This window comes from Lolium perenne, chromosome 7 (assembly GCF_019359855.2).
Source record: "Lolium perenne isolate Kyuss_39 chromosome 7, Kyuss_2.0, whole genome shotgun sequence".
Lineage (NCBI taxonomy): Eukaryota > Viridiplantae > Streptophyta > Magnoliopsida > Poales > Poaceae > Lolium > Lolium perenne.
The window spans coordinates 310,638,891-310,704,190 of NC_067250.2; the positions used below are offsets into that span (position 1 = coordinate 310,638,891).

A 65,300-nucleotide genomic window follows, 5' to 3' on the forward strand; every position below is an offset into this window, starting at 1 on the left:
GACAATGGAGAACCACCTCGAAGTTGCGCAAGTGGAAGCCACAGAGAAAGTGCTATTCGCCACCCACTATCTGTCAGGACCTGCACGAGCCTGGTGGACAAGCGCCCGCGCAATGAATGCGGGACAGATGATGACCTGGGAAGACTTCAAGCTAAAGTTTAGCAAGTACCATGTGCCCCAAGGACTGATCAAGAAGATGAGAGACGAGTTTCGCGAACTCAAGCAAGGCAGAATGTCCGTGGTAGAATACCGCGACAGATTCCTTACTCTGTCAAGGTACGCCCCGGACGAAACCGACACCAATGAGAAGCGGAAGGAAAGATTTCTGAACGGACTCCACGACGAGATGCAGACTGTACTGGTCAACATTCCATTTGCTGACCAAGAAGCCCTGGTGGACTCCGCCATCCAGATGGAAGGGAAGCTTCACCAAGCCAACGAGAACCGCAAGCGTCGAATGATGAACCAGCATGGGTCCAGCAACACCCAGAAGTACCGCAACAACTCATCTGGAGGATATGCTCCAAGATACAACAAGCCCACTGCCCAGACTTACCGCCCAAACTACACCAATAACCATGGAGGACCCCCGAAGCCCGGAGGCAACAACAACAACAATCACAACAACATGATTGGAAGCAACGCCATCCCCGTCGCCAACAAGGACAAGGCCACCATCACTTGTTATGAGTGTGGAGTGGTTGGGCATTACTCCAATGAGTGCCCCAAGAGACTAGCCAAGATTGCCGCCAACACCGCTGCACCTGCTCAGAACCAACGCCGCTTTGCCGCAAGAAAGAACCAGAACAACAACGGCTGCCTCTACAACATGACTGCCACAGAAGCACCAGAAGCACCTCAGGCCATGCCAAGTATGTCTCCCTGTTAAATCATATCACCCAATCTCTCTTAGGAACCTAACTTTTCTTAAAATCTCGGGACGAGATTTGTTTAAGGGGGAAGGGTTTGTAACACCCCAAATTTCAAAACAAAGAGAAAATGAATTTCTTTTTTTCAAAAATGAGAACCAACAAAAACTTTTCTTACATTGAGTGCTATTATGCTTATGTGATAAACCCTAAAACCCTAAAGTGATCAAGTGAAGATCACCAACCAAATAAAAGAGAAATAAATCAAATAAGAAAAACCCTAAATCCTAACCTTCTCAAAAATCATTTGGATCTATTTTGAGAAACCAAAATAAAAGAAAGAGACATATGTGGGCATGTAGCCCTAATGTGTAAATTCTTGAACCCTACCTTTCTCACTTTGATAAATGGTGGTGAACCATTGCAAAACTTACTAAACCCTAAACCTCATCCCTCTTGGCATCAATCTTTGAAAAACAAAATAAAAAGAAAGGATCTTAAATAAGAAAAAGGGCATATGCAAGCCTATGGCTACTTTTTGCAAATGATGAGCTTTGCTTTGTCTAGCTTGAGTAGATGAATTGAAATAACTCAACACACTCAACCAAGTACCCACCAACCAATTCAAGTGAGAAACAAAATAAAATCAAACATATGCATAGAGGCATATGTGGCACTTAGCCAAAATACCAACTCTTGACCTAGGCACCCCCATTGCCTCAAAATGGTTTGAACCCTTTTACCCAACCCATTCTAACACCAAATAAACCTCACCCTTGTCAAAGTGAAGCAAAGAAAAATAAAAGAATAAAAGGTTAGAAAATCACAAGACCCTCACATGTGGTTTATGCCATTTTTTTGCAAATCTTTGACCTAGACCAATTTGGCCTTCACCATTAGTTGTAATATGATACTAAACACTTCTTACAACTTTTGGAATCAAAGAAACACAAATCAAATCAATTTCAAACTCAAATTGTGATCACATGTGATGATGGTCAAATCTGCCATTTATGATCTGGTCCCTACTTTGAGCCCCTCTATTTCAAGTTTTTCAAACTAAACTCTCTCAATTCTTTGCACCTCATCCAAGAGCACATCAAGGTGAACAGCTTTTGTAAAGACCACCATGCCAAATTCACTTTGGATAAAATTCTATGCTCATGTAAAGTTGGAACTTTTTATTATGTGGAACAATCTCCAACTTTGCATTTTAGCAATTCTTTGATTTTGGAAATTCCACCACCACCCATCATTGTCTCTGATCTTTTACAACTCAACCAAACCCACACTTTTCAAATTTTGCAACCCTTTTAAATCCAACCAAAACTGGGCAAAATTTGCACTTTGCAAATATGGAATAATGTAAAACACTATTTGTATAGTGTTTGGTCTCACTCCACTTGCCCCAATTCACTCCCTCTGGTTCCCTTGCCCCCTCTCACCCTATCCCATGCATAGCAGCCCTAAGAGGAGGGGCCAAAGCTAGCATGGCATGGCATGGCCATGCCGGCCATGCCACACATGGCAACCTCCCCTCTCTTATCCTTCCTCTCTGACCCTGGCCATGGTGCCATTCTGCGCCACCTCGACTCCCTACACCACCTAGCAACGCCCCTTGTCGAGGAGGACGAAGACCCTCACCGGAAAACGCGCGTTCTGGACGATGCCGATGACGTCGTGGGCGCGTCCACCGGCAAGCTCTGGCCACGCGCCACGCCGACGAACCACGCTTCCCCTGGACCCCCATGCTGCACGTCGAGCATCACCGTCGCCGCGCTAACACGCCAGACACGGTCCCTTGCTCGCGCAAGCCCTGTCGCCCGGCGACCACATCGCCGGATGACATAGGCATCCCAAATGGGCCTGCCGAAGATGGTACCCGGGGTTTACTGGAAGCCCAATACCCGAAGAATAAGAAGATTCGGGAGCCCAAGATTTACTAAGGAAAGATAGAGTTGTAATAGGAAGTGTTGTTTGTAATCTGGCGGGATGAGTTAGAAACCGTCCCGGACTCTGTAAACTTGTATAGCACGAATCCCTCGGCTTCACCTCATATATAAGGGGGAGTCGAGGGACAAAGAATCAATCGAATCATTGTCTGCAAACCCTAGTTTTCATAGTCGTCGAGTACTTTTCGGCTGAAACCTTCGAGATCTACTTACCCTCTACTTCTAACTAAACCCTAGCCTACAATCTATAGGCATTGACAAGTTAATCCCTTGTCAATTGGCGCCGTCTGTGGGAATTAGAGGCGTAAGGAGCTGATCTCGATGGCACGCTCAAGATCTTCGACATCGTCAACCGCAAGCAACACAATGGATCGAGGTAAACAGATCGCTACTGGTCTTGTCGATTTTGTTACTCACCCACCCTCCCGTTTGGATGCATATGCGTATCTGGCGGAGCCCATGGAGATGACGTTCGGAAGGTTCCACTTTCGCGTCGAGAAGGAAGGATCGTATCGTGTCGAAATTCCGATTTCGTCGGGATCATCAGTGGCCGATTCCGATTTTTCAAGCTATGCATCGTCAAACGAGTCAGGAGAAGAAGAAACCTCGGCGACACGCTACGTCGGTATCGAGCAAGAGAAACTCGCCAAGATCTTCAACGACATATCGTTTGAGTCATCTGCGGACTCGTATATAAGCGATGGCTCAAGCGATGTCGACAGTCATGACTTCATCGACAAATCTCTCACAGTGGGCAAGGTCTTCATCAATCTCAACGATGATGTCACCAAACCCAACATAGATCTGAGTACAAGGTATCATCAGATTTACGCCATTGAAGGTCAAGAGGAGACATCGAGGCTTTCGACGAGTTTGGGAAATCCATACGTCGATCCCTCCAATCTGCGACAAGGCTTGGGCAACAAATACGTCGGGCCGAGCCGCGAGATAGAGTTCAACTTTCACAAGCAGCGTGGGACGAGCTGCGAGAGCTATGAACGGCACAACCAATGGCTACCACAGCCACACCGGAAGAATTGCAAGCATATCAATATAGGCTCGCACGAGCTGCCAGGGAATTGGAAAAACAGACAGCTGAGTTGAACGGGAGAAAGGAGGCAGCTTACGCATCCAGCGAGAAGGGCAGATCTAAGTCGACAATCTAGAACTACGGGTGATAGCCATCGGGAGGTGCGTATCAGAGCAAGATCAAGGCTGCAACACATACCCGAGGCGTAAAGAGAACACTTGGTTCAAAACCTCGACATGTCCTTTATGTCGATAGATACAAGAGGAAACATCATCCCTAAGACACCGGAGGCTGGGTATATGGCGACACATGCTTTTATCCTTGCATCTAAACCACCTCCGGGTGACCCAAGGGAAACACTTGTACAATATGGCGGTAGCAGGAGTTGGAGCTATGGGGACAGCGTTTATATCAACGCCTCCGAAGGAGTGGCAAGGCAAAATAGTCCGCGACTGCAAGCAACAGCGGCACCTGAAGGGCCAAGTGGAGGTAGAGTCACAGCTGCACAAGCAAGAGTCGACGAGCGCGGCAAAGCGAAGGGATCATCGGCAATCCCCGAACTTAACGACGAAGATATGTGCGGCTTACCATGCTTCACGAGGAGAGTCCGAAAACGCGAGTCCCCTCGGGATTCAAGTTACCCGATAATTTCAAGAAATTCGACGGCCTTCAAGATCCGGAGGATTGGCTAGTCGACTATCCTGGAGACGGTGAAGCTGACAGAGGAACTAGGGCAACAGCCATGCAAAGCATCCAGGTGCACCTGAGTGGTGCCGCACGATCATGGATAAAGAAACTCGCTCCAGGATCCATCGACAATGGGAAAGTTTCGAGGACGTGTTCGTCAAGAACTTCAGATCCACGTGCAAAAAACCCGCATCGTTAGAGGAGTTGAGAGCGTGTCGACAAAAGCCGATGAGCCAATGAGAAAGTACATCCAGAGGTGGAATATCATCAAAAACTCGGCAGAAAACATATCGACGAGAGAGCAATAGATGCGTTTGTCGCAGGAGTCGCGTGGAGACTTTGTCGAGGATTTGGGAAGGACCAATCCAAGGACAGTATCCGCGTTGATGGAGATAGCAAATAAATGGGCAGATGGAGAAGACGCTGTCCACAACAAACGACACAGTCGCCGAGAGGAGGACCGTGGTCGAAACTATCAACCGAGGCGAAGATTTCCTCGGACGTACCAGAAATACGACGCCCCGGGACAAATTTCGGCAGGTTTTCGGACAAATACAGGAGGCAACAGAGATGATTACCAGAAGCGATGAACAGCGAGGTGATAATAGGGATGATTCACGCAACAGGCAAAATAGTGGGCCGAGGTTTCCAAGACCTTTCGTGTCCCCCGAGGAAATGCTGAACGGACCGTGCCGGATGCACTTCTTCCTCGACGAACGGGAAAAGACAGTCGGGGCACTGCAGAAGACTGTCGAAATTTTCGGGCAATGTTCGGATACGCGAGAAAATGCTCACGCTCGAGCAGCACGAGAAACCCTCGGGAGCCTAGGAGCGAGGTTCATCTACCGCCACCTCCCGCGATTACAGAGGACAATCGACACCAGCTAAGAATAGCGGCAGCACCTGCACCACCACCCTATGTTGATCCTAACTCCAACGGAGCAGTGTTGATGATTCAGAAGGGAAGGCCGTCCAATAGAGCTCAAAAAGTAATCTCACGACAGGTGTTTATGGCAGAGAAAATGCCTCCACCAACAGTTGAGTACCTTAATTGGTCTGGACAAGATATCGGCTTCACAATAGCAGATCATCCGCAGCAAGTTCCTCGACCAGGCGATCAGCACTTATTCTCGCCGGCGATTATCGCAGGATTTGATGTCTCTCGAGTGTTCATAGACGGCGGCAGCAGCTTGAACCTCATGTATGCAGATACATTGAGGAAGATGAACATATCCTTAGCAAACTTGAAACCAACAGACACAAGGTTCCACGGCATCACACCAGAGAAACCAAGTTATCCATTGGGAAAAATCAATCTCGATGTTCAATTTGGGACCCGAGAAAATTATAGAATCGAGAAGCTCGAATTTGAAGTCGTGGATTTTCCATCACAATACCACGCTCTGTTGGGACGACCAGCATATGCTAGATTTATGGCAGTACCACACTATACATACCTGTTGTGGAGGTTGCCGGACCAAGAGGACCAATCACGGTCAAGGGAAGCTTTGCCTTAGCCGATAAGTGCGACAAGGATTTTCACAAGGTTGGCGAAACTTTCGGGATGCAAGCCGAGTACTTGGCGTCAAAAAGCATGACTGATTACGACGTACTGCCAGACGTTGGAAGGGCAAATAAAGAATCAACTTTCAACACAGAGAAAAATTCTAAGGAGGTGCAGATTCACCCGACAGATCCAAAAAAGACGACATCTATCGCAAACGATATGGATATCGCATAGGAAAGCGCTCGTCAAGTTCCTCCGTGAGAACTGGAAAATCTTTGCATGGTGTCCAGGTGACATGCCAGGAGTACCAGGGAACTTGCCGAGCACCACCTAAATTTGGATCCAACAGCGAAACCAATCGACAACCTTTGCGGCGTTTTTGAACCAAACCGCAAAGCCATGCTTTCAGAAATAAATCGACTCGAAGAAGCTGGTTTTATCAGAGAAATATCTACGTAAGCCACATGGGTAGCTAACCCAGTGATGGTGCCGAAGAAAAACACGACAGTCCTTCGCATGTGCGTCGACTTTACGTGCCTCAATAAACATTGTCCTAAGGATCACTTTCCCCTCCCAAGGATCGATCAAATTATCGACTCCACGGCAGGTTGCGAACGTCTTTCCTTCTTGGATGCATACTCTGGTTATAACCAGATCAGATTAAAAGAAGATGATGAAGCCAAGACAGCGTTTATTACACCTTACGGCGTGTTTTGCTACAAGACAATGCCCTTTGGTCTAAAAATGCGGGAGCAACATATCGTAGGATGATGCGAAGTGTTTAGCAACACAGATCGGGAAAAACGTGCAAGTATACATCGATGATGTCGTCATAACATCAAAAAAGGGGACAACGTTGATCGAGGATCTCAAAGAAACTTTTGACAACCTCGACAAATTCTGCCTCAAAACTGAACCCGACGAAGTGTTCTTTTGGCGTCCCAGCGGGAGAACTTCGGGGTTTCTAGTTTCGGCAAGAGGGATTGAAGCAAATCCCGACAAAATACAAGCCATAGTAACAATGAGAAAGCCAACAAAGTTGAAAGAAATACAGCAGACTAATGGCGAGTCGCAGCTTTGAGCAGGTTCGTCGCCGAGGTTAGGAGAAAAAGCGTTACCATTTTATGCGCTGATAAAACAAGGAGATAAATTCCAGTGGAACGAAGAGGCCGACAGAGCTTTCGAGGATCTGAAGCGAAAAATCTCGACACCACCAATCCTGGTGGCTCCAAAGGAAAAGGAACCTCTCCTGCTATATATTGCAGCCACGCCCCAAGTGGTTAGCACGGTATTAGTTGTCGAAAGAGAAGAAGAAGGGAAAATCCATGGAGTGCAGCGGCCAGTATACTTCGTGAGCGAAGTCTTGTCACCTTCAAAACAAAGGTACCCTCAGTACCAAAAACTAGCATATGGAGTGTTCACGACAGCACGAAAATTGCGCCACTATTTTTCGGCACACCCGATCATAGTAGTCAATGAAGCTCCCTTATCAAATATACTGAATAACCCAGAAGCTACGGGTCGTGTCTCCCTTTGGGGAATAGAACTTTCCCCTCGGGACATCACGTATGAAAAAAGAAAAGCAATAAAGTCGCAAATACTGCCAGACTTCATCGCAGAATGGATGGAGTTACAAAATACAGGACCTCCAGATTTATCGAGAACTTGGACCATGAACTTTGATGGGTCCAAGAGACTAGAAGGAGCTGGCGCAGGAGTAGTACTCATATCACCTGAAGGCGACAAATTGAAGTACATCCTCCGGATGACGTTCCTTAACGCATCTAACAATGAAGCAGAATATGAGGCTCTTATACACGGGATGAAGATGGCGAAAGCCTGCGGAGCAACTCGATTAAAAATCTTTGGCGACTCACAGTTGGTGGCTCAGCAGGTTATGAACCAATGTGATGCAATCAATGATAGCATGATGGCATACAAGGAGGTGTACAACGAGCTTGAGAAATTATTCGATGGATGCGAAGTAAATCATATTAGCAGGATGAGCAACGACGAAGCCGACGTTCTTGCAAACATCGGGTCACAGTGCCTTCCAGTCCCGCCAGGTGTATTCTGGGAAGAGATAACAGAGAGATCCACTAAGCCAACAAAGTCAAAAAAGAAGGAGAAGAAACCCTCGGGAGCTGCCAAGGAAAAGCAAGAGGACGAAGAAGAAGATCAGGACTTGGTCATGGTGATACAGATACCGTGGATGCAGCCGTACATATCATACATCATGAGGAAAGAAATACCCGATGATCCAGTTGAAGCAAGGCGAGTAATTCGACGCTCCAAAGCTTTTACGGTGGTCAAGGGAGAATTGTATAAGCGAAGTATTTCAGGCGTCTTGCAAAGGTGCGTTACACCCGAAGAAGGAAGAATAATCCTGAAGGATGTACACGAAGGAATATGTGGCCACCACGCAAGTAGTCGAGCTATCGCAGCCAAGGTTTTCGGGCAGGATTCTCTTGGTTGACAGCAATCGAGGACGCCAAGGACATAGTAAGAACTTGCGACGCATGTCAAAGGTTCGCCGCAAAACCTCACTCTCCAGCAGCAGAGCTAGCACCAATACCATTGTCTTGGCCCTTTGCTCAATGGGGACTTGATATGGTGGGTAAGTTACACAAATCCTGGCCAGGAGGAAAGGAGTACATGCTAGTAGCTGTCGATAAGTTTACAAAGTGGATAGAAGCGAAGCCGATAAATTCACCAGATGGAGCATCCGCAGTAAAATTCGTAAAAGGCCTCGTCTTCAGATTTGGAGTGCCCCACAGCATCGTCACAGACAACGGCAGCAACTTCACATCCCATGAATTCAAAGATTATTGCGAAGAGGTGGGTATTAAGCTGAACTTTGCGTCAGTCGCACATCCTCAAACCAATGGGCAAGTCGAGAAAGCCAATGGCATCATCTGCAATGGTATTAAGAAACGCTTGTTAGGACCACTGGAAAAAGCTCGACATACCTGGCCAGAAGAACTACCAAGCGTGTTGTGGAGCATCCGAACAACACCAAACACAGCAACGCAGGAAACTCCGTTTTTCCTGGTTCATGGAGCAGAGGCAGTACTACCAATCGAGATAGAGCACAACTCTCCACGTGTCGCTGAATATGACGAAGAAACGTCGAGAAGAGTGCTAGAAGACGACGTCGACGCACTTGATGAAGCTCGAGATGAAGTATTATCTCGGGTAACCAAATATCAACAGGACTTGAAAAATTACCACAGTCGACGTTTGCGGCCAAGATCTTTTCAAGTCGGAGACCTAGTTCTTCGGCTCACGCAAAAAAGTCATGAAAAACTCGAGTCACCATGGCTTGGCCCTTACATTGTCACGGAAGTAATTGGAGGAGGAGCATACAGAATAAAGGACAAGAAGACAGGGGTGGAGGAGCCAAACCCTTGGAACGTGGCGCAACTTAGGCGTTTTTACGCCTAGAGTCAAAATATAGTCTTTGTAAAGCTTCAATGTACTGAAACGCCCGCGAGTTTTCAGACGCACTCTTTTCCTTTTTCGGGGCACCGAGTGGGGCCGGAGAAGGTTTTTAATGAGGCGGGCTCGCGGTGCTGCAATATAATAAAGATAGTGACAATATAACTTTTTCTTCTTTATCGACATGACCAAAGTCTTCGCTCCGACGAATTTCAATATAGTTCATCGACAAAAGGAAAAACTTGCCTTGGTATTCAAATACCTCGTGAGTCAACAAAAATACAAAATAGTGCTCAATAAAAAGCTTGGGGGCTCATATTCGCCTTAAATATATAAATGCCTTGGTTCAAAACCTCGCAAGTATACAAATATAGTAAAGAGTCACCGAAACACTCGGGGGCTAAACAAACAGAGAAATATAATGATTGCTTTACAATATAGTCATGGATTACAAAGAAGAAATATCTACAAGAAGAAACTAACTAGTCTTGATTCAATATGTCATCAAGAGTAACCCTGTTTTCCTCAGGAGCAGCACCAAGAAAATCGGCATAATGGCCATCGGCAAAAAAGTCGGCATCCATCCGAAGTAGGTCCTCAATCATTTCTTCGGCTATAGGCGTAACCTTCGTGTTAATCCTGTCAACACCAACTCTCCGCCGTTTCACTTTTTGGTGAACCTTCTCGACAACCTGGGTAAGGTCAAGCTTCGAGTGGCAGATTTGGAGCATGATAAGAGCAAATCTGGCGCCAGCTACTAGTTGAGCCTTGACAAAATCATGGATACTGCGAGCATCCTTGAACCTTTCCATTAATTCAGGAAGAGTTTTTGGTTGGACGTTGCGAGGAAACATGGAGTTGTAAACCATGGACAAGGTCTTGGTACAGAAGTCGAGGAAATCGCGAGTTTGAGAGGCGCGATCTTGAAATCTGACAATTTGGCGGGTCCTTTCCGGGGTAGCCCAAAACAAAGAACCATGGTCCAAGGAGAGATTAACAAGGAGGGTTGTCCTAGCATTCACCCTTTCTTCCTCGGCAGCAGCATCAGTAAAGGCACCTATCAAAACAAAAAAGCGGAAACCTTCAAGAAACAATAGTATGCAGATAAAGGATATCAGCGGATGAAACAGGCATACCCGACATATCTGCACTGGCTTCATTCATTAATTCGAGCATGAAATTTTCTCGAATAGTCGCCTTTTCAGCCTCGGAAGCAGCAATTTCCTTAGCAGCCACGGCCTCGCGAGCTTGTTGAAGAGCAATTTTTTCGGCTTCAGATGACTTACGAGATTGCTCCATCATCACAAGTGTTTGCTTCTTCGCATACTGAAGTTGTTGCCGAAGTTCATCCAGTTCTTGCGACAAGGTATCATCGACAGGAGCGGTATCACCAAAAGCTCTCCTCGCGCGGGAAGACGAAGGCGAAACATTGGAAGGAGCAGAAGATGGAGTATAGTTATCAAATATCAACTGAAAAATAAACAAGACAACATCAAACAACAAGCAAAGATAGAAGTTTTCATTAATCTCTTGGAATAATTACAAGGGCATTTCAGTGGAGCTAAGGAAGTACGTGTCGCCAAATGACTACTTTGGCGACAGAAGCAAAAGAAACAGAAAGAAAAACAGAGGCATGCAACTAGACCTCCGGCCTCGAGGAGCTAGGAGTCGAAGCTGGCTTGATCCCCAGATACGCCAAGATCTTCTTCGTGTTGGGCTTGGCCGCCTTGATCAGCGACCTCCATCTCGACTGCTCTATCTGACTGGTGTCGCCAACCTTCATCCAATCAAGCGTCTGTTGGCTGTCGGCAACCAGGGCAACAAAGTACTCTCGGCGACAACCTTCATATTCTCCTGACGCATCTTCAATCCCAGGTCTTCCGACGAATTGAAAAGCTTGGCAAGGGCAAGGAAAGTCGAAGGTTCCTCTTTCTTCGGGAAGAAGTAGGGGAACAACGCCGACAAACTTGCACTGGCATTGGCCACGCCTTCACGAATTTCGCGCCCATGGAACTCCAGAAGAGAAAGTGCATCAAGGAGAGGGTCATTGACGGGATTCTCCAGATCAAAATCTTGGTTTGTTTGGGCTGCCACACGAGACAAACCATTAGTCAAAAACCAAGAAACAGGAAGTACAATAGAAGGGGTTGATGATATTACTCAGCGTACGTCGACTTTGCGACTTCAAACGCTTGATGATCTCCTGTTCACGCACAGTTTGTGCAGTTTTCTGCTCATCTAAGGCAGATTCGGCATCTTTGAGCCTTCTCTGCAGCTCCTCGATACTAGCAGCTTTCACCTTGGCTTCATCAACCTCGGCCTTGGCTTTGCTAGCAGCAAGTTCAGCTTTCTTGCGAGCCGCCTCACTTTGCTCGAGTTTTTGAGCAAGTGCGTCGACACGTTCGTTGGCCTCTGAAAGTTTTTCTGTCGAGATATGAAAAAGAAAGAAAAGAAAGATCAAAAAATAGCGACAAGCAACAGGAATAGAAAGTCAAAGAAAAATAGAAGGTATAAAAGTCGTTACCTTCGGTTCTGGCGGCATATTCACGGTACCCAACAAATTGGGACCCGATCCGAAGAAGCTCTTTGATCATTGGCTGTTCAAAGGTAAGTACATCAAAAGAAACATCGGCATGAAAAAGAGAAAAGGTGTGAAAAAACAAAATAAGGAAAATATAGATGTCGACAAACTTACATCATCTAAGAGCAGAGTCGACGAACTGCCCAACTGAGGGGTAGGATTAACAATCTTTTCAACCCGTGCCCTTTTTGGTGAAGGGGCACGGGGGCTCGAAGGAGGAGTAGATGTATCAACATTTTGTTGAGGAGGCGACGATTCCTCCACTTCAACTGGTTTTTCTGAAATAACTAAAGTATGTGACGTGCTCGTTCGAGCAGCCACATCTAAAGTTGGTGTTTCTTCATCATCACTGTGACAAAATAGTGGCAGCATAAAAAGCAAGGCAAAATAAAATTCTTCAAATAGAAAAGGAAAAGAGCAAGGAACCTACGAGCTGATGATACTCTCAAGGTATGGATCATAAGCTGCTTTTTGAGGTGCAGGAGCAGTTTCTTCGGGTTTCGAGGTCCCGGAATCTTCGGCATTGCTCCTTTTCCTTTTGCTCTTCGGAGAAACAGCAGGAGGAGGAGATTGTGCTGATGTTGTATCTTCAGAGGCAGCATCCTTCTCAGTAGATCCCGCAGATTTTCGAGAATCTGCGGGTTCATTCACAAAAGAGGGGGTCTCCTGGTTGACATCATCGACAACGGCTCTTTCTTCGACCTCTCCATCCTCAGGAAGAGGAGGAAGGGAAGCCATAGTAGGATGATTCTACAAGAAAATAGTGACAAAAGAGAATAAGTGAGATACCACTGCAATAAGATACAAGGAACGATTCGAACAAGATAGAACTTCGAGAAGACAAAATACCTCGGGAAGAGGATTGGAAGCACTGTATGGTTCCACTCGACAGGAGGAGGGAATAGGATCCTTCTTGCCTAATCGAGAAATTCTTCGAACCAATTTTTCCAGGTCCTTTACAGAAAGATCACTGGAGATTCTGTTGGCGTCATTTTCACCAGAATACGTCCAAAGGGGATTTTTGCGAGCCTGAAGAGGCTGCACTCTAATCCTAAGGAAGTAGGCAGTAATTTGAACACCAGATAGCTCTTTGCCTCGAGTGTTTTGAAGATGACGGATACGAGCCATGAGCGCCTCTGTCGCCTTTTTCTCTTCTTCAGAAGCTTCGGCATCCCAGGAACGGCGACGCTGAATCCTGGCACTTCCGTCAAAAGGAACTATGTTGTGCTCCACAGAATTGGCGCTTTCTTCGTGGATGTAGAGCCACTTTTTGCGCCATCCTTGGACAGAATCAGGAAACTTGACGTCGAAATAATCGACATCAGTCCGAACACAGATAACAACGCCACCTATGTTATAAGTGACGTTGTGGGAGCCATTACGGCGGAGGCAGAAAATGCGCTTCCACAGAGCCCAATTGGGAGTGATTCCGAGGAAGCATTCGCAAAGTGTGATAAAAATAGAAATGTGAAGGATGGAATTGGGAGTCAACTGGTGCAGTTGAATCCCATAAACAAAAAGAAGGCCGCGGAGGAAATCGTGGATTGGGGTTGAAAGGCCGCGGATCAGGTGATCAACAAAACTAACCCGATACTCCATCGGAGGCTTGGGGTAGCTTTCTTCGCTAGGAAAGCGGATGGCGTCCTCCTTCGTCATGAGGCCGAGCCTCTTCAGCGTGTTGATGTCTTGATTGGAGATTTTGGATCTCTCCCACTCAAGATCCTCGGCGGCCATCTTGGATTCCGGCGTGCTGTGGCGAGTCAGACGCGTGCGCGGTGGCATCAACGGCAGTGGGCAGAGCAATGTATGTGCGTACGGAAGATTGGAGAGAGTTGGGCGCAGGGGAAGTTTTGCGAAGAGGAACAGGTGAGCGGCGCAAGCGAGGGGATGAACGAAGGTTGAAGAAGGGTTTATATAAGATTCGGGTGAAGCAGTGTGCCGTTGGATGAAGAAATCGTATGGTGAGGATGGATCTTCTAGATACAAGGGCAAAAGAGTATTTTTATTGAAATAGGCGTTACCGTACGTGCGCCAGGAAAAGCGGAGGACGTGTGTCCACTACTTGCACGACGTGTCAACGTAGTCGAAGCAATGGACCCACAGGGCAGAAAAATCACGACTATTCGAGGAGGATGAAGTAAATTTGATTAAGGGAAGTATGTCGACAAGAAAAACGGCGACAGAAAGAATTATTCAATACCTCGGGAACCTTTGGTCAAATACAAGTTTTTGCCCAAATGCTCGGGGGCTACTTCAGAAAAAAGTAAATTTTCGAGTATGATAAATATAGAAATTGCGGGAGCCTACAACCAAGCACAAGTCCTTGGCTGTAGCCTCGGGGGCTACTCCCATCGAGAACGCTGTTCGCGCACCCGAGAGATAAAAAAAGAGAGAAGAAGAAAGAGATCATATTGGGAAGTAATGAAAATATAGCGACAAGGTGGACTAAAATGTTGAGCCTACAACCAAGCACAAGTTCTTGGTTGTAGCCTCGGGGGCTACTCCCATCGGGAACGCTGTTCGCGTGCCCGATGAAATTAACAAAAATAGAAAAACAAGAGAGTATATTTCGAGTTATAATTAACTCTACATATACTCCCATCGGGAGAACAATATAAGTCATATATAACTCGATAAAATGTGCCATTCCAACAGCCGGAAAAGCACTCGACAATATATTCTCAGAACGACGAAGTTGCGATCAATTTCTGAATGCCGCAAATTTGCGAAGGTAAGACCCCAGATCCGTTCTGCTGGGCGTGGCATCGCCAAAGACTGCGCTCTGCTACTTTTATCCGTATCAACAGATACGAAGAAAAATCCTAACGGACGCGTTAGGTACCCGATAAATTTGACTGGGACTCGACAGAATGGTAAGACCTTAAGCGGCACCTGTCGACGTTTACACCGATATCCGAGATCATGTCCGGGGACGTGATTTTGAAGTAGGTTTTTGCGGATTGCCACTAGAGCAGTTAACTAGTACCTGATCCGTCAGATGAACTAGCCCCAATTACCAGTATCCCTGTACAATATAGAATTTTATGTGAAGAAATATAAAAGGTTAAAGCTTTCGAGTAAAAATAAACAATGGAGATTTTCCCTGACTCTACGATTCAAGCAAAATCTCGGGGCTCTTGACATAGGCATCCCAAATGGGCCTGCCGAAGATGGTACCCGGGGTTTACTGGAAGCCCAATACCCGAAGAATAAGAAGATTCGGGAGCCCAAGATTTACTAAGGAAAGATAGAGTTGTAATAGGAAGTGTTGTTTGTAATCTGGCGGGATGAGTTAGAAACCGTCCCGGACTCTGTAAACTTGTATAGCACGAATCCCTCGGCTTCACCTCATATATAAGGGGGAGTCGAGGGACAAAGAATCAATCGAATCATTGTCTGCAAACCCTAGTTTTCATAGTCGTCGAGTACTTTTCGGCTGAAACCTTCGAGATCTACTTACCCTCTACTTCTAACTAAACCCTAGCCTACAATCTATAGGCATTGACAAGTTAATCCCTTGTCACCGGATTCCCGTGACTTTGCCGCCAGAACCTCGCCATCTCGCGCGCATACCAGGCCGTCCCCCACCTCGCCCTCTAGCTCTCTAGCACCGCCTGGACCTCGCCTATCCAGCGCTGACGTCGCCGACCCCCTTCCCTCGCCGCAGCCGCCGCTCTGCTGTCAACCCTGTCGCCCACCTCACGGCCAACTCGCACCCTATAAAAGGAGCCGTCCCCGCGCCTTCACCTCCACAGCAAATCCACTCCTCTCCTCTCTCTGAATCTCCTCCGCTCCTCTCCACCGCACATCGTCGCCGCTAGCCAGCCAATTGCTCGCCGGAAGTCCGCAGAGGTGCTGAGATCGCCGCCGACGAATTCGGGCACCATCGGAGGCACCACCAGTACCAATCGACTCGCCGTCGACGACAACGTCGCCTAGCACCATCGCCACCCCTCGCCGGAGTCCAGAAGCGCCACCGACCCCCTACTTCCGCCGCGCTAGAGCCTCCCTCTCGTCGACGACGACGACGACTGCCAGCCGTCGGATCCTGCTCTAATCGCACGGCCACCACTGAAACATACCGCTTCGGTAAGACTGACCCACTGACGTGCGGGCCCCTCTGTCAGGCGGCCCGTGGCGTGTGAAGCGTTACTGGGCCGGCCCACCTCTCTCTTCCACGTTTTGGCCTGTTAACTTTCCCGCCCAAGCCCACGTTTTCAAATTAGTTAAATCCTTTTCAGAAAAATTGAAATACTGGTCCTGTCTTAGAAATTAAATAGTTTCAATTCTACCCAACCAAAATTTTATGAATTTTAGGTTGTTGGAAAGCTTACAAAAAGATCTATCCAACCAATTAATGTGACAAAAATAGGCTTTGGGGGCGGGTTCGGGGCGCCGGACACCGTATGGGGGCGCGCCGGACAAAAATAGCCTTTGGGGGACGCGGCTGAAACGGTTTTTTTGTCCAGCGCGCTCCAAATCCCTTTGGGGACGCTTTGGGGACGCGGCTGGAGATGCTCTTAGGGCCTTAATTTGTGCAGCGCAAAACATGATCGAGTGCACTCCTTGTTGCTTCGCTCGCGTGCATCGATCCGCTTCTCGTTTCGCTCGCGGGGCGTCAACAGTATCTGCAATTAATTTGTCCACTCCGTTTTTCTCGCAAATCTCTTTACCGTCCGAAACCATCCATAAACAACCACCGAGACCTCCACGCATGGATCAGTTCGTTTGTTGCTACGCCCTCTTCCCCAGCGTCACGCCGCCGCCATGTCTGCCATCACGCCTAAACGACGCCACATTGATCTTGGCGTCGCCGCCATGTCTGCCAGCGAGATCGCACCAGCCGAGGGCGCCGTCTCGCCATCAACCGACACCTTATTCGAGATCCTCTCGAGGCTGCCGGTGAAGATCCTGTGCCGATTCAAGTGCGCGTCCAAACAGTGGCGCGCCCTCATCTCAGATCCGGTTTTCGTCGCCACGCATGACTCCCGCGCCGAGCCGCTCCTCGTCGGCAGATTCTGCGACGGCGCGTCTCTACGGCTGATGGACATGGAGGGCAACGTCATGAGGACGATGGAAGACATATGCGACCCTCATATGCTCTGCACTAGCCTCGACGGGCTCGCCTGCTTCGCCAACCGTTGCGCCGAACCGCAGGTAATCGATATAGCCACCGGCGAGATGCTCCTGGCCCGATCAAAGCTGGACGAGCGACCATGCTTCAACCGTCCAACGATCTATGACTTCGGCTTTGGCCGCACCGCGCCATCCCAAGTGTATAAGGTGGTTCGTCTCGTCGAATTCGGACGCCTAGGCGACCGAAGCCAAGCTTGTGATGTTCTCACGTTAGGCGATGCCGCCGGGTGGAGGCAAGCGCAGCCGCCTGCAACTCTAGTTCGTCGCAACTATTACCAGACCTCCGTCGCGATCAAGGGTGTCCTGTACTTCTTGATGTCCAAGGAGAACTTAGTATTCCCCTTCGACCTCGAGAGCGAGGAGTGGAACAAAATGATCCAAGGCCCAATACAAGGCATGGAGGAGGATGACAGCCAGGGGTTTTACAAGATCAGCAAGACCATCATAACTGAGCTCAATGGTGCCTTGTGCATAGCTCAAACGGATCTGTACAGCGATAGCCATTCATGCACGGACATGTGGCTCTTAAGTGATTCTTTTTTAAACAGAAGGCCTCACGGCCCGGCTTTATAAATAAAGCCCTCCAGGCAACGGTACATGCAGTAACAAGAGATACAGTCCACGCACACATAAAACGCCCAAGGCGTCACAAGTACGACCCTCCCAGGTCCAGAAGCCACACTACACACCAGATACAAAGCCGAAAGGAGCTACACAGGGGCTCAACCACACTAGATAGAAGATGAAGCAAGTCCTTGGTCGAGTCGCCGCACGAGTCCTCCGCTACTCAGCCCGCAGTCGCGCGTAGAGTCTCCTGACGTCGTCCACCGCCGCGTCCAGCATCGCCCGGTCCTTCTGTCTGACCAGAACCCTCCATGACTGCATGTGAATGATCATGTGATAGAAAACATCAGCCGGGTTCCCAATCATCTTGCCTTCAAAGATTAGTTTGTTGCGCGTGTTCCACAGGGTCCAGCACATAGCCGCGAACGTGAACCAAACTAGCCTACGAAGGGGGCCGTAAAGGCCCTGGGCGATTGCAATGAACTCCCCCGGTCCCGCGGGGTTCCAGTCGCAGTGGAGGAGTTCCCTAACTCCCGCCCACATGAGCTTGGCGATGGGGCAAGAGAAGAAGATGTGATTGCAATCTTCAACCTCCTGGCAGAGAGCGCACCTCCCATCCGAGGGTCCGTGTCGCTTGGCAACTTGTTCAGCCGAAGGCAGCCTTCCACGGATTAGTTGCCAAAGGAACACGCGAATCTTCGGGGGAACCCTAGTGCGCCATGCATCCTTAAAACAGGTGACCGTCGCACCCTACGTCAGTGCAAGGTAAACCGAATTGGTGGTGTAGGTCCCCGAAGCGTCAAGGGACCAAGACACCTTGTCCTCCTCTAGGCCCGGATGCCAACCCATGACCTCCCGCCGGAGGTTGTCCCATTCAACCGTTTCAGCCATCCCAAATTGCCGCCGAAATTCGATACCCCAATCCCCAGGGTGCCCCTCCGGTGGTTTAGCATCAAACACCGAAATGAGCGGGTCCGTGCAACAGCTGAACAGGTGCGGAAACCTAGCCATAAAAGGTCCCCTCCCCCTCCACCAGTCCAGCCAGAACCTGGTGCGTCTCCCATTGCGCGCCTCATGTTTGGCTCCCAGTTTGAAGTACCATTTAATTTTCTGAATGGCCTTCCAAAATTGGGAGCCTCTGGTGGGGACCGTATCGTCGAATAGGTCCCTCCCCCGAAGATACTTAGCCCGGATTAAGTCCGCCCATAGACCTTCCGCGTTTTGGTAGAGTTTCCAAATCCACTTGAGCATCAAAGCGATGTTCATGAGTTTGGTATTGAGGATTCCCAATCCTCCAAACGCTTTAGGTTTACACACCGTAGCCCAATCTACCATGTGGTATTTGCGTTTGTTGCCCACTCCTTCCCAAAAGAAGCGGGACCTCGGTTTGTCCATGGCCTTATGGGTGCTATCGAAAAGCATGTAAAGACTCATGGCAAACTGCGGGAGGCTGGACAAGCACGAGTTGGTAAGTTCCAACCTCCCCGCCGAGGCCAAGAAGAGCCCCTGCCATGGGTCCACCCTATGCCCAATCTTTTCTGGTAGGAAGTTCCAGTCCGCTACCCTTAGCGCCTTATCACTGATAGGTAGGCCCAAATATTTGATGGGGAATTCACCCCGCTTGCAGTTGAGCATGTGGGCCACCTGGTGTTGAAGTTCCAGTGGGACCCCGGTCACCACCACTTCGCTCTTATCAAAGTTGATCTTCAGCCCTGACATATTTTCGAAGCACAACAGGATAACCTTGAGGTTCGCAATCCCTGCGCCTGTTGGCCTGATCAGGACCAAAGTATCATCCGCGTACTGCAGGTGTGTCACCCCCCCCCCCCCCCCCCCCGGGGATGAGATGCGGGACCACCCCCTCAATATGCCCCGCCAGGTTAGCTCTCGCCAGGATGGCCGCTAGCCCGTCCACAATGAAATCGAACAAGATCGGGGAGAGTGGGTCCCCTTGACGGACGCCCCTCGCATTCCGAAAGTACGGTCCGATTTCCCCATTCACATTAATCGCCGTTTGGCCCCCCTTGACCAACTGCATAAGGCGGTGTACCACCCGTGCCGAGAAGCCCTTACGTAGGAGAATCTCCTGCAGGAAGTCCCAACTGACCCTGTCATAGGCCTTCTCGAAGTCCAGCTTGAGAAGCAAGCCCTCTTGCTTTCCCACTCTGAGTTCATGTGCAATCTCGTGTAGAGCCAGAGCACCCTCATGCAGACATCTCCCTTTGATGAAAGCAGATTGGCTCCGGTCCACCGTCCTATGAGCTAGCGGTGCTAATCTAATCGCGTACGCCTTAGCCACAAATTTGAAAATGACGTTAATCAGAGCGATGGGCCTAAACTGCGTGATCCGCTCCGCCCCTTTAACCTTGGGAATTAGGGAGATAATCCCAAAGTTAAGCCGGGCGATGTCAACCCTCCCTAGGGCGAAATCATTCAACATCTGAAGGATTGGTTCTCGCAGGATTCCCCAGAATCGCTTGAAGAACAGAACCGGAAGCCCGTCCGGTCCCGGCGCCGAGTCCGGCTTCATACTCGCCAGGACTTCGTCGAGCTCCTCAGCGGTGAATGCGACTTCGACACCCCAGTTTTCCTCCTCCGAAATCTTCTGATCTTCTCCCCAAAGATCAGAACCTAGGGCGAAGACCCGCTCTTCCCCTTTGGCCCCCATCAGTCCTTGGTAGAACTGGTAAATGTGTTTCATGAGGGCACGCGGCTCCTCCACCTCGCCCACGTCGGTGATGAGCCGGGGAATAGAACACTTGCGCTTGCGACCATTCGCAATCGCGTGGAAGAAAGCGGTGCAAGAGTCCCCTTTCAAGGTCCACTGCGTCCTACTCCACTGGCGCCAGTATTCCTCGTCCACCCGGTCTAGTGCCACGAGTTGGTCCTCAAGGAAGTAGCGGAGTCCCCAACCCTCCTCATCCAAACCGTTGGCATCAGCCACCCGGTCTAGATCTTCCACCTGGCGCAGAAGGTTGGTACGGAAGTCCCTCTTCTCTTTACCCAAGTTGGCCCCCCACCCTTTGAGGAATTGCCTGGAGTTCCGCGAGACATATACATGGGCACCCTTAAGTGATTCTCATAACGACATCTGGTCCAAGGTGTACACCATACACATGGGCACACCCGTCGATCTTCTCAAGCCTCTGAGGATTATGCGTGATGGTAGAAAGCTATTAATCTGGTACATTCACGATAGCAGATCAGAGCCGGTGTTGCAGGTATATGATCCCTATGCCAACACATGCGGGGATGTGATGGTCAAAACCACGAGCCTCACCAAGATAATGGGTCTTTGCAACTTGCGCTTGGATCGTTTCATCTAGCTTTATCGCCGGTTGGGTAATTTGCCTAGTTATATATTTGTTTATGTTCATCTCATTAGTGACCATTGCAAAGAACCCTTGTAGCATTTGAGCTTCCTCATTGCTTGAAGGGTCTTGTTATCGAGCTGGAGCCGCGAGATAGAGTGCAAAATACATATATGGCTGGTTTGTAAGGCATATTCTCGATTAACTAATGACCTAATTATTTTCGTGGATAAGGGATTTTTTTCAATGTTTTATTCAGTTTCTGCGTTATTTATTTTGGAAAACTAGGAGCTTCCCCCCGTCCATTTCAATCAGAGAAACCGCCAATGTTATAAAGGCATACTTATGTAGCTAGAGATAACAAAGCTATTACATGTTCAAATGCACATTAGGCATACCATAGTATCAGAAATACAGCAGATAGAACACTTCCACCTGCCGCCCTCCACGTTCAGCGCTGCCACCTCCCCTTCTTCTGTTTCCCCGCCAACGCTGTGCTTGGCCCACCCCTACGTGTGTGCCGTGAAACCTTAGCCCCGCCCTGGGCTTGGTCGTCGGCACTGCTCCGCTGCAGCTGCTTCTCTATATCTACTACTGCCACCACGATGGGCCAATGCGTTGGGACTCTGTAACAAGAGGAGCAACACCGAGGGGATCGCCTTGTGGCCGTCTGTCATCGCCATGTCCTGATGTGTTAGTGCGACCTAAGGTATGTGTGTTCCTCCGCTCGTCGGCCTGTTCTTTTTTCTTGTTCCTTCTATTGAGGCCTCTGGGGTTTGGACAGGGCATGCAGCCATGGTAGGTCTATTGGGGGCGGCCGAGTTCCACTCCTTCCCGTCATCTTCCTTCTTCTACAGCTCACGTCTCTGCTTGATTTTCCCATCATGACTCACACGGTCTCAAGTTCCACTCCACTACATCATAGCAGCGCTCATCTCCGTGACGCGTAATGGCCTCCTCGGTGCCATAGGCAGAGTGGTGAGGCTGACGAACGAGGCCTGGATCGACTCCGACAAGCTGACTCCGACAAGCTATCCTGGTAAGCCTCTTGAGAGTCAAGAAGAAAGTGGTGTTGAAATTCAGTGTGTATTCATTCCAAATGTTGCCCATGTTTTCAGATTCAGAAGTTACACGACTATGACATCAGGTGCTGCGGAGGATCTCATTGCCGACACAGGGGATGAGGGCACGGACCGATACAACTCTGCCGCACCAACTATCGCAGCTGATGATTGCAAGAAACACAGATCAATTGTAGCTATTTTTTAAATAATAGTATCGAACCACGAGAAGCTACTGAGGTCTTAATACCCTTTGCTACTATATATTAAAGATGGGAAATTCTAACGAGAAGCGCCGCACAACGCACTCTCCCGTGCGGCGCGAGGTGAACCGTCCGATTTATCGCTCTGCTCCTAATGACGTGTCCGTCTAATCACCTCACCATATTTTATCCCCTCACCTTATCTTCTCACCTTCTCCACCCACACCACCACAAAAGGTCGCATCAAGGCTGTGTCGGCGCCGGGGGTTGAGACCGCGCTGGGGGTTGATGCCGCCGCCGGAGAGCAGCGGAACGCCATGAGGTCGTGGGTTGCCGTATCAGAGTCGTGGGGGCGGGTGCTGATGGGCCCGTCATGAGCGCGCTCCTTGCTACAACCTCCTCCATGTCGTCGCCATTGACGGCGCTTCTGGCCGCGCTGGAAGCGGGCAAACTCCGCACACGGGGCGCGCTGAAAGTGGAGGCTACTAGTGCCGGGAGGGCGTCGCCATGCTGTCGACGAGCGCGACGGGGGCTACCAAGCCCGAAGCAGTAGGAGGGGCGTCGTCGTGCGAGGTTGCTCCAGCAGGGGAGCCCGTCACCGCCGAGCACACCACGACGGGGAAGGCCGCGCGTGAGTGTGCTGCAACGGAGGACCTCGCCAGGGAAGATGCCCCACACGATGGGCGCTGGCTCCGCTGGGAAACGTCGTGTCACCGTGCTCTAGCTAATCTGGTAGCCGTGACTGCTAATCTGGTAGTTGCTACAGGAAATTCTAGTGAGTGAATTGTGGCGAATTAATCAGGTAGTCATGGCTAATTAATCTAGCAATTGTGACTAGTTAATCTGGTAGTTGTTACTGGGAATTCTAGCGAGTGAATTGTGGCGAATTAATCGGGTAGTTGTGGCTAATTAATCTAGTAAGTGTGAATAGCTAATCTGGTAGTAGTTGCTTCCAAAAATTCTAGTGAGTGAATTTTGGCGAATTAATATGGTAATTTCTATCGAGATAATCTTGTGAACTTCTTTATAATTTTTTTGTTAACTGTTATATTTGATAATGTGGTAATCATCGCTAATTAACCAGGTAGCGCATGCAACTCGGTAAACTATTACTAAGCTATAATATAGGAAGAGCTCTTCTTTAATTTTTGTAGGGAATAATGTTCAGCGGTGAACGACCATGTGGCTGCCAAATGATCACTTCACTGTGTACATAGTCTGACTTTTACTTTTGCTATAGCCTAAGCTATAACTTTTCAGAAATCAGACGGAAGTCAGACGCATGGAGCTGCCTGTAATCTCGAACCGAAGTGCATATGCCACTTTTACTAATCATCTGTCGCTCCCCCGCATCGTTGTCAGATAGTTTAGTGAGCCGCCGCACGAGATTGAAAATGTGCGGCGCCGCCAGGTAGCAAATCCCATTAAAGATTACTTATGGGTCGACCGAGCGAGAGGACGCGGCCGTGTGCAAACTCAGGTCCTTCTTTCGGAACGCACGACAAGTACGTGACCGCCACGGCTACCTGAACGTGCACACAACGATAGATATGGAATATTTTTTCCACCAAATACAACTCGATTCGGTGAGATTCGATGGCAGCCTTCTGTCCGTGTCCGTGGGGGCTTTCTACTTCCAATACAACACGATGTGACTATATATGGCAACGTACATAACAAAGCCTCCCTCCCCCAGTTCAGATTGATCAAGACGCGAATCAACAGGGCGTGGATCCTCTACAGTTATATTACTACTGTATGTGTACAGTACTTGAGAGAATCAACCGTTAAATTCAATCCAACGAACCTCCTCGCATTACTGCAGACGAGCCGCGCCCCCGTCCGCTGCGATGACGTCGCAGAGAATGCCTAAACGGCGTCGCTGTGATCTTGGGTCCTCCTCTGCCGCCGATGAGACTAGCACGCGTGCAAACTCTTTCTCTCCTTCAGTGGACGTCGTCTTCGAGATCCTCTCCTGGCTGCCGGTGAAGTCGCTGTACCGATGCCGGTGCGTCTGCAAGACGTGGTGTGCTCTTATCTCTGACCCAGCCTTCCGCACCGCACATAGGTCCCGTACCGGGCCGCTCTTCGCCACCGTAATCCACACCGCCGAGCTCGGTGCGACTATACAACTGATGGACACGAAGCGCAACATCGTGAGGGTGGAGCGCCTATGGGGATTTCCTCGATGACCTCGTCTGGATCTCCTCCGGCTACTGCCCCTACATCACCCATGGCAGCGTGCAGGCTAGACGGTAGCATGGCGACGCTATGAACAGCTGGACAGTCCAAGGCAATTTGGGCGGATTGTCCGTCGGGTTGAAAATGACACTAGCCAAACTATCTTGCGGTGCCTACGCTGGACTGTCTCAGACAGTCTTTTGGTACCTTTGTCGGACTGTCTTGTGGTTCCCGTGTTAGACTGTTTTGCAGCGTCGGACTATCTTACGGTGCCCGCGCTAGACTTTCTTGTTGCGGGGGTATGCTATATGTTTGGTTGTTGGGATCCGATGAATATTGAATACTATGTTAAGATTGATTATATATTCATGTCATATCTTATTGGTGATCGTGCATGCTCTCTGTTGCTAGTAGAAACTCTGGCCAAGTGGACACTCGTGACTCCAAAGGGGACAGTGGCGGAGCTGTAACAAAAAATTTGGGCGGGCCAGGCTGCAGGAAAGCGCTTATTTTTTCCATAAACGTTGGCCCTTTTTGGGCCGGCCCAACAAGAATAACGAAGGTTGGACCAAATGCTGCGCGGGCCACGGCCCAGGACGGCCCCAACGTAGCTCCGCCACTAAAAGGGGTATTTATGCTCGATAGTAGGTTCATGCCTCTAGCTTTCTACAATAGTGACTTTATAACTACTAAAATTGTAGATGTGTTGTTTCTACTAGGGAGAAAACAACAATGTTATCCGAGGGTAATTCTATTGTTTACTTTACACGCATTGCTTAATGTGATAGTCTATTGTTTGCAAATTTATACTGGAAGGGGTGCGGACGCTAACCTGAAGGTGGATTATTAGTCATAGACGCAGTTGGATTACGGTCTATGTATTATGTTGTAATGCCCAACACCAAATCTCATAGTAATCATCTTGTCATGTATGGTCGATATTCTGTCAATTGTCCAGCTGTAATTTGTTCACTCAACATGATATTTGTTTATGGAGAGACATCTCTAGTGAACTGTGGACCCCGGTACTATTTTCTTTACTGATAAATTCAGCTGCAATCATGTTCTGTTTACTTTCTGCAAACATCTTTCATTCGATACGTCTAATCTTTTGTGTTCATAAATTGGTGAGATTGACTGGGGCAAAGTACTTTGCCGTTGTGCCAATTCCGGTGAGTGTACAGGGAGTGGCGCGCTCTCATCTCCTCCCGGGCCTTCGCCGCCCCGCATAGGTCCCGCGCCAAGCTGCTCCTCATCGGCATGTCCATCTCCGTGAGCGGTTCAACGACTCTGCACCTGATGGACACGGATGGCTCCGTGGTTCGGAGGTTCCCTCCGAGGGAAGGGGATTGGACTCTCTGGGCGAGCCTCGACGACCTTGCCTGCATCTTGGCCGCTCCAGTACACTACAGGTAGTGGATCTATCCACGGGGAAGGCACGTCCACGTACAGTGGCCACGATTCGTCGATCGCGCCCACTTCCTTGGCCTTTGCCTTCGGTCCATTGTACCGCTACCGCCTCGCTGTTGTCCGCATCGCCATCCTCCGCCGCGCGTAGAGGCCCGGTAAGTACCCCGGGGCCAAATTTTGTTCATCATTAGGGTCGTGCGGCAGAGGAACTACATTGTATGATCTTTATTTTGCGATCCATATGTAAATTATGTATGTATGACTACGAATTTCATCGCCGAACTTGTATTGCGATGAACAATTCTCTAGTGAAATTTTAATTTCAAGTTTTTCGGTTACTATTTACGGATTCTGTTCGGCGCCACCTCCGAATTCGCTCGAAACTAGTTTTTCAGGAGATTGAACTCAATATTTTCAGTTCGCGTTTTTTCGAGCTCTGTTAGAGATGCTCTAAGACTCCTATACGAGAGACTTTCACAAAGTTTAGCAAATGATTAATGATTAATTATGTTTTGCCTTCGCCGAATGTTAACACAGTTGCATAGCAATGTCTTGGTGACCTTCAGAGAAGATCGTCCTTGACCCCTGGGGTTCAGAAGTTTAGCTAGCTTTCTCACTTTTATACGAGTCAACACAAACATGAGTCACGATGAAACCCGACCGAATCGATCTACAATGATTTCCACCCGTTTGGCATCTCCTACTTAAATCTAGCCGATGAACATAAAAGCCATCAACAGTCGCCGGGCGACAAGGGCAACATACATCTCCGCGGAACTCCTGGTCGAGTTCGCACGCTGCCATGGCGTCGCCGCCGCAACGCCTGTGCCGTGATCTTCGCTCCACCACCACAGCCATCTCGCGATCGCGGGACGTCATCGTCGAGATCCTCTCGTGGCTGCCAGCGAAGCCGCTGTGCCAATTCCGGTGCGTGTCTAGGGAGTGGCACGCTCTCATCTCCTCCCGGGCCTTCGCCGCCATGCACAGGTCCCGCGCTGAGCCGCTTCTCGTCGGCATGTCCACCTCCGTGAGCGGTACAACAAACCTGCAGCTGATGGACACGGATGGCTCCGTGGTTCGAAGGTTCCCTCCAAGGGAAGGGAATTGGACTCTCTGGGCGAGCCTCGACGATCTTGCCTGCATCTCCTCCAGCAGCGGCCGCTCTAGTACACTAGAGGTAGTGGATCTATCCACGGGGAAGGCACTGCTGCCGGCGGAGGATGCCGCTGCCGGCTTCCTCATGTACGCCTCATGTGGACGCGCCGCAAGGACCGGCTCGCTCAAGGTCTTCCGTCTCGACGCCCACCTCACCTGCGAGGTCCTCAGCCTAGGAGACGGCGCCTCCAGATGGAGGCAGGTGCAATCACCCCCACCAATGGTCTCCCATTGGAATAAGATCACCTCCAGCTCCGTAGTCACGCTCCATGGCGCCCTGCATTTCCTGTCCCAGGACCACTACGACGTGCTCTCCTTCGACCTCGACAACGAGACGTGGACTGTGATCCCCGGACCACCAGCAGGCATAGTCGGCAGCAAGAAGAGCATAAGCCTAGCCGAGCTCAACGGCACCTTGTGCATGGCTCGGAGGGAGTACCCTCTCGTGGCCGATATATGGCTCTTGACTAATACCGATAATAGCTCTTGGATCAAGGCCTACTCGTTACCGGTGGATCTCTTGGCCGACTTTGTGGTTCCTTTGAGACTCTTACGTCTCGGTGGGGAGGTGCTCTTCTACTCCTCCTATGACGAAAGATCAAAGCTGGTGCTACAAGTATACGATCCTCGTTCGGGCAAATGCAGAAAGGTCAAGACGTCGACCAACCTCATGGGCAGAATCGGCCTTTGCAGTTCCAGCTTGGTTCCTCCATTTGGTGCCATGTCCTAGTTGAATCCTCTAAATGTCTTTTCAAAATATATCCTTTTGACATTTTACTAGAAAATAGCAGGCAAGGTATGGCTGCAAAGGGCAATTCACAAACTAACAATGCTGTCACCTTAAGAACTAAAAAAGGGAAGAAATATATGTACATGAAAGTTACTGCAAAGTGGTGTCCCTTTAATGGTTCAATGTGTATATTACTGGTTTGTTTCCTTCAGGTACGAAAATTTGTGCGCTACTGCTTCTACAATTCTCCGTGCCAAATCCTTCTTTGGATCTTTCGACCTATAGGGACCAAAAAGTTTTTTTTTTCGAGAGCACGCGGAAAGCGTGCCTTATCTTTATAGAAGGAGAAGCCAAAGGCAATTTACAAGAAACAGCCAGATTGTTGCATACAACAGGGCTGCAACACACTCACACCAGAAACCTCCTCTCCCCCTAAAGTCTACTCTTGCGTTATCCTATCCCTCCCTCCCCTCCTCGCCCTCTCCCAAAGCTGGAACTCCTCCCTTATCTCCTCTAGCGTTTGGGCGAGGGTCTTCTGCTCACGTTCATTGCCAAAAGCCCTGGCGTTCCTTTGCTTCCAAAGCGACCAAGACGTGCTGATGACCAAAGAGTCAAATCTCTTCCTGTCGAGCTTCCTGGTTCTCTTTCGGGCTTCCGTCCACCACCTCTCCAACTCCCCCACCCCTCCTGGGTCGGGGAAGGTAAGTCCGACACTCCTTAGCACCTCACACCACACTTGTCTCGCATATGGACATTGTGCCAGAATGTGATCCACTTTGTCCTCCGCCTGCAAACAAGTAAAGCAGGTATCTGAATGCTCCTGCAGCCCATGCCATGCTCTCCTATCTGAGGTCCAAAGTCTGTATTTTAGCGCTAGCCAAATGAAGATCTTACACTTCATCGGTGCAAACGATTTCCAAACCGGCTTGCACATGCCCCATCTCACGCTGCCTTGACAAAGCAGCTGATAGGGAGCAAAAAGTTGAATTGGCAGAACACCGCTAGTCGGTCATGGTGGATGCACCTTTATCCTGAAAGTTTCTCGTCTTAACCAATAGTGCTCAGCTTGACAGCAAAGCAAACAGGTTGCTTGTCTATTTCCAAAAAATACTGAAATTAGTTTCTACCGCCCCACAATCCTGAGCGTTCATTCTTTAACCAATGAAAGCTGGCTAGTTTCGTACTACAGAAACTATAAACAGCATATGGTGTGGTCAGCATATCCTCAAACCTATGCAAGTCGCTACTGCTTTGCAACACCCAATGTAGAAATCCATGGCTTCACCTACTGGGTGCAAATAGTTCAATCGACAGAGCACCATCCGTCGCACATGGTCCATGCACTTTTATCCTGAAATCTTACTTGTCTTAACCAAGAGCTATTTTAATCGCAGCAAAATTTCCAAAACAATTTTGAAATTATTTTTTACCACCAACTCACGATCGTGAGTGTTTTGTTCTTTTAACCAATGAAAACTGGCTAGTTTCATATTCTAGAAACTGTATAGATCATATGGTGTGGTCTGCGCTTGAAATGCAGCATGATTGAACAACGATGGTGAAAGATAACAGAGTAATTGCCACAAAGTACAGTTAAAACGGTTTATACGGTGACACGAAATCCTGGTGATAGGTTCTGCGCAAACGTTAATTCAGAGTTGGACTTGGTAACCTCAAAGCAAGAGGGGCCAGATTGGAGCTAAACTACGATTCAAAGATCGTCCTTGACAGCAAGGTCCAGAAGTTTAGCCAGCTTCCCACTTTCGTACGCGTCGACAGTATCTGCAATTTTTGTCCATTAAAAATCAATAAGTAGGAGTCCGGATGGAAAGTGAGTTCTTTGAATTTACTGTTGTAACTGATCTGTGTACCAGAACACTACATACCGTCAGAGCCTCCCAAGTGCTTTCCACGGATAAACACTTGAGGAACAGTGCGTCTGCCAACCATGTCGGCTAAGGCATCCTGGATGTCCCCACCATCCTCTGCATCACAACCAGAAAAAATGTTTCACCGTAGGTCCGTAGCAATTTAATATGATTGTCAGCAATTTACTAAAATTGTCAGGTCCCAGTTCTAAGAACAATATACTAACAAAAAGGAATGGCGGTCGAGACTGATTTAATATGATATACGTGATCATTTTGCTTTGCTGGGTAAATGAAGAAAAAGGTCCCAGTTTTTCTTATCTAGGAATGGCGGCCTTACTTACTTCATCACTTTACCCATGTCTTTCAACCAGGTAGCTAATTTTTAAACCTATAATCTGGTAACCTCATTCCAGAGAATGCACAAAATGGTTTTGCGCATCTTTTCATTAAGAGGACAAGTGGCTTCGCGTTACAACAGAATAGCACCAGGGCAAAAAATGTGTTCACTGCGCCATAAGTGCAAACAAAGAAAAACCCTAGACAAACACCTATCCCGTCATGTGACATCGAATAGTAATCTGAATCCTGTTTCAATACAACGTCAACATTCTAAAAGGTCTATTTCCATAGATGTTAGTTCAATGGAACTTCCACTAAGGGTAAAATATGGCAGAATGCTCAAGACATAAACATCGACATTACTAGATTCTGAGACCAAAATACATAACTAACTGTTCTTTTGAAGTAGAGAATATAGCACTACATATTGAAGACAACACACTTATCAGTTATCACATACAGCAAACCCCTAAATACAATATAAACATGGATATATTAACAAACCTCTCTCATCGAGCTCGACGACGTACGGGTCCTTCTTCAGTTCAAGCTCCTTGAACACAGCCTTCGCCCTTCTACAATACCTGCAAAAATTAAGTGCTTAACCATAAGAGTTTCTTCTGACAGGACCACAATAATGAAATGTGTTAATTATCTGTATTTGGGTTTGGCATCTATGTATTATCATCATAATCATTATTTTTCTCAAAAATTATTTTTTCGCATCATCTGACGACAGCAGTGCCTTTCAATTTTATATCATCTGACCATATCAGTGTCATCCCGCATAGTCATGTGCTATCCAAAAGTTCTCAAGTACATAACTTCATACAGATATTTGAGTTTATTTTATTTCATTTCATTGTTCTTTCAAGAATTCTGGTGAGCTAATCAGGCTCAAACTTATACTGACAAATCCAATACGCAGACCTAAGAGAGCATTCTAAAAGGAGAGTAGAGGGCCATATTCTCCTAAATTGAGTATGACAAAACAAAAGCCTGATTAGACTGAGTATACCAGAACCAAGGTATACGAGTCGATGAATCGCAACTAGTCGCTGGAATGCCCACTCAATGACTAGTCACAACTAGTGCTCAACTAGTCGATATGTAGTCAGGGGGGATTTAGAGGAGAGGATGAGAGAAGAGGGAGAGGTCGCAGCATCCAGGATGGGCAAGAAGGTCCTGGCGGCTGAGAGGTAGGATGCGGAGCTCCGTTTCAGGATAAGATCCAGGAAGAAGATAGACTCGACGTTAATATGTATGGGCATATCGAGTCCATCAAGCCCCAATTGAAAATCCTAGCTTTCCCTGAGCCATCTGCTGCATCCAGATTTCTAGAAGAAATATTTACCATCCATCCCAATTAGGAGGCAGGTAAGATGAGGCTCTGTTTCATAGACGACGCCTCTGCAATCTCTTTCTCTTCCTCCTTACATGCTTTCACCTCTCTCTACTTCTTTTTCTGGCTCAAGCAACAAATTAGTCGCTCGATTATTTCTGGAGGGGTAGATCTACGGGCTGGAATTTTTTTTGTCACAGCAAAAAGTAGTCGCTAGACTCGTGGACATAGGCTTGTCGTAATTAGTCGTCAACTAGTCAACTAGTCGATCAACAACTTAAACTAGTCATGTCGTTCAATGTTGTCACAGTCAAGTTGCCAAAGGTCGACTAGTTGTGCGATTAGTTCGGGGAAGTCGAACGACTCGTAATCCTTGACTAGAACAAGCAAAGTAATATTCGTCAGATCAAACTTCAGAGTTTTCTTTTCTGATGAGATCAAACAAGCAGAGTGAAAGTTACTGGCACTTCTCTTAGTACCTAGTGTATCAAGAATTGTGAGCAAATACACGCTTAGATGACCAACACCAAGCAAGGCCAGATGAGAGCAGTACCAGTACCACCCAGGGTTGAATTCAGTACCAGAGGTTAACTGTTTCACTCGGTTCGATTCTGGTTTCAAAGAATCACAAAGCTGATGACCACTTGGATCTTCGATCCACAGTTCACAGGGTTCCAATTCTGATTGTAACAGAAAACAAAAACATCAGTCGTTCTACAGTTGGATCCAGAAAAGGAAAACCCGTTACTTTGGTTTCCACCATTCTACAGTTCCAGCCAAACCACACAATTTATCGGATCAGCACCAGGATCAGATAGCAACCACACCCAAACCTAAGGCCACAGTTCATTGGCGCCAACAAGCGAGAGGAAACGAGAATCTAGGAGTGAGAGGAGACTGGAGGGGGCCTTACGGGCAGTAGGACTTGGAGAAGATGACGACGTCGTGGGCTTTGACGGTGGATTTGACGAAGGAGGCCGGCTTGGACGCCGAGGCGGATCCGAAGGCCGCGAAGGCGATGAACGCGGCGGCCGCCGCCGCCATCCCGAACCTCCGGACCGTCGACATCGTGTTCCGCCGCCGGCGAGGTCGAGATGCGGGGACGGCGAGGTGAGTTTTGGGGGAGATCGCGCTCGTGGTCTGACCAGTCTTCCCCGACTTCCCACTGTGCGGGGCTGCGGCCGCTCTTCCTCTAGCTTGTTCTTCCTGCAATCCAGAGACGGTTACGTAAACCTAGATAAGACGTATTCTTTATTGTTTCGTGTAAACAAAGTTTATGTGTCTTCCACTGTTTGCTGACATGTTCAATGGAACACGTATGTTGGGTTTGGGACACATACCAACTAATCCAAAGCTTTCCGCACGTAAAAAAAAAGTTGTCCGATCCCCCCTCGACTGCTGTCAAGGCGCTACAATTCCTCAAAGACTTCCGCCGCTCCCCGGGCCGTTCCGATAGCCTCTCCGCCGAATTAGCCGGCCGGAGTTCGTCTAGAATAGGCTTCGTTGTACATAGCAGTAGTTTCTTGAGTTGTTGGTTTGGCTTTATGCCTTTTAATTTTTTCTGTTCTGGCTTGGTTATTCCATCTAGCAGAGCGATTCGGTAGATTTGGATTTCTTTCCTATATATCCACTCATGTGGTAAGGAGTTACGATTTCTTCTTATTCCTATAGAACATCTAGTAACAAGAATATAAAATCGTAAATAAAAAAATTCTTGTCTTGCACGGGTTTAGGATTTATGCCCATAGTTTGGAGCGAAGATCGGGATCTCGACGGTCAGATCTCGTGGTCTCTAGAGCTTTTCCTTCTTGTTTCCCTGCTTCTTTTGTCGGAGGGGGAAGCGGAGGGAAGAGCTATCGGTCTTCTTAATAAGATCACTTCATGCTGCTTTGATCTGGTGTCAAGTGGTGCGCTGACAAGCATCCTCTGGCCGGCTATTGTGGCGAGGGGAGGATGTGGGTTGTTATGTTGCTTCTTGATGCAGGTGATGGGCGGTGCAATTTCCAGATACATCAGTTGGGAGCTCGTCTTTGTCCTCTTGCCGGCCGTGGATGCTGCGGATCTGGGATTTGCTAGAGAGCTTTCGCCCGATGCTGCGGGTGACATCTCAATGGCACATTTGCCATTGATTAGTGATGCTTTCTAGCTTCCGAATCTCAAGGATGATGGGTAGTCACTCCCTCCCCGCTCGCCGTTAGACGACGGAAGGTGATCTATCTCCAAGCTTGGATGCTAATGCGGAGGCTCTCTGGCTCCAAGACGGTGTGCTCCAGCTGCTTCGCCCCAAGTGCCTTAGTCCTCGGTGGTGAAACAGTTGGCTGTGCTTGGTTGCGTCGCTGTCATTGTGCAGATGGAGCTAGAATAAGACTTGTCCTTGATTGCTTTTCCATCTTTAAGTTCAGGGTCTATTTTGCAATTAGTATTGGTCTTGTTGTAATGCTTTCACTTTCAGATGCCCTTCTTGTAAATGTACTCCACCGACACTTTATTAATGCAGCATTGGGGTCTTTCCAGACCCCTCTTATGTTAAAAAAAATCGAAGTTTTCCTCATTGCTAGTTTCGTGCTTGGAGGCACGACTTGGAGGTTCTTTGTTGTGTTCCTCTGGTTCTCGCCCCGGTTCGAGGTTGATCTTCAGGGGCGCTATCCACGCTATGGTTGACGATTCCAAGACGATGCCTTCTCGGGACCGACCAATACGGCAAACCGAGAAACAATCATGAGCCAGGGTTAAACAATTGAGTGGGGGTATTCCTTGTACAAATTAATAGAGTTTGCAAAATTTTCTTTCAAACATGAGCAAATACCAAAGGGATTTGAAATTTTGTGTGGGGACCTAGGCCCCCACTCAGTGTGCTTGGGTCCGCCCTAGCGGACCAAGTTCCGCCATCTTGTCCTTTAGATGCTGAGTGGACAAGGAGAGTTCTTTTGGAGTTGTTGTTCTTCCAAGGCGTCTAGCGTCGGAACTTTGTTGATTAGTTTAGGAAGGTCTCTCTCATGTTGGCTATCTTTAAACTAGCCGGTGTAGAGTTTGTGTTATGTTACTTGTAGCGAGTGGTAGCTTTCTTCTATTTTTGGCGTTCTCTCGAAAAAAATCAAGGATGAGAATATGTCTAGACAATTACAAGCTGGGGTTGGGTTCCCACGAGCTGGGGTTGGGTTCCAAGACGAGGGACGCGTAGATGAGCTCGTTCCAGGCGTCGGGCACGCCGGGGAGGCACCAGTGGCTGCAGTCCTGCTTCCTCTTGGACACCTTCCTCCTCTTCTCCGGCGCCATGCCGTACACCGACGGGTGCCCGTCCTTGCGGAAGCTGGTTAGCCTCGTCACGTTCAGCAGCCGCACCGGGAACCGCATCCCCCTGATCACCTCCTCCGCGATCCTCATCTTCTCCGGGTAGCTGTCGACGACGGCGCCCTTGAACGTCGGCTCCGTCTCCCCGCTGCACGAGCCGCCCGAGTCCCACTCCCCTCCCCTGCATCGATCACGCGCGCAAGAAGAAGTGCTCGTCAGGCCACAGCTCGAACTGAATCAGTGTAGCTTGTGGTTGGTCGATCGATGCCTGAAGTGTGCCGTGGAGTATCCCCGGTAGAAGACGACGCTCTTGTTGGGGTCCATGTTCTTGTCGACCCACCGCGCCCACGTCTTGAGGGCTCGCCGGTAGGCCACCGTCGAGTCGAACTGCGGGTACAGCGTATCGCCTTCCTTGTAGTAGTTCTTGCTGCAGGGAATGTTCATCTGATTTGTCGATCATTTGGGAAGCTGCAAACTAAGCGTCGATCGAGGCGTACCCCCTGGCCGTCTTGCCGTGCGTCCACCAGTGGCCGGTGTTGAAGACGAGGACGTCGGCCTTCTTCCAGCGGCCGGCCGTCTTGTCCACGCGGTCGATCTGGAGGATCGGGTTCGAGTTCCCCTGCCGGTTCAGCCGCACCCCTTCCCTGACCAGGAAATGCGACCGCACGAACTCCACCGTGCAGTCATAGTCCTATAACAATTCATGCATCAATTGTTTAACCTTCGATCAATGGAGCGATCTGATCACGCACGCCATGGATTTGAGTTTACCGGGAACTTGAAGACGAAGTAGCCGCGGCCCTTGGAGATGCGGTACCCGTGGGTCTCGAACACCCTGGACTTGTCGGGCAGCGCGGCGCGGAGGATGCAGAGCATGGACTCGAACTGGTTCCGGTTCATGGAGTCGCCGACTAGCATCAGCCGCCGCCCCCGCAGCCTCGACAGGAGGTCCGTCGCGTTGAACCGGGGCAGGCGGCACGCGCGCGGCGCCCAGCGCCACCGCGTGTACCCGGCGTCGGGGCGTCCGTTGGACGCGCACGCGTACGCCTCGTCCACGTACGGGCACGTGCCCGGCGCGTACAGCGGCCTGACTGGCTCTTCCCCCTCGTCATCGTCGTCGGCCCGGACCCACGTCCCGTCGTAGATGTCGCACCGTTCGGGTGTCGTGTCGGCGTCCGCCTTGGGCCGCGGCGGTGGAGACGCCGTTTTTGTTGTCGGTAGGGGCGGTGGTGGAGAAGGTGACGTCGTCGTTTGTGTCGGCTGCGGTGGCGTTTGTATCGTTGGTGGCGGTGGCGGCGGCGGCGGTGGTGATGGAACAGCGATGTGAATGGAGGGGAGCCAGGTGAGGCGGTGGGAGGAGAGAGGGCGCGGGGAGGAGTCGGAGGGGCGGAGGAGGAGGAATGGGAGGGTGAGCGGGAGGAGAAAAGGGACGGAGACGAAGACGACGAGCGGGAGGCCCAGGCGCCACGAGAGAGGCGGCGCGGACGGCATCGATCGGGCAAACCAGCTGATCGAGTTGCCGCCTCACCGGAGTGGTGGCGGTGTGATGCGAAGGTGGCGGTGGATCCGGCGGCGACGGGCGTGGCGGGAAGCGCGCGCGTGTCAGTTGCCTCTCGCGTGCTTCGTGTCTGGTCAAAGGGATTAAAAGTTCATAGCTCAGAACCAAGACGGGTCACATCAGTGTACTTAGAGCATGTCTAACAGACCCCCTAAAAGGTCCAACCCCGTAAAATAACCGCCGATATACGGGGTAGAGCTCTACCCGGCCGTGTAGCAGACCCCGTAAAACAGGCCCCCGCGTTGATTTTTTACAATTTTGGCTACGGGGCGGCTCTTCGCCCCTTACTTGTACGGGGCGGGAGGCTGAATACAGGGCCAACCCCTCATCCCATTTTAGCTAGGGCGCGCGAACATTTCAGAATTCCCAACCGTTTTCCCCGCGGCGCCGCCATAGCCACCCGCACGCCGCCGCTGAAAACAGAATATTTCGTAGGATTCTGTTTTACGGCGTGAGGATACGGAGTCTGCTAGCTCGGATGAGTTTTCGACCGGTGAAAAGTGAATACAGGATCCTCTACTCGCGTTTTACGGGGCAAAAAAAATAGGGGGCAAAAAAAATAGGAGATCTGTTAGACATGCTCTTAAGGGCCGGCTAAAATGGACCCATCAATCTTAAGAGTGACCGAGCTACAAAAAGAAGATGCAGAAAAATATTATTGCCCTCAAAAAGAAATATTGGCGTGCCGAATGAAAACATAATTCAACAACCACACGCCGCTCACATGCGCGCACTCCCATGGCAGAAGCCACCCGCTAACCGGCCACTGCACGATCCCACCAGGCCCACCACTGCATGCTCCCCTTCTCGGCTACCGCGGCCACATGCCCCTCGCCACCAATGCAGGAGAGGCCTTCCCAGTGGCTGCTCCCTGCCTGTCGGTCGCGTTGCCATAGATCTCCACACGATGATGTCGTCGCTACAACCGTCTGCTCAGGTTGGCATGCCCCTCTCCCCTGCACACAGCTGAAGCCCGACGAGCTTGGGAATGTCCAACAAGCACCGATGGTACTTTGGTGAGGGGGATTCATGCATGTGAGTCGAAAGACGGTGAGCTTTGTGCCTCGATCCCTTGCCAAAGCTGAAGGTCATGTTTGGGGGATTTTCTCGATGTTGCGTACAGTGTTGCGATTTGCTACATGTATGCGTCATTTGTACTGTTTAAGCGTTTATAAAATGCTACAAACTATGTTATAGTGATTTCTGCAATGTTACATATGTATTCCTAAAATGTTGGATGCGTTAGGCATAAATGTTGGATACATACCGCGACACGATTTTTACACTTTCGCTACAACCAAATTTTGATTTGCTATATAATATTTTTTTGCTACATGAATATGCTCGAAATGTTGCAACAAAAGCTTCTACATGTCACACCTATTTACATATCATTAGACAAATGTTGCAAAACGATGTCGCATTTTACGAAAATGCTACATACAAAAAAAGTTACATTAAGGATTATTTTGCAACATTGACTGGATTTTTTTGCAGAATCGACTTTTTTTTGCAGCATAATCGGCTATAGCTACAAAAGACTGATGGCTAGCGTATTCCCGTGACAAAAGAGGCATTGGTGAAATGACCAAAGTGGAAGAAGGATCATGATCCTGCACATGTTCTGAAATCCATTGCTGTGAAATATGCGGCCGTGTTGTACCTTGCGGCCTTAGCAAGGTTGTGCACTTTTATTGCTCTTATATCTCCCACTTGGTGAGTTCACATGCTATGTAAACTTGTCCAATAATTGCATGGATTAGGATCCCTGGTGTATTTTTGTTTTGTTTTCTCTACAACATCATTGTCGTGTCCATGACTCGGCTACATGTGGTCCTTCGGCTACTTTGGCGGCACAACTGATCATAGGGTGGTTCTTTGAACTTTTTCTTGACTGATTTTTATCCTTCCAGAAGACTAATGTCATGTGTGATGTGTTCATTGCCGGATTGTCTCTTCGGCACTTCTTGTTGTTTTGTTTGTTTCTTGGTGTGATTTGGGTGTCGTTTGTGTATGCAGATATAATGCAACATGCTCTCTTCTCTTGTAATTATCATGTGCCCTAGCTCATTTAGAAAACTGAATGAGAATATTTAGGTAGGGTTCCACATCCTCCCCGAGTGTTTTTTTCTTAAAAAAGGCAAATCCCATTCTCCATGGAAAATTATCACTCGCCCCGCTCCTCTCACGTTTTAAAACATCACGTTGATTTCCTCTTTTTTGTCAACATTAAACTCACCAACTACATTAACATGGTTCAGCGGATTCGTTGGCCACAATAACGTTTACATCATCAGGTACATACTTCACACACAACAATCGTACCTCATTTTGGTTCGAACCGTAAGCAGCTAGTATGTGTGCAGCACTATTACAACAACGAGCCGCATGGGCTACTTTGAAAGAGATAAAGTTCAGCTTTAGAAAAATATACCGATTTCCTCTTTCAAGTTGGAGGCTTACATGAGATCACAATGTCATATGTATGATATAATTTAGTCATTGGGGTGGACTGGAGGTGAAAAGCCCATTTCTCGAAAATAAATGTGTATATATGCGCATGAGTTTGTGAACCATTTCCCCTATTTTGCTATTTTGATTGGTAATTGTATTCGTGTGTGCGGAATCTGTGGTCGAACTCATTCTTTGAGATGATTTTTCATGTCGCGATCTTTGTGTGTCGTCGTGCATGCAGGAGTCATTTTGTGCATCGACTAATCGTCTTGTGCACGTGAAAATGGAAAAGTAAAATCTACACCAGGGTGGTGGGGAGAGGAGGGCCACCGCCCGGCGCCCCGCGTCGGTGAAGATTGCCAAGGATGGCCACCACGCGTGTACGCATCCATCTGCGTCCACCACGCGTTCTCCCCAAAGCCGCCTTCAGAGGCTAGGGCTGCTGCCACCATGGCGAGGTCAGCGGTAACAGCGGCGGAGGAGCTCCCTGGGTGGAGGACCTTACCATTGGCGCTCGCTTTCCTCCATATCGCCCAAGCTGAGCGACACGGTGGTGAGAGAGAGGGATAGCTGCATGGAAGTGACATTGCAATGCTCTCCTGATTGGACTTTTGATGTGCTTACCGCTTACATATTGTACAAAATGTTTTTTTAGTCCAATATACGACATGATGCTTCTATAATGAACTCTTATTAATATTTTTCCAAAATATTTTAGCAACCTCAGTTCATTTGGTTAGTGTACTATGAGGCTATGACATTAAGATGTCCCAACCGAACACTACTAGGGAAAAGCCTATAGGTGGAGGCAAGTGGTGCCGGCGCACCACCATAGGCATGCGCCGGTGGAACTTGTTGCCGGCGCACCAGGAAACCGCCGCGCCGGCGATGCCTTCCCACTGCCAGCGCACCAGCTGACACGACGCGCCGGCGCTATTTCCTGGCAACACCTCCCCCCAACTCGGCCAGGCCCACGAAGCATTGCCGGCGCACCAGCCCAGGAGCGCGCCGGCGGTAATTTTTCTATTACCGGCGCGCTCTTGGGGTGGTGCGCCGGCAATGCTTCATGGGCCTGGTGCAGGAGCGGATATAGCCGGATGGGCTATACATCTGCCGGCGCACCCAGGTCTGGTGCGCCGGCAGTAACCTGGGACTTATTACAGCCACCAACCAGCACTCACAAGCCACTACACTCACTCCTCATCCACACAACCCGACCCTTCTCCCAACCCACCTAATATTTGCCCATTTCTACCCCAACTTTAGCCAATTTGACCAAACAAAATCATATTTTTTGAGCAAATCTTCCCTTCCTACATGCATCTCCCACATCCCTATGTAGATCTAGATCTATCTATCACACATTGACCGCTCAATCTAGATCTAGATCTAGAAAGTTGGCTTCCATACGCCGTGGTAGCGGCGCGACGTCTCGATCTCGTTGACGAATATATCAAACAAATAGGTGATTAATGAACAAATTGAGGAATGAAATCGACTTATGTTGGACATTTGAAGCAAAGCTCTTGTGTGTGGCATATATATATGTTGTGCTTGTGCTTGTGTGTGTTGGCGTTGAAAATGAGTTGCCAACGTTGCGCCGAAATGTTGATACTTTAAGTTTCCGTTTCGGCACATTTACAGCGCTCCTATGTCCTACCGTGTAGGAAGGTCATGCCGAAATTTTCCGTGAAAACTACCGACGGATGCATGGTTCTAATGAATTATGTAATCTTACCATGCAGGCGATAATGGTTATCGAGATGAGTGAAAGCATCGTGATGAGATATCTGAAACACGCGATCATCGACATGTATGAAAATAACCGCACGGAGGTATTGTGTCCGTGCCGGAGATGCAAACGAGGGAAATGGTTTGACCCGTATTCAGCAAATTGCAGGGCACCTGCTCACTAATGGTTTCATGCATGGACACACTCAATGGATGAGTGATGATGGCGCGGAGGTCAATGGGGCGACGGCGGCAGGTGGTAAAAATGGCCGGCAAGAAGGAGGGCATCATGATATTGATGACGATGAAGAGTTTGTCGCACAGGACGATAACCTTGACGACGACAATAACCTTGACGACGACAATAACCTTGACGACGACGAAGAGGTGCCGCTAGCTTCAGTCGTGCGGGACCCTCATCTTCAAGATCTGCTTCTCGAAAAGACGAAAGGCGCCAAGCGGAAATCAAAGCTTGAGCAACTCGAGATAGACTCGAATACTCCGTTGTACGACTCAGGTCGCGGGTTGGGGGAGTCTCGCTTGAGAGTAGCTCTCGATGTGCTGCAGATGAAGGCGAAACACGGATGGACGGACACAAGCGTCGACGACATCCTGGAATACGTGAAAGATCTCCTTCCTGCCGGGAACACGTGTCCTGGTAGTCTAGCCGAGGCCAAGAGAATCACGTGCCCTCTCGACTTACCCCACGAAAAGTATCACGCACCATCAACGATCGTATCATGTATCGCAAGGAGCACATGGACAAGACCAAATGTCCTGTGTGTGAAGCTGAACGGTACAAGAAAGGGAAGAAGAAAGCTCCTCGGAAAGTTGTGTGGTACTTCCCGCTCACCCCCCGGCTTCAACGGTTCTACGCGGACCGCAAGGAAGCAAAGCTCATGCGCTGGCACGCAGAAAGAAAGGAGGCAGTGTTGAATGATAAAGAGCGGATTGAGCACCCGGTCTTTGACGCACCCTTCGGATGCAAGCCGGTGGAAAGTATTAGACAATGAATTCGGAAGTTTTGGGGCAGATCCCGTAAACATCGGGTTGGGTGCGAGCACGGATGGATTCAATCCGTTCGGAAACCAGAGCAGCACACATAGCACATGGCCCGTGTTTGTATGGATCTACAACCTCCCGCCCTGGTTGTGCATGAAGAGGAAGTACATACAGATGAGTATGCTAATTCAAGGGCCGACACAGCCAGGAAACGATATCAACATGTATCTCGAACTATTAAAGGAGGAGCTTGAAACGTTGTGGGCGGAGGAAGGGGTAGATACATGGGACGCCGTCGCGGAAGAATATTTCCCTTTGAGAGCCGCGTTGATCACGACGGTGCAGGACTACCTCGGATACGGTTACATTTTGTGCCGGGTGTGCCATGGACACAAGGCATGTGTCAGGTGCATGGAAGAGACGATGTTTTTGCAGCTTGGTAAGGATCCCGGCTCTTCGAAAACAGTTTACATGGGGCATCGAAGGTGGCTACAGAAAACTGACCCATGGAGAAAGCGTGGAGATCTGTTCGATGGTACAAATGAACCCCGAGGACCTCCACGTAAGAAGAGCGGCGAAGAGATCGATACATTACTGAAAGTTTGGAAGGAGTGCCCTGCGCAGGAAAGATTCGTCAAAAGCACTGGAGAGAAGAAGAAGAAAAAGGAAACGACGCCGCTCATTGGTGTATGGAAAAGGAGGTCCGTGTTTTGGGACTTGCCGTCTTGGAAAATTCTCGATACACCTCACCGCCTTGATGTCATGCATATTACAAAGAACGTGTGCGAGAGCTTGCTTGGCACTCTTCTCAACATGCGGACCGGACCAAAGATGGGCCGAAAGCAAGACAGGACCTGAAAGTTTTGGGCATCGGGGAAGAGCTTCAGTATCCCGCCGGCCCAAGAGGGACGATCGGAGGAGGAGGCGGACGGCGGTCGAAGCGCAAAAGGATTAAGCAGCCGGACTATTACTGTCCCCCTCCTGCTTCACTTTTAGTCCGGCCGAGGTCGATCAATTTTTCAATTGCCTTGTAGGAGTCGAGTGCCCTTCGGTTACTCCGGGCTAATAAGCGGATACATGGACCCCAAGAAACGAAACTTCAGCGGCATGAAGTCTCATGACTGTCACGTGATGATGACGCAGATTCTTCCGGTTGCAATCCGAGGTATAATGGATGACCATGTCCGTGCAACGCTGATCGGGCTCTGTAACTTCTTCGACGTCATAACTCGGAAGTCGATAAGCGTGAAGAAACTCGCAAGGCTCCAGGAAGAGATCGTGGTGATCCTATGTGAGATGGAGATGTACTTCCCTTTGCATTCTTTGACGTGATGGTCCATGTGTTGGTCCATATCATGGATGATATCGTCAGTCTAGGGCCGGCATTCTTACACAACATGATGCCGTTTGAAAGAATGAATGGGGTCATTAAAGGATACGTTCGTAACAGGTCACGTCCGGATGGAAGCATCGTACAGGGCTGGCTCACCGAAGAGTGCATCTCTTTCTGCACGAATTATCTAGACATCGAGGACCCTATTGGTTTGCCTCAAAACAAGCACCTCCGCAGGTTCGAGGGAGTAGGCCACAAAAATGGAAGGAAGGAACTGCACGTGCACATGTCTGGTCGGAGTTCCGACTTTGACAGGGCCAACTTAGTAGCGCTACAACACATTGACTTGATCGATCCTTGGTTGAAAGAGCACAAAACCATGATAGAGAACAGTGGCAAGCCGATGATGACGGAAGCAGAAATATACAGAGAGCACAACTCCTCTTTCGCGCGCTGGTTCAAAGACCACATTGATGCTAATCCCCCACCAATGGATTCTGACAAGGATAAACTAGTATTGGCCTTGTCACATGGCCCCACGCCCAACATCATGACTTACCAAGCGTACAATATCAACGGGTACACATTCTACACGGAAGAAAAAGACAAGAACAGTGTTTACCAGAACTCAGGGGTAACGATGGATTCCTGGACGGGTGACGTAAAGACTAGATACTACGGAAGAATCGAGGAAATCTGGGAGCTTAGCTACGCTGGGGAGAAAGTGCCGATGTTCCGTATCAGATGGGCTAAGAGCGTCAGAAAAGAAGACCGGTATTTCACCACCATGTTTCTACCCGAAGCCAACAAATCAAAGTCCACGAACGCCACCGCGCAGAATGAGCCATGGGTACTGGCAGAACACGTGCACCCATCCAGGCCTAGCCGTGTTATCGTGAGGAGAGGCAAGAGGACCATCGTCGGAATGGATGGAGTCGCCAACGAGGAAGACTTCGAAGGACAAGTCGGAGACCCAATGATGGAAGAATCCGAGGACGAAGACACAACATACACCACAAGAAGAAGCAGGACCACGCTACCGAGATCAGGTCGACCCTTCAAAAGAAGAAGTCACGACACGGGGCTAAATTATTCAACGACGAGCAAGAAAAGCAAGAAGAAAGCGAAACACTCTTCTCAATCGATGATGTAAAACTTTATTTGCAATCTATAACTCATATTTTATGTAATTCATAACTACTCATATGGTCATGGCCAATATTTTATGTATGACTAATTAATATTGTGTTGGTCAACATGTATAACTAATATTTTTTGCAATGCATAACTCATATTTTTTGTAATGCATAACTCATTTTTGTATATGACTTGGGGGAAAAGAAAAGAAACATCAAAAAAAGTGAAAAGAAATAAAGAAATGAAGAAAAAGAAAATAAAAAAAAGAAAAGTAAATGGCTAGCCAGGGCTGGGGGACAAGTCCCAGGTATAGCCGGACCCATCTTATTGCCGGCGCACCACCTATTTGGTTCGCCGGGGGTATAATTGTCCCCGGCGAACGAAACAAGTGGTGCGCCGGCAATAAGGTGGTCCGGCTATACCTAGGACTTAACCGCCACGCGACTCTCCTTTCTCCTTCTTCCCCATTCCCAAACCAACCCTAGCTACCGTGCCGCCGCCCTGCACCCGCCCCCGTTCCGCGCCGCCGAGAGGAGGAGAACGCCGCCGCGAGGAGGAGCAGGGCGTCGCCAAGAGGAGGAGCACTCACGCGCGTGCCACCATCGCCGAGAGGAGCAGTCGCCGAGAGGAGCAGGTCGGGGACGTCGGCGCCACCGTCCTCACCGTCCCCTCCACCAGCCCCCACCACCTGCCCCGCGCGCCAGCCACGGTAAACATAGCTAGGAGCGGCCGCCATCCTCTCCCCTTCCCTCTTCCCCTCCCTCTTGTTGCAAATTCTTGCTAATTCTTGCAAATTGCCCCGCGCGCCCAGTTCTTGCAAATTGCCCCGCGCGCCCAGTTCTTGCAAATTCTTGCAAATTGTAATGCTAATTCTTGCAAATTGGTGCTAGTTCTTGCAAATTCTATAAATTCTATAGATGTTGGCTGGTTGATATAGCAATTATTCTCTCTGGTTCATTTAAAAAATGATGAAATGAACACTTTAGGGTTCAATTCATTCTATGTTTCATTTAAAACAAAATGAAAATGATGTACATGGTTCTCTGGTTCATTTAGTTTAGGAGTAGCTATAGTAGTAGGGTGTTTTTATGCTATGGTTTATGATGAAAATAAAAACTAGACAATAAGCAGTATGTTAGTTCTTCATTAAATGAAAATGAAAATGGTTTTGCTAGATGCCCTATGACTTCTTCTGGTTCAATTCATTCTTTTAAATGTGAAAATGAAATGCAAAATGCAATGCATATAAATTATAGTAACAGTTAAGCTCTCTGGTTTGAAACTAAACCAATTTTAAAATGAAATGCAAAATGCAATGCTTATGCTACTACCCTGGTTCATGGATGATTACCTTTGGTTAACATTGCAAGAAATGCAAATTTTAGCAATTCTCTGGTTTAAAATGAATGATGAAATGATGTTAGCAATTCTCTGGTTCATAAAAAGAACAAGTGTTCTCTGGTTTGAAAAAATAAAAGAAAATGAATTTGTTATCTGGTTTGAAATTTAGTTCATTTAGCTAGGCTCCTATTGTTTTATATATTGATCAAAATAAAAATGACCCCGGGCAGAGAGCTTCACTATGAGGATTACAATGTAAATTCATATGTACAATGACCCCTGGTTGCATTGCATTGCATTCATGGTTTTTATTTTAGTGTTTGAATTCTGGTTATGGTGTAAAATGCAAAATGCAGTAGTTGCTACTGCTGCTATATATGCAGTAGTGGTTCTTCATTTAAATGCCTACTGCCAAGAATTGGTTGATATATAAAATTCATTGGTTGATATGCAAAAATTCATTGGTATTTGCTTCTTATTTTTGAATACATAAAAACTAATTAAGCATCAAATGCCACCAGTAGCAAGTGTTAGGGTTAGGCATACCTCACATTTATTCACTAGCAGTAGGTTTACTTTATTTAAAAAGAACAAGTGATATGTTCATTCTCTGGTTCATTTAAAAAGAACAAGTGCTATGTTCATTCTCTGGCCTGATGTACACTGTTAAACATAGCTGGTGCTACTGTAAGAACAAGTGCTATTTTATGCTACTGTAAGTGCTATGAAATGATTTTGTGTCAGGAATTCAGTATGCATATAAAATGATTTTGTGTCTCTGGTTAAATGCATGCTACTGAATTTGTTCTCTGGTTTGAAAATGAAATGCATGCTACTGGCATGGTGCTGCTGATGTTAAGTGCATGATGATGTATATGAAATGATTAAGTGCATGTTGATGTATATGGTGCTGTGTATGCTGATGTATATGGTGCTGTGCATGCTGATGCAATGGTGCTGCTCTCCACACTAAATGATCAAGAATGAAATGGTGCTAAAGTATATGGTCTTCTTTTTGCATTTCTGTACATTTGCAGGGATTGAGTTGCTATTGAGTGCCGGAATGTCGATTCATTTCTGTTCCGGCAATTCTAGCACTCGGCATGACCAATTTTTAGCAAAGGTCATGCCGAATTTTTCCGTGAATTCTAACTCTTTTTCATCTTCTATTAGTGCAAGCCACCATGTCGTCTCAAGAAGAGTTAGAGGAGCACTACAATAGGCACTTCTTTAGGACGGAGGAGGATGCCGAGGCCGCTGGTGTTGGCGGCGATGAGGACCATGAGATGGAGGATGCCGCTGGGGGTAGTGCCGACGAGCCGAGCGGCAACGAGGCAAGCGCCGCCGCCGGGGGTAGTACCTACGAGCCTAGCGGCGATGAGGCAACCGGCGCCGCCGGGGGTGGCGGCGAGACAAGCGGCGACGATCCTAGCGGCGCCGCCGGGAGTAGTGGCACCGGGACAAGTGGAGCCAAGAGGCCGCGGAAGGCAAGGCGCCAAAACACGGTCGGCACCGGCAGAGACACAGTCAAAGAGGTGGACCCCGCCAGTGGTTTGCCGGTGGAGCCTAAGGATGTTGCCAAGGGGTACGGCAACCAACTGGCATGTATCCTCCGAGAGGTCGTCAATCTCAACGAGACGGACCTCCGAGCTGAGAGCAAAGCGCCTTTGCGAGCCCAGCTCATTGCGAGGTTGCACGCACGATACAAGTTCCTAGGCGACTACGCCTCCAGTCATCAAACCAACAACATTGTGAACTCACAAGCCCTCCTGAAGTTCACCAAACACCTCAGCAGCTATAAGTACATGGTGCGGAAGCTGATTGCTGAGGGCAAAGGTTTCGAAGAGGTCCACTCCGCCTTTCCGCATGTCACCCAGGCGGACTTTGATGCTTTTGTGGCCAATGAAGAGCTACAAGCAACCAAGAATCGCAAGTTGTGGGGGAAGGAAATGCGGGAGCTTAACATCGGCAACCACAACCTTGGGAGCCGTGGGTACGAGGGAAAGGAGCCCTATTGGGCGAAGGAGGACAAGGCGTATGTAAATGCCGGCATTGAGAACCCCTGGCTCAAGTACAAGGACCCGCTTGAAAGAAGATTCATAAGGTCCCGGTACCATAAGAAGAAACTAACCGGGGAACTTGTCACGGACCCGAAGGTCGTAACCGACATAATTTGGTTCACGAACGACCAGAAGGTCCTGGCGTTGGAGAAAAAACTGGTAAGCAATTTACCGGTTTAATTAGATCAAGTATCGTTCATATAATAGTAGCAACATTTCTAAATGGTTCGCGTTTCTTCCGCAGGAAGAAGAAAGACAAAGACTTTCTCAAGGTGACGAAGGCTCCTCGTCCCAGGCGTCGACGGGCAGGGTAGCATGGGACAAGCCTCTCGTACGGGCGCTAAACATCGTTAATGAGCATTCACCGACGAGAAGGCCACATAGAGGCCGTGTGGCTGGCACCGGTACAGGCTACAAGCATGGTCACTATGGCTTGTCGTCTGCGGCCGATAAAAATGCGCGTAATGAGAGGAAGCAGTGGGAGGCGGAGGAAATGAGGGAGTCAATCCTAGCCCAAGTCCAAGCTGGTTTGGTACCGCAACTGGTACCGCAACTCAAAGCTACACTCGTACCTGAAGTCAAAGCTGAAGTCGCCGCTTCAGTCCAAGCAGATTTCAACGCTCTACAAGCGTGGTATGAGGGTGGCAAACAAGCCCCCCCCCCCCCGAAAATGCAAGTGGTTAGCTTCAACGGCAGCAACTCGATGGTGCCGCCGTCCGCCGGCAATGACAATGTTATAATGGAGACTCCTCCGGCCGCCGGCAATGTCGCTGGTGCTAGGGATTCACCGTCCATGCCGGGTAGCAGCCCCTCCGTCACTTGCACGCCCGCCGCCGCATGTGCTGGCCCGTCGACATTAGCCGAGCTCAACGCCCTCACGGTAATTAACTAATGTGTACATCAAGTTAATATATTAGTTTCGTCATCCTTGCCCTCTCTCTAACGCCATACACATGTTCTCGCAGGCGCTCTCGACGCCATGCACCTTCTTGATGAGAGTAAACGACGAACTCAAAGACGTCGCGAGGGGGTCCATCCTTCGGCCCCTGGATAAGAAGTGGCACACACGAGATATGGCGGATGACGTTTACCGGGTTGAAGTGGATCGGGCGTTACCGGGCTATGAGGATTTGTTTCCTCCTAATCAACCGCATGGTGCCGATGACGATAGCCCCTTGAATCTGGCCTCACTGAAGGGTTGGGTACTGCTATGGCCGAAGACCCTAATTCGGATCAACACCTACTCGGGGTCGACGGCAAGCAAAGACAAGCACCTTGCGGCGCCACATGTCAGCGTCCCTCCACGACAGCCAGCGGCGCCCGTGGTCATCGCCCCACCAGAACGGCCAGCTGCGCCAGAGGTCAGCGCCCCACCACAACAGCCCGCTGCGCCAGAGGCCGAGGAATATGAACGTGACAACTTCCAATGGGATATTCCTACGTCTTCACAAGTTGTCCATGAGGATGCGCCGGGCTTGAAATATGTGTGCTCCAAGAAGCTGTTCGATTCTCAAGAAACGGCTGATGAGGAGGAAAATCCTGAGGAGGTCGCCACCGCCGCCGTCAAAAATATGTTGAGCCCAAACACACTTCGTGCTACGGCCACTACGGCGATGGAGGGTCCATCAGTACAACCCAAGAAGAGGAAGAGGAAAAATAAGAAGGATGCCCAAGACAAGGCGGCGGCGGCCAAATCCAAGGACAAGGTCCCACTCCTTGACAAGTTGCCAAACAATTGGCGACCTCTGCATCACTTGGGTCAACCGATGCTGCCGGAGCATGTCGTGAAGAAACTCACCCCGGATATGAGGAGCTTGCATGAGACTGTCTTGCATGTGGAGAACCTTCTTCTCAAATCAAAAGATCCTGGTTACCCTCTCTTGGTGGCGAAGGTGCCAACTGGCATGAACTTCGTCGAGAAGTACCCCGCGGACTTGTGCTTCATCCGGTTCAACGACATCTTCAGCATCTATCGCATGCAAGCGCTCCACTTTAGTGTGGTTCGCCTAGTTGCTCTTAGCTTGTCTCGCCCGCATTGTTAAGGAGGAGACGCCGACCATCGCGATAATGGACCCCTTCTATATGCGGGAGAGCATCATCTGCAACGCTGGGGATCGGGCGATTGCCACCCAGCAGGTCGAGGATTTCATGCTGGCGAACATTAAAAAGGGCGCCATTCTCATCCCTTACTTCCCCGAGTAAGTAATCACTCGCTAGTCCCCCATTACCATTCTATCCTATATCTCCATTTGCATTTCCAAAGGTTAATCCGTGTGTTTTCCGCAGAGACAAGTTCTGCACCCTCATCGTCGTGCACCCGCAACACTCGCATGCAGTCTATCTCGACTCGGGTAGGGACCACAAGAAAGACTACACCCACATCAAGGCCCTTCTCAATGATGCTCTCACCGGCTTCGCCAACAAGGCAGGCCCCCTCAAAGTAGAGAGGAAATCCCGAGGAGGCTTGGTCTTAACCCACACAATCAACTTCCCTGCCTCGAGGCGATCGACGCCCGACAATGGGATGGACGCGAGGTACGCCATCCTTCGGATGCAGGAGTACATAAAGTACGCAGATGACATGTTGCTGCCGAGAGAATCTCGTAAACAGGTTTGCAAACATGGCGGATGTCCCCGATAGAGAGATTAGAAAGAACTGGGGTCGCATCCAGCGGTTCATTTGCACGATAATCCTGCAGGATGTCAACAATAGGTGCAGCGAGTTCTTCTACGGCTACGGTCTACCACCTAATGACGAGATAGAACTCCGCTTGGAGATGTCGCGTGATGAGAGGCCGTTCAACTCGCTTGAGGGCTGCCGTCCATTCCCCCCTAGGCGTACAACCTGATCCTACGACGGGAACACTTGTTAAAGCTTGAACGATATGTCCTTGAACTTCCGTACTGTAATAATTGCTATATATTCCCATAGAATCGACTAGTTGCTTTTATTTAGTTGTATGAATGTGCATGTGAACATGTGTCTATAGTTTCATTTACTTTGCTATATATTTCAAGATTATGGCGTACATAGCTTAATAATTATTTGCATTTACTCGACCACTACTTGCCTCGTATTTGGAGTTCGCCGATGATTAGAATGTTCGGTCACTCGTACACTCGGGGGTGGAGCCAGTGAGCCTTGGTGCGACGGCCACAAGTATCAATCTATTGTGCATCCTACCTAGCCTCACTGACTCCATCCCTGGATGTTAATATTTGTTTCGACCGACAAAGTATGAGGCACGCTATTTAATTCGTACTACTTGTCTTCTATTTGAGTTCGCACTTCTTAATTGCATTGGCCGATGATTAAAATGTTCGGTCACTTGTACACTCCGGGGTGGGGCTAGTGAGGCTTGGTGTGATGGCCACAAATATCAAACTATTGTGCATCCTACCTAGCCTCACTGACCCCATCCATGTATGTTATTATTTATTTCGACCAACAAAGTATGAGGCACATGCTATTTAGTTCATACTACTTGTCTCTTATTTAAGTTGGCACTTGTTCATTGCATTGGTACTAACGTTTTACTTGTCTTGTGAATGGAGATGCCGACGACATATGTCGTGTACAAGGAGGGTTCTGGAGTCTACGACGATCGGGAGGACTGTCGGAGACAGGTGCACCGTTTCAGCGGCAACAGCTACAAGGGATACCCCACTAGGGTGGAGGCGGAAGGAAGATACGCCCGTTATCTAGCGGGAGAGATGAGGGACATGAGGAGGAACCGGATGAAGACCATGGCCTTCGTGATGATGGTCATCATGACCATGTTGGTCATGTTCTATGTGATTGTAGTTTAGGTTAGGACCTACATTGTGAGGTGTATGACGATACTTGTGACGACTATGTACCGAGACTTCTAACTTTGTGAAACTTCGTCGTTCGGTGTTGCATATGCACATGTGTTGTATGAATCAACACATTCCGGAACGAGACTTGCGTAATTGTGTATTTATACCGAAATGAAACTTGGCTCTCTATGTGCTTCTCATATTGCATGTAATGCTGTCTAAATATGAACTGCGTTGTAAATATATACTGCTGTCAAATATGTATTGTAATATGCTAGAAAAAAAGCTGGAAAATGAATTTTCGAATATAATTACCGGCGCACCTAAATGCCCTACTACCGGCGCACGTGGCATGCGCCGATCTTTGGAAGACCTCTGCCGCGCAGCTGCACGTGCGCCGGTGGAATTTCGCTTTGCCGGCGAAGCTTGGGTGGTGCGCCGGCAGTAGCTGACATATCGCCGGCGCACTACCTGGTGCGCCGGCAGTGTCCATTTATCACCGGCGCGTTCGCACCGGCGGGCTCGTGGTGCGCCGGCAATGTGCCTTTTAGGTTCGCCGGCGGTAGGCCTTTTCCTAGAAGTGGAAAGCGGTATACTTTGTGTGAGTTTGGTAGAGATAATTATATACTTGATGCTTGGTTGAATATATAGATGATATTTGATTATTTGTTAATTAAAATTTACCTTTGATATGGTCACGACACTCACTGACCATAAGCAGCTAGTATGTGTGCAGCACTATTACAACAACGAGCCGCATGGGCTACTTTGAATGAGATAAATTTCAGCTTTAGAAAAATATACGGATTTCCTATGTCAAGTTGGAGGCTTACATGAGATCACAATGTCATATGTATGATATAATTTAGGCATTGGGGTGGACTGGGGGTAAAAAGCCCATTTCTCGGAAAAAAATGTGTATATATGTGCATGAGTTTGTGAACCATTTCCCCTATTTTGCTATTTTGATTGGTGATTGTATTCGTGTGTGCGGAATTGATACGTTGCAAACGTATCTATAATTTTTGATACTCAATGCTTGTTTTACACCAATTTCTATATGTTTTGTTTACACTTTGTGGCACTTTTATGTATTTTTCGGAACTAACCTATTGACAAGATGCCACAATGTCAGTTCATGTTTTCTGCTGTTTTGTATTTCAGAAAATTTATACAGGAAATATTCTCGGAATTGGACGAAACAAAAGACAAACCTCCTATTTTTCCCCGACATGAGGACGAAGTCCAAAGCAGAGACGGAGGAGGGCACCAGGGGAGGCACACCATGCCTAGGCGCGGCCTCCCCCTAGCCGCTCCTACGGGTGGTGTGGGGTCCCCTGGCGCCCACCGACCTTGCACATCCGCCTATAAGATGCCCCCGACGCGAAAACCCTAAATCAACCAGCCTCCATCCACGAAAAGTTCTGTAGCTCCGTCGCCATCGAAGACAAGATTCGGGGGACATAAGTCTCTGTTACGGCACCCTGCCGGGACGGGGAATTGCCCCCAGAGGTATCTTCATCGACTCCACCGCCATCTTCATCGCCGTTGCTGACTCCCATGATGAGGAGGGAGTAGTTCTCCCCCGAGGCTGAGGGCTTTACCGGTAGCTAAGTGGTCTATCTCTCTCTCATGGTGTGATCTTTATGTAATCGTGAGCTTTGCAATCTAGTTGAATAAGTAGATGTTATTCTTCAACTATTATGCTACTCAAGTGGTTTTATTATGTGATCTCCGGGGACACCTTGTTCCACGGTGTGAAGGTGACAGTGTGCACACTGTGTTTGTCTCTTAGACTAAACTTTACAGAAATACTTATAAATTGTGGTGTCTTGTTAGTACTATCTTTGTATGCTCAAAGTGATAGCGTGGGGCGTCCATAGATTGGGAACGCGAACTTTAAGGAGTGCTTATGCAGCCCTACGCGGTGAATTTGTGTTTGTTATCCAACTGGAGAGTGGTTTAGAGTAGCATGTGTGTGAAGAGATAATATTTATGTATTCAATTATGATATCATTGTTGAGAGTGTCCACTATTGAAAGTATGATCCCTAGACCTTGTTTCTAAGCATTGAAACACTGTTTCCAACAAGTTCTGCTACATGTTTTTTTGCTGCCATTTTCATTTCAGATTGCAATTACCACTCATAACCATCCATATTACTTGTATTTCACTATCTCTTCGCCGAACTAGTGCACCTATACACCTGACAAGTGTATTGCGTGTGTTGGGGACACAAGAGACTTCTTGTATCGTAATTGCAGGGTTGATTGAGAGGGATATATTTGACCTCTCCTCCCTGAGTTCGATAAAACCTTGGATGATCCACTTAAGGGGAACTTGCTGATGTTCTACAAACCTCTGCACTTGGAGGCCCAACATTGTCTACAAGAATAGAAGCATGTGTAGACATCAGGAATCTGTGGTCGAACTCATTCTTTGCGATGATTTTTCATGTCGCGATCTCTGTGTGCCGTCATGCATGCATGAGTCATTTTATGCATTGACTAATCGTCTTGCGCACATGAAAATGGAAAAGTAAAATCTACACCGGGGTGGTGGGGAGAGGAGGGCCACCGCCCGGCGCCCCGCGTCGGTGAAGACTGCCAAGGATGGCCACCGCGCGTGTACGCGTCCACCGCGTGTTCTCCCCAAAGCCGCCTTCAGCGGCTAGGGCCGCCGCCACCATGGCGAGGTCAGCGAAAATAGGGGTGGAGGAGCTCCCTGGGTGGAGGACCTTACCGTTGGTGCTCGGTTTCCTCCATATGGCCCAAGCTGAGCGACGCGGTGGTGAGAGAGAGGGATAGCTGCATGGAAGTGACATTCAATGGTCTCTTGATTGGACTTTTGATGTGCTTACCGCTTACATATTGTACAAAATGTTTATTGTTAGTCCAATATACGACATGATTCTTCTATAATGAACTCTTATTAATATTTTTCCAAAATATTTTAGCAACCTCAAGTCATTTGGTTAGTGTACTGTGACATTAAGATGTCCGAACCGAAAGCGGTATACTTTGAGTGAGTTTGGTAGGGATAATTATATACTTGATGCTTGGTTGAATATATAGATGATATTTGATTCTTTGTTAACTAAAATGTACCTTTGATATGGTCGCGACACTCACTGATATGTCATTTCATGTGTAAATAAGATTGATCATGTATTATGTGCTTTGTGTTCTACATCAGAAGTCAGGCAGCCTTTATTAGATCACATTTTGTCAAGAAAACTTTTATATCATAAAATTATTAAGGACCTCATATTTTATTCGTCATAATGGGCACACATGAGTACTCTAGGGTTACTAACTTGAAAGAAAAACGTCAGACTGCCAATTGGACTGCACCTGACATGCTACCTAGATAATCTCAACAGAGGTTAAGTTAGGGGTTTTATCACTAATAGGAAATTAACAAGCGCATGTGTTCTTGTCGTTGGGTCTTTAGCTGTAATGTCCCAGGTTTAGAGACGATCGAGGGGTAGATTTTAGAAAGGGATGTGCATTGCATCGTAAATTACGGGGAAATTTCGCGCTTTTAAAAAAACAAAACTGCATCGAAGAGGGACAAGTTTCTCTCTCGACATCCTACTGGGTTAGGGTTTCGAGAGTGCGATGAACTTGTTCTTACTTAACTAGATTAGGGTTTTGAGAAGAGAGAAGAGAAGATGCATCACAATCTTAAGTTGTATGATTGAATTCAAAACCAAATTTGAAATTGAATTTCAAATTCAAACATAAAATGGATATCACATAATTCAAACTTGAGATAATTCAATAAACAATTATAAGTAATCAAGAATATAAATAGTACAACAATTATATAAAGCTCATTAAGAAAAATGGGAGCTTTATTAATAATCACACATAATACATTGTCAATTACAATATCCAGAATAGTAATATGAATTATTACAACACATTATACAAATTGAAAAATAGAAAAAGGAATTAAAAGAAAAGTACAAGGAAAGATTCTATCCTAAATACTACAAGCTAATTTTCATTTGATCTTGGACTTGATGAGCTTCATGTCCATCTGGATCATCATTTAGGTCCCTGCATAAAACACCAATCAAACATAGCATTATGCCAAGTGGCATTGCCACTTGGCAGGTTAGCAAAGAAATGGGAATTGAGAAGATATGATCAACTCTGCCGAGCTGATCCTCTCAAAGCCCAAGTGCAAAGTATCTGGTAGACACACACACACAGCCTGCTCACAAGGCTGTGTGCATGCAGCACACACACACAGTGAGTCACCAAAGGGAAAGGTGGAGCTGTCGATCAGAGAAGCAAGGGCCAACCATATAAAACCTTTTCCACAGTAAACCCTAGCTCATTCATCGACCAAGCAGCAGGGTAAGTCACCAGGCACCAAGAACAGCCAAGAACACCAAGAACAGGTGAACAACTAGAGCTGTTTCATCTATTCCCAATCACCAGAAAATAAACCAAGAGATCAAGCTTGCAAGGAGGAGCAGGGCAAGCCAAGAACTCAACCAACAGCTGAACCTCTACACCAACACCCACTTTCTAGGAGCTGGAGTGAGGTATACACAAAAGAACCTGAGCAAAACACTGATTTGCTCATAAATCAGCATACACTTGCATCACAGAAGCAAAATGGGTGGAAAACCCTGTTTGTATCATCATATGGCTGCCAAGCCATTTGGTGCCAGCAAACCAGTGACCTAGCTAGAAAGAATTCATCAAGGGAACATTGGTCATATCAATACAGTGGTATAACCAAAGGAATCCATCATTGATGGATCCTGTCTAGACAGCCAGATTTACAAGACACAACCATAGCTAGCTAACCATCAGACAGATAGACTTAATGATGTCTATTTTGTTTGTCAACAGTAAAGAGCACTGAAAATCTAACAAAAGATTGACCAGTGATGCATTCACCAAGCCACAGAGAAAAAAGGGGAGCCACCATGACAGCACCAAGTGGCTGTCAAGGCCACCTCAACCCACATCCAACATTTCCAGTCATCACATCATTACCCAAGAGGGTTCAGTAAGAGCTAGGGTACCCAACAGATGTTGGCATCCTTCTAGCTACATCCAATTCATTCATATGATCATTACTGTTAAACAGTTCACATCATTTATCCAAATAAAAAGGCAAATTAAGCAGATAAATGAAACAGATAAGCTACTGATGCACAGGGCCTTGCAGATGATCCAAAGGATCATTGTACACAGTCACTGATGCTTAGACAAGCACCAGCACACCCAGACTAAGTCTGTAGGAAGCACAAATAGCACTGAATGAGTACCAGTGAGTCACAGAGAGGGGCACCCACTAATTCACAAACAAGAAATGATCATATGATCATCAGAGTTTGTTATCGCATGCCAATACATGTTAGGGCATCACTGAGCAGCAGAGCATGAACCAGATAATTAAAAAGCCACACATAATCAACAGTTGCTTCACAGATAATCAAATGTAATTGTATCCAGAAGCACAGCAAATACATGATGTACCACTGGACCATGGCAAACAAGTAAAGCACTTAGTGCTCATCACTGAATCATACCATTAAGCCAACAGCAATGCTCAGATGAGCATGCTCATGAATTTGAGCACAAGAACTAGCCACAGAAGCTCTGGCACTTGCAAATTTGCAAGAATTGCATACTGCAATTAAGCCATTGAAGCATATATGAGTACACTGGAGTGTCAGGCAAGCATAGAAACAAGACAGAGGCACAGGGAAGAACTCTAGTAAGAAATGCAAGCTTTTACAAGCTCAAGCATGAATTCATAAGCTAGGACCATGGTAGCAGCACAGCAGCAGCATAAGCATAGCCATTAGGCAGAATAGGGCAGCATAGTAGCGAGGGTTCATGGCAGTAGCACAGGCAACACCGCAACAGCAAGCAACAACACAGCAGCTGAGCACGGCCAGCACCTCCACAAGGAGGGAAGCCATGGCCAGGGCTACTGGAGGAGGAGGAAGAAAGGCACAAGAGAAAGAGAAAGGCGGAGCACTTACTTGGAACAGAGCAGGACGGTGTAGCCATGGCGGCTACGGCGGCACGCGCCGGAGCACGGCGGCGCCAGGCCAAGCCGGGCCATGGTGGTACCCCGGCAGCACACGCACACGGTGGCGAAGCCACGGCGGCGCCACGACGCCAGGAGCGTCGGCGGCGACGAATCGCCGCAGAACTCCACGGCCTTGTAAGCAGACGAGTTGGGGACGAGAAGCGGAGGCGGCGAGGACCAGATCGACGCCGTAGATCTGGTGCGCCGTCACGAGGCGGTGCAGATGCGCCCCATCTCACCGCCGGCGATGGCCGGAGGTGGTTGGAACAAAGCGGCGACGGCGCAGGCGACCACCGCGTCGCGGGAGAGGTTAGGGTTTCGCGAGAGGGAAGAGGAAGAGCGCGTCTGGGTCCGACCGAGCCGGTTGGGGCGGCTCGGGTTCGACCTAACCCGTTGGGCCACCCTGGCAGGTGGGGCCCAAGGGCATTTTGGTCATTTCACAAATTCACTTGAATACAGAAACTTTGAAATTTCATAAGAAATGTTTAAAAGCTCTAAAAAAATAATTAAAAATATGAAAATTGATCAGCATAAAATTCTCTATCATAATAAAATAAAAAAGGAAATTTTTGAAGACAATTAAGAATAAGTCTTAAATTGACGATTTAAATAATCATTTAAATCACACACATTATTTTCAATAATGAAAATTAGTCCATTAATGTCTTTGGACTATAAAAACACCTTGACAACATTTCAAGGTTGTATTTTATCCTAAACAGAGTATCCCTAAATTTTTCTTAGTATTAACCTTCCACACAAAATAATAAAACACCGGAAAGGGGGGAAACAACCCTAAAAGCTGAATCATGCATAATTGCTTCTTTAACCATTGCCCTTATCGGACAATGATGCTATTTTTCAGAAACAGAGGACAAGGGTCAGTCCACACCATCCTACTGCAAAACTTTGCAGTGTTCAGGCAAGTTCATCGCTTGCTCATGTCATTTGAGTATTTTTATCAAATTACTTGCAAAGTACTATGGTTATCACTATTGCATAAAAACCAAAACCACTACTTTCATAACTATGAATATGACTATGTGGTGGGCAATGGAACCATGGATTGTGTTGATATGGTGGAGGTTCCATTGCAAGGGTTTATATCCATCTAGGATTAAACAACAAATGTCGCCAGTGATTCTTGTGCCGTAATACCCGTGTTAACCATAAGATCCGGAGTGGGACGGAGTAGTCAAAAGTGTTTCCACCTCTCGTTCATCAACGGATGCGCTTACCGTAGCAGTTGTATCTGGCGGAACAACCGGAGGGTGGGGATCCCATTCTAATTCCCCACGGTAATGCAATGCTTACCGTAGCAGTTGTGTCTTGCGGAACAACCGGAGGGTGGGGATCCCATTCTAATTCCCCACAGTAATGCGGTCTATGATGGGTTGCAGCTACCGGCGTAGGAGTGTATGGTAGAGCCCAGCACTGTCGTCGTGGTCGGGGTCCACCCTGAAATCTACGGGAATAATGGGACCGGCGTGGACCCAGGGTCGGGGCATGCAACAACGGGTGGGTGTTCGAGGTAGCGGAGGAACATGATTGGCTAGACCTTATACCGGGCCTCACACCATAGGAAGTGTGGACGGGAAAGCTGCCCGGTTGGCACCAAGGTTAAGATCTCTTATGGGTAAAGCAACACACCTCTGCAGAGTGTAAAGAACCGTGACCTGTCACTCCCTGTTCCGGGATATGGAACTGCGAACGCTGCCGGAAAGGAACTCCATGAAGTTCTAGTAAACCGGTGAAGGCTGACGGACATAGCTCTTTAAAATAAAAGCAATCTCTTGAAGAAATGTTTATCAAAACCTGCATTGGTATTAGACTTTCTGGTCTAATATCGTAGTTAGTGCATTAAACACCTCTTATCTATAATGAACTTGTTGAGTACGCTCGTACTCATCCCACTCTTAAATCCCTTGCTTAGATTGTCTGAATCGTCTGGAGGAGGACTACGACAACCCTGAAGGAGCCGAGATCATCGGCTACGAAGAACCAGACCTCTCTGGAGGTATTGAAGGCGTCGACTACCTCATAGTCTACGGAACCGGGGAGGCTTCAGGAGGAGATCAAGCCTAGAAGCATCGAGTAGTAGTAGTAGCCGAGCAGCACGAACTCTTAATAATTAGCTGCTCGAGGAAATAAATGTGAAACCTAGTGAGACTTCTATATTGTAAGTTAAGTTGGGTTCGCCTCGAACCCAGGAGTATCCCTCTTAGGACCCAAGAGGAGCTCCAAGATGATATGTGTATTATGCTTGTAATAATAAATGAATGAGTTATGGACCTGCTGTGTTCTGTTGTACTACTCTGAGGGATGTAATATTTGCGGAATGGTACTTCGTGAATGTTATATCAACGACTGGCATACTACAACATGCAGTGGTATGCAGGTTCACCACAGTTGGTATCAGAGCAAAAGCTTTGACCTTAGGTTGGAACCTAGTAAATGGGACCGAACGTTAGGAGTCAAATATGACTAGTAAAGAATTCTCTAAAAGTATGGTGTATATTCAATTGAGAATATAACAATCATATCTTTTAGTGCGATAATTCTTTATTATCTCTATTATGATGCATTATTACTAATCTTATATTCTTTCTTTTCTACAGCCAACTATGGCAAGTTCACGCCCGGGACGTAATGTGAAAGTGAAGACGTCAAACTTGAGTGAATATGACAGAGGACTTGCAGACAATCTTCGTGCCATGTTGCTGGAATTTGGGTGCGATCCCCAAATCCAAGTGATGAAATACTGGTACTATGATGGACCAGTATTGGCAAAGTGTAGGGTAGGGCTAAGACTTCCCGAATCCTTGGGAATGAGCGTAGTTATGCCAGCAGGTGAGGCTAGGACTATCAACACAGCCTACCATATAGCCATAATGAGAGCCATAACCGATATTCGGGAGCATAAGACGAAAGAGCTTATGGGTTCCGAATTCACACACATTCCTCATATGGGAGAGGAAGATGATCCTATGCTTAACCACTTCAAATATGCCAAACGCAAACCAGCAGAAGCAGCTAAGTATATGGATAACAGCCGCAACCTACTGTCATTGTTATATCAGCTGAACCGTCATCTGACGGGAGCGATTGATACAATGCTAGAGGAGTTTACTGAACCCAAGGAGGAGACTAAGGGGAAGGAACCTATGGAGAATGAGGTGCACACACCAGTCTACTCAGCTGGTGACTCATTAGTATTGACCACCCCGAACGAGAAACTACACCCGTTACACCTGGGAACTATCTCAGTAGTTCCTATAGAGGATATGAGGGTGGAGAGGAATCCGGAAACAATCAGCGTTCCGAGACTCCGATAGAAAACTCCACCGGTTGGCGTTGGGGTCAGATACCGGAACTCATAGTACGTCAATGTATTATGACGGGGAGATGAATGAGGACGCCACGACCCAGCACCAGAGTTATCCATGGAATGGGGAAGAAGATGGAGGGAATCCGACACAGGTTGAGTCGGATACGAATGTTGGGAATACCTACGGTGGAGTCACAGGGGAGTACACCCGATGGGTGGATTATGATGCACTGAATGATCAGTTCATGAACACTGATTTCTCCCTGGGATCATCCTCTGATTCCGACTACCAGCCGACGGGGAGACCTTATGTTCCAGGTTTTGTCAGGAGGACTACACGTTCGACCGGATGGAAGCCTGGAATGTACCGGGAGTGAAGCACGACTAGAGACTACCATGGGAGACGACACTACAATACAGTTGTACCATATGTATTGTAGTATGTAATACTTGTATAATTTGTACCTATACTTCCATAAGTGAGTTTGCATACTCACAACGTCACTGAGTATTGTAATAAGACCACTTAAGTATGTATATATACGGTATATGTTTTGTATGATTTGGATTTGCTTCTTGATTTCCATTGCGTGACTAGTTCTGTGCACAAAGTTGAGCTCAGAAAGCTTGCGCATGGAGTAATTATGAGTACCACTTTGTGTTGCAGAACTAGGGGGATATGTCGGGAGCGCCAGGTGAGGAGAGCGAAGAACAACGCCTCGAGCGCGAGGCAAAGCAGAAAGAGGAGGCGGATGAAGCAGCCCGAAACCAGTTTCCACCACCACCACCGCCAATGACGCAGCAAAACTTCCTCCAGTATATGCAAATGATGGAGGAAAGGCAAAGGATTACCATGGAGCAGCAGAATAAATTCTTCCACGATCTGCTGCAACAGAACAAGGTGGAAAGACCTGAGAATCAGGGAGTCACTCTGTCAGACTTCCAGAACACTAAGCCTATATCTTTTGCATACGCGCCCGAGCCAATGGACGTGGAGGATTGGCTTATGGACACTGAGCGAAAGCTCAATACTGTTGGTTGCAATGACCTGGAGAAGGTCCATTACGCTACCCACTTGTTGTGTGGACCTGCCGCATCATGGTGGGACAACATCGTAGCCGTTTATCCGGCTGGAAAGGTATTTACCTGGGAAGAGTTTGCGAGGAAGTTCAGGGAATCCAATGTCCCTGAAAGTATTGTGGAACTGAAGCGTCGAGAATTTGAAAGTCTCGAGCAGAAGGACAAGGCCATCCTGACTTATGTCAGGGAGTTTTCGAAGCTGTCCCGGTACGCTGTTGAGGAGGTCAACACCGAGGACAAGAAGAAGAAGAGGTTTTTTAGGGGATTAAGTCCCCAGTTCAAGGTACAACTCCGAATGATGAGAGCAACTGAGTTCCAAGAGTTGGTGGATGCAGCCATCACTCTTGAAGATGACTTCAAACAGCTGCAAGAAGAGAAGAGGAAGAAGGCCAAGTTTGAGCCTAAGAGGTTTGTTAGCAACAAGCCCAATACCAGCTTGAGTTTCAAGCCAAGACACAACAACAACAACAACAACAACAACAGCAACTACTACGGTAGTAGGAAGAACCAAGCATTCCAGACTGCAAATCAAATAGTTTGCAGAAGCTGTGGATTCACAGGGCATTTTGCCAAGGATTGCAAGAAGCCAAAGATCATATGCTTTGGTTGTCGCCAGGAGGGGCACATGCTGAAGGACTGCCCCAAGAGAAATACTGGAGGAGGTCAGTCAGGAGGAGGAGGAAGCCGAGGAGGGAACTGGAAGAACAAGAAACCCTTCGGCAAGTTGAACTGCACCAGTCTGGAGGAGGTGGTTAACTCCGATCAAGCAGTGATAGGTACGCTCCAGATACTCACTCATCCTGGCAAAGTACTTTTTGATACTGGTGCAACTACATCATTCATTTCCCAGCAATTCATCATCAAACATGGGATTAGATGCACTAAGTTAGATAAACCCATAACCATACTTTCTGCGGGGGGAACGATATTAGTAACCCACACCAAACCTGGACAAGTCATTATGATAAATAAGTGTGCGTTTGACGCAGACCTGTTCATCTTACCGATGAAGGACATTGATGTCATTCTTGGTATGAACTAGTTAGAAGAAAATGGAGCACTCATAGATTGTACCCATAAGACAGTGTCTCTGAAAAGCCCCGATGGAAGTAGAATGATCTACCAAGGAGATAAGCATACACAGATTGAAGTTGAGCTACAGCTGAACAGCATGAAGGAGGTGAAGTTAGAGGATATACCTGTAGTGAATGAATTCCAGGATGTGTTTCCTAAGGAATTACCTAGAATGCCACCAGATAGGGAGATAGAATTCACTATCGACCTAATTCCAGGAACAGCTCTGATTGCTAAAGCACCATATAAGATGGGGCCTAAGGAGTTGAAAGAACTCAAGGAGCAATTGGATGACTTGGAACAGAAAGGATTCATACAAGAGAGTGTTTCACCATGGGGATCACCTGTGATCTTCGTGGATAAAAGAGATGGTGGTAGAAGGATGTGCGGAGACTACAGGAATTTGAACAATGTCACAATCAAGAACAAGTATCCACTTCCAAGAATACAAGATCTATTTGATCAAGTTAGAGGCGCGGGAGTCTTTTCCAAAATTGATCTAAGATCCGGTTATCACCAGATAAAGATCAAGAAGGAAGACGTTCCAAAAACAGCCTTTGTCTCAAGGTATGGACATCATGAATACCTTGTAGTGCCTTTTGGATTAACCAATGCCCCAGCAATTTTCATGAATCTCATGAATAAGATTTTCATGCCATATCTAGACAAGTTCGTCATCGTATTCATCGATGATATCTTGATCTATTCTAAAGACAAAGCAGAACATGCTGAACATCTGAGGTTAGTGTTGCAAACACTAAGAGAACACCAACTCTATGCCAAATTCAGTAAGTGTGAATTTTGGCTAGATCAAGTGGAATTTCTTGGTCATGTCATTAGCAAAGATGGAATAGCTGTTAACCCGAGCAAGGTAGCAGCAGTTTTAGAATGGGAAGCACCCAAGACTGTCAAGGAAATCCGTGGATTCCTAGAAATGGCAGGATACTATCGGAGATTCATTGAAGGATTCTCCAAGATAGCAGGACCAATGACAAAGTTGTTAAGAAAGAACACACCATTCGTGTGGTCAGAGGAGTGTGAGAAGAGTTTTCAAACTCTAAAGGAGAAACTCACCACAGCACCGGTGTTAGCAGTTCCTGAAGTTGGCAAGGATTACACCGTGTACCGTGACGCATCCAAGCATGGATTGGGTTGCGTACTCATGCAAGATCGGAAAGTGATATCTTATGGATCAAGGCAACTCAGACCTCATGAAGTGAACTATCCAACACATGACTTAGAATTAGCAGCGGTTGTATTTGCACTAAAAACTTGGAGACATTTTCTCTATGGAGCCAAGTGTGAGCTCTATACGGATCATAAGAGTCTCAAGTACTTCTTCACTCAAAAGGAACTCAATATGAGGCAGAAAAGATGGCTTGAACTGATAAAAGATTATGATTTGACCATCAATTATACTCCAGGAAAGGCTAATGTCGTAGCAGATGCTTTGAGTAGGAAGAGCACTGGAGGAGTGGAACAAGAGTTATCACCGGAGTTGAGGAAGGAATTAAGCCAAGCCCAAATACAACTTTGGGAGAAGGAAGCTCATGAAGGACTATCGGCTTTACAAGTAGCCGATGAGCTAAATGTTAACTTAAAGAATGAGATAATAATGGGTCAATTGGACGATCCATTCATCGTGGAGGAGATGAGAAGGATAGATGAAGGTAGACCATCAGAATTTCACCGAGGAGAATCAGGATCACTATGGTTTCAGAAGAGGATTTGCGTTCCGGATATTGCTGAAATCAAGGAAGTAATACTCCGGGAAGCCCATCAAACACCATACTCCATACATCCGGGAAGTACGAAGATGTACATGGATCTAAAGGAGTTATTCTGGTGGAACAACATGAAGAGAGAGATAGCACAATATGTGGCGGAATGCCATACTTGCCAAAGAGTGAAGGCCGAACATCAGAGTCCGGCAGGAAAGTTACAACCTTTACCCATTCCAGAATGGAAATGGGAGGAGATAGGAATGGATTTCATCACCGGACTACCCATGACTAATAAAAAGAAGGACATGATATGGGTAATCGTGGACCGGTTGACGAAAAGTGCACATTTCTTAGCGGTGAACCAGCAGGATAAAGGAGAGAAACTCATCGATCTTTACATCAAAGAGATCGTGAGTAAACATGGAGTGCCTAAGAAGATCGTGTCGGATCGAGGATCCGTGTTCACGTCAGCATTTTGGAAGCAACTACACGAAGCTTTAGGATCCAAGTTGGACTATAGCACCGCCTATCATCCCTAGACAGGTGGACAAACGGAGAGAACTAACCAGATCCTAGAGGATATGCTTAGGGCTTGTGCCCTAGACTTCGGAGGATCATGGGAGGAACACTTGTCACTAGCAGAGTTTTCATACAATAATAGCTATCAAAGCAGCATCAAGATGGCACCGTTTGAAGCTTTGTATGGAAGGAAATGTAGATCACCCATATGCTGGTATGAAGCTGGAGCAAGCAAGGAGTTTAATCCTGATTATGTCAAGGAAAAGCAACACATCATTGACATTATAAGAGATAGACTGAAGATAGCCCAAAGTCGACAGAAGAGCTATGCAGACCAAAAGAGAAGGACTTGGGAGCCACAAGTTGGAGATATGGTATATCTTAAGGTAAGCCCGATGAAAGGTCTTCAGAGATTCGGAGTAAAGGGAAAGTTG

The 65,300-nt window shown here is 47.9% G+C and overlaps 5 protein-coding genes across 5 annotated transcripts; 2 read left to right on the plus strand and 3 right to left on the minus strand.

Moving 5' to 3' along the window:
- The first annotated feature begins 16,831 nt into the window (after positions 1-16,831).
- LOC127315036 (F-box/LRR-repeat protein At2g43260-like) lies at positions 16,832-17,773 on the plus strand. Its single transcript, XM_051345571.1, has one exon. The coding sequence runs from the start codon at positions 16,832-16,834 to the stop codon at positions 17,771-17,773; it is 942 nt and encodes a 313-aa protein (XP_051201531.1).
- A 210-nt stretch (positions 17,774-17,983) lies between these two features.
- Positions 17,984-22,658, minus strand: LOC139834021 (uncharacterized). The gene is made up of 4 exons (XM_071824407.1): positions 22,551-22,658; positions 19,838-20,831; positions 19,097-19,476; positions 17,984-18,079 (listed from the first exon to the last, which is right to left on the minus strand). The coding sequence occupies exons 1-4, from the start codon at positions 22,656-22,658 to the stop codon at positions 17,984-17,986; spliced, it is 1,578 nt and encodes a 525-aa protein (XP_071680508.1).
- Positions 22,659-26,732: 4,074 nt separating this feature from the next.
- LOC139834022 (F-box only protein 12-like) lies at positions 26,733-27,815 on the plus strand. The gene has a single exon (XM_071824408.1). The coding sequence runs from the start codon at positions 26,733-26,735 to the stop codon at positions 27,813-27,815; it is 1,083 nt and encodes a 360-aa protein (XP_071680509.1).
- A 1,559-nt stretch (positions 27,816-29,374) lies between these two features.
- On the minus strand, positions 29,375-32,543 carry LOC127311773 (glutaredoxin-C8). Its single transcript, XM_051342233.2, has 4 exons — positions 32,281-32,543; positions 30,530-30,609; positions 29,702-29,800; positions 29,375-29,597 (listed from the first exon to the last, which is right to left on the minus strand). The coding sequence occupies exons 1-4, from the start codon at positions 32,433-32,435 to the stop codon at positions 29,527-29,529; spliced, it is 405 nt and encodes a 134-aa protein (XP_051198193.1). The 5' UTR covers positions 32,436-32,543; the 3' UTR covers positions 29,375-29,526.
- A 1,885-nt stretch (positions 32,544-34,428) lies between these two features.
- LOC127313995 (protein trichome birefringence-like 5) lies at positions 34,429-36,262 on the minus strand. The gene is made up of 4 exons (XM_051344459.2): positions 35,430-36,262; positions 35,156-35,349; positions 34,927-35,085; positions 34,429-34,839 (listed from the first exon to the last, which is right to left on the minus strand). Exons 1-4 carry the CDS (start codon positions 36,147-36,149, stop codon positions 34,488-34,490), a joined length of 1,425 nt encoding a protein of 474 aa, XP_051200419.1. The 5' UTR covers positions 36,150-36,262; the 3' UTR covers positions 34,429-34,487.
- Between the last annotated feature and the right edge of the window lie 29,038 nt (positions 36,263-65,300).

Bases quoted from the DNA above. Each gene is read 5' to 3' on its own strand.
- LOC127311773 (XM_051342233.2), bottom strand. From the start codon at position 32,435: ATGTCGACGGTCCGGAGGTTCGGGATGGCGGCGGCGGCCGCCGCGTTC. The intron at 30,610-32,280 runs GTAAGGCCCCCT...TAATTTTTGCAG, and splicing joins TTCTCCAAGTCCTACTGCCC to GTATTGTAGAAGGGCGAAGG. The intron at 29,598-29,701 runs GTATGTAGTGTT...CAAAAATTGCAG, and splicing joins GCACTTGGGAGGCTCTGACG to ATACTGTCGACGCGTACGAA.
- LOC139834021 (XM_071824407.1), bottom strand. From the start codon at position 22,658: ATGGCGTTCCGCTGCTCTCCGGCGGCGGCATCAACCCCCAGCGCGGTC. The intron at 20,832-22,550 runs GTGAGAAGATAA...GAATCACTTAAG, and splicing joins TGGTGGTGTGGGTGGAGAAG to GGTGCCCATGTATATGTCTC. The intron at 19,477-19,837 runs GTAAGGGCTTCT...AAAATATGTCAG, and splicing joins CCTGCAGGAGATTCTCCTAC to GGCTGAAGATCAACTTTGAT.
- LOC139834022 (XM_071824408.1), top strand. From the start codon at position 26,733: ATGGCGTCGCCGCCGCAACGCCTGTGCCGTGATCTTCGCTCCACCACC.
- LOC127313995 (XM_051344459.2), bottom strand. From the start codon at position 36,149: ATGCCGTCCGCGCCGCCTCTCTCGTGGCGCCTGGGCCTCCCGCTCGTC. The intron at 35,350-35,429 runs GTAAACTCAAAT...GAATTGTTATAG, and splicing joins ACTTCGTCTTCAAGTTCCCG to GACTATGACTGCACGGTGGA. The intron at 35,086-35,155 runs GTACGCCTCGAT...CATTCCCTGCAG, and splicing joins CACGGCAAGACGGCCAGGGG to CAAGAACTACTACAAGGAAG.
- LOC127315036 (XM_051345571.1), top strand. From the start codon at position 16,832: ATGTCTGCCATCACGCCTAAACGACGCCACATTGATCTTGGCGTCGCC.